Source organism: Procambarus clarkii, unplaced genomic scaffold (assembly GCF_040958095.1).
Source record: "Procambarus clarkii isolate CNS0578487 unplaced genomic scaffold, FALCON_Pclarkii_2.0 HiC_scaffold_104, whole genome shotgun sequence".
Taxonomy (NCBI): Eukaryota; Metazoa; Arthropoda; class Malacostraca; order Decapoda; family Cambaridae; genus Procambarus; species Procambarus clarkii.
In genome coordinates, this window is record NW_027189137.1 from 535,999 (window position 1) to 608,087 (window position 72,089).

General features: G+C 43.0%; 3 protein-coding genes across 3 annotated transcripts; all 3 read right to left on the reverse strand.

Annotated features, from left to right (window-relative positions):
- Window positions 1-5,181: 5,181 nt before the first annotated feature.
- Window positions 5,182-9,320, reverse strand: LOC138360259 (serine-aspartate repeat-containing protein I-like). The gene is made up of 3 exons (XM_069320184.1): window positions 8,987-9,320; window positions 6,414-7,232; window positions 5,182-5,306 (listed from the first exon to the last, which is right to left on the reverse strand). Exons 1-3 carry the CDS (start codon window positions 9,318-9,320, stop codon window positions 5,182-5,184), a joined length of 1,278 nt encoding a protein of 425 aa, XP_069176285.1.
- Window positions 9,321-16,721: 7,401 nt separating this feature from the next.
- Window positions 16,722-28,306, reverse strand: LOC138360260 (mRNA decay activator protein ZFP36L3-like). The gene is made up of 2 exons (XM_069320185.1): window positions 27,868-28,306; window positions 16,722-16,831 (listed from the first exon to the last, which is right to left on the reverse strand). The coding sequence occupies exons 1-2, from the start codon at window positions 28,304-28,306 to the stop codon at window positions 16,722-16,724; spliced, it is 549 nt and encodes a 182-aa protein (XP_069176286.1).
- A 5,094-nt stretch (window positions 28,307-33,400) lies between these two features.
- On the reverse strand, window positions 33,401-41,889 carry LOC123749318 (seminal vesicle major clotting proteins-like). The gene is made up of 2 exons (XM_069320186.1): window positions 41,190-41,889; window positions 33,401-33,480 (listed from the first exon to the last, which is right to left on the reverse strand). The coding sequence occupies exons 1-2, from the start codon at window positions 41,887-41,889 to the stop codon at window positions 33,401-33,403; spliced, it is 780 nt and encodes a 259-aa protein (XP_069176287.1).
- Between the last annotated feature and the right edge of the window lie 30,200 nt (window positions 41,890-72,089).

Below are 72,089 nucleotides of genomic sequence, written 5' to 3' on the forward strand. Positions count from 1 at the left end.
GCAAGAAGATTGAAGAAGAATGGAGAGCCTACCGATCAAATAGTCATAGTCTGGAAGAAGACTGAACTGCCACCTGACAAGTATTGGTTTGCTGGGTTGTATGCGCCCCCAGCACGTTCAGGTTGTGGGAGCCTGACCCTGTGGAGTGTTACAAGTGCTTTGGCAATGGCCACATAGCTAAGCACTGCTGGTGCCCCACACCCAAGTGTGCTCTCTGTTCCGGTCCTCATGAACTGAAGGACAGTCAGTATAAGAAGACCAGAAACGAAAGAAAGCTGGAACAGGAGCAACAGAACACTGTAACAGAAGCAGGGCAACAACCTGAAACTGGCTCCGTCTAAACCGCCGCTGAAGTGTCTCAGATGTGGTACGGAGGGAGTAACCATCTGGCACTCAGACTGTCCCAAACGGCCAGCCTCCCTTGGCACAAAGCGGCAAGTGCCTGAGACTCAACAAGTGCCTACTGATGCTGGCTCTAGTACTGTTGACCCATCCCATAGTGGTGACAGTACCAGCAACGCCCCTGACAACACACAACAACCTGAGACAACAGTTGAAGGACAGTTGGAAGCCTTTCAAGCGCAGGTAGCAGAAATGGCCGAAATTATAGAGACGCTACGTCGGGCTCCTTCACAAGAGATACAGCAGCCTCCACACTGCTGTGTCACAGCTGTCGCCTGCACTGGTAAAGGTTCCTGCGGTGGTGGTGACGGCGGCGGCGGCGGCAGCAGAGATGAGGGCGGCGACGTCGTCAGTCAATTCAGTGATGACAGCAGTGATAGCGACACAGAAACATTAACTGGAGAAGTCGACCCGCACCAGCATATATGATTCATTAACGATCTTCACGAAAGCGTTCAAGTAAAGTACTTGAGTGATAATATACTACGTAACAGTGCTTATGTCATGCAACTTACAGAGAACATTTACTCACGGACCATCCCGAGTTCCTCAGTAATCAGGGGACTGCTGTCATCACTAGATGTTACTGACGACACTAAACACCAGGTTGGTGCGGCTCTTTCCATCGTAGAGTCACTAATTAACACATTGTGGAAGTGGGACGAGGACAACAATGGGACCACCAATCCCAAGGAGGAACGACACCAAGACGATGGCTGCTGCTGGCACAAGGACCATTAGGTTTCTCAGTTGGAACATTCGTAGCATCAACAAAAGATTGAATGATCTAATTGCACATGTTACCAGTAACAACATAGATATAATTGCTATACAGGGACCCTACACGTCCAACATGATAAACAAAACTCTACCAAAAATCAGAGGGTATGCATCCTATACTAACAGCAATGCCACAGGCCTACTATCATACATCAGAAGTGATTTACCACACACTCTTTTGAGCACGTCACACAATGTACACACACAGCACCATCACTTTCATGTACAAACTGCAGCAGGTCACTTCTCATTCCTCAACGTATATGCCAGAAGCCAGAAACTCAATGTAACATTGCTCCCAGATCTAGACAATCATGGGACAATATACATGGGAGATTTTAATGCTAGACATATTACGCTGGGAGACAGTACTAACAACGATAATGGATGCAAATTTATCAAATATGTTTATGACAACAGATTAACCGTGTATACTACGGATACCCAAACTCATTTATTGGGAGGCAGACTTGATTATGTAATGGGTAATATTTTACCTTGTGCAATAGTATGGAATGTTCGTTGGTAAATCACTTGGTTAGTGATCACTATGCAGTTTCTGCTTCCTATGAAGTACAGTGTGATGTACCTAATAGACATCAGAGACGGAAAATGAATATTCCATATGGTTTGCACGACCACTTTATTAATTGTATTTCAAAATGGTATCATTATTACGAAATAACGAATGTACAAGCCTTCTCCATAGATCTCGTTGATACAATTACTACCTACTACGACACATGGGTGTGTTGGGAAACAAGCCGTAAGCCTAGCAGAATTGGGCAACACCTACTACCACCCAAGTGGGTTCTTGACCCCGTATTTGTTAAACAACATTAACGAGTAAAGCAACTTGGAGATACATACGAAAGAACCAAAGCACAAGGAGACTTGCATGCATTTCTAGTTGCAAATAGAGAGAGGTGAGAGACATGAGCAACGTTATACGTAATAAACATCGGGAAGAGTTCCTACAAAGTATAAATGAGCAAACAACACTTGTTGAAGTTTGGGAAAAGGTACGAAAAATCTCTAGAAGCAACCCCAATCAAACCACTGCACCACAGCCCACTAGAACAAGCAAACATTCTCCTTGATCAATGGGCACTAACATCAAGCTACAACTCATTCCCAATTAACATACAGCACAAACTTAATGACACACGCCCCAACAGACAACGAACCATCAATCTTGCCTGTACAGCTGTCGACGTGTCGGACCTTAATGATGTAACTGAATGGGAATTAAATCATGCACTAAAATTGGGCAAATCAACTGCTCCTGGAGAGGATGGTATTACTTACAGTCTACTGAGATTAGTCTCATAAGTACCAGGTAATCCACTTTTAGTGTTGTACAGAATGAGTTTAAGTGAGGGAGTATTACCTGATGCTTGGACAAAGAGTGTCATTGTTCCCATCCCCAAACCACACTCAGATAATTATAGACCCATATCTCTAACATCGTGTGTTTGCAAAGTGCTTGAACGTATTGTTCTTAACCGACTCATGAATCGTATACAGGGGCACCTGTCACCCCCAACTGTTTGGATTGATGCCTGGGCTCAGTACACAACACTGTTTTTCTGAGTACTTCGCACATATTGAAGCTTCCCCTCAAACAGTCTTCATCGACCTAGCTGCAGCTTTTGATACAGCAAACAGAGAAATCATACTGGAACAGCTTGCCGAGCTGGGAATACAAGGAAAATTACTAAAATGGATAAAGGGCTATTTGTCTAATCGAACAGCATATGTTTTGTTTAATGGTGTTAAAAGCATAGAGAGCAAACATTTGATCTGGGAACTCCACAAGGAGGGGGTCCTCAGCCCCTTGTTGTTCAACGTTCTGATGCATAAACATATTAAAGATCTTCCAACTAATAATGAAGACTGTCATTTGTTATGCTGCTGATATAATTTTACAGGCTGCCTCCGAGCCTAGAATGCAAGTTCTGCTCGATGCTTTTGCTACTAGAGCTGAGGAATGTGGCCTCCTTATCTCTGTACAGAAAACTCGTGCCCTCATTCCATGTGGTATTCCACCACCCAATTATCATATAGATTGGCGAGCACTTGAGAACTGCGAGTCTTACAGATAATACCTTGGTGTCCCCATTAACGACCCTGGGTACCTTTCTTCTCTCAAGAGGAGACTGTGGGAGAGATTAAAGCCCTTGCGGGTCTTGTTGGTGTCAATCATGGAATTAACGTGAGACTTGCTAGAATGTTTTATGTATCATTTATACGCTCTGTGATTGACTATAATGCTCTACATCTCACACTGTATACTGGCAAAGAGCTGAAATCTCTTGAAACCTTGCAAAATTAAGCTATACGTCTCATCCTTGGGGCTCCAAAGTCCACGAGAATACTTAATATGAGAGCAGAGTTAAAATTTCCTACCATATGTGACAGAATTTTGTCTATTAGCACAGTTTTCGGCGTGAAGGTATTGAGTAGATCTAGACAACACATGAAGTTTCAAGCTAAACTTTCTAATATACTGCGGTCACCTGAGGTCTATAGAAGAAGAACGAAATCTGATTATATATTTTGGTTCTACAAGGTAGCCAACTCCATCAAAATATTAAATATGTACCCAACTCAATTAATGATTAATTAACCAATAACTCCATGGGATAACTGGGATCTATCAATTGATTTTGTAAATGCGCCCAAGAAAGATAGTGTGCACTCTACATTATTAAAACAGTTAACACTTAAAAGCATCACTGAAAGTGCTCAGAGTATGGGTAACGATGTGTATCAGTGCTATACCGACGGCTCTGTAGAAGAAGGGGGACGATGTACCGGATGTGCATGCAATATATTTGAACAATCACGGTCAGCTGACTGGGTCCACCCGTCAGGCGGCGGGCACAACCTCGTGCCTCTGGCAACATGATCAGCTGATACCTATAACTGTTAGAACGTCTTGACTCTCCCACGCTTCTAGCAATGTAATCAGCTGGGCGCTTCAGAGTTCGTTGCTGGCTCTTTGCACACCAGCTACCACCTCCAGGATCACTAACATCCCCACCTTAATGCTCACACGCACCAACTCATGCCTAAATGAGTTCTTGGCTCCTAGCCTAATATTCTGTCACTTAGACAATAAAATGATGAGTAGAAATATTCACAACCTATAAAATATTTTAGCTCCCCTAGATCAAAAGGGGTAAAGGGAGGGACAATTATCTACCTTATTTCACTCCAACCACGAAGTTGACTCGTCCTCTGTTGAGGGATGTTGAGGTTCCTGGTCCTGGCATCTGCTCTGCCGTCGACTAGTTCCCACCACACACACAGGTTCCTCCGTCGCCGTCGTGGTAACGCGTCCTCACCGTGCTAATTCCCAACAGGTACTGCCTTCCTCCTCCTCTTCTCTGGGGTACTGGAGCAGGTACCTCCGTCGTCGTCCTCCACTCTCTCTGGCACTGCCAACACCTCGCAGTCCAGCACAGCTTCCCCTCGCCTCACTGCCAGTAGATTTGACCCGGCCGTAGCTACTCGCTTGATGTACAATACGTGGTCGTCTGGGCGTCCCAGACGTCAACAGCCCAACGTTCCCTCTGCTGTAGACTCTTGACAGAGCTCTTGGCTCTCTAATCCAGTCCGTCCTTTCCTCTGGGCACTCCACGGAAGTTGGATGGCTTCTCAGACTGTCTGCAAAATCGAAGCGGAGCTTAAATCTACTGGTAACGGCTCTCTAGATCCGGAGATCGCTCGAGAGCGTCTTCCCTCTATGACGGCTCGTGACGTACTCTTCCCGCCCAGGCGCCAGCCGCCCCGAGCCCTCCGCCTCGTGACGTCACACCGCCCGAGGGCTCTCGTCATTGGTCTCTTCTGGCACGTGACCTCACTTGGCCAATCAGGTGCCGGGAAGCGTCAGGGCGTCTTGGCGGGAAACAGGATGACTCTACACCGTCCTGTGCCTCAAAAGGCGTAAGCCCCCTTGCATTATGAAACTTAGCTGGCCATTTTATAGCCAGCTTAATTGCGCTCCATGCTTTCCCACACATGAAAATGTTCCCTGAACATCAGAGAATACTTAGGGTACGGAGATATGATTCTTCTAAGTTGGGAAGGAAGAAATATAGGGGTGGACACTGTCATGGCTGCTAAAGAAAACAGATTTGAAATTAAATTCCTATGGATACCATCACATGTTGGCATCTCAAGGCATGACACTGTTGATATGCTTGCAAAGACAGCCTGTAGAAAACCAGTGGTAGAAATTGATATGGGTGTTTCATTAGCAGTGACAATGAGAATACTTAAACAAATGTCTAATGAAGATCTCATCGACCTAACAAATTCACAAAAACCAGAAAGTTGTAGCATTAAATATTATGATAGATATCGTGAGGAGACAGTCACATATGGGACTAATAGAACAAGAACCCAGCAATGTGATATTATAGTTGCCAGAATTCGACTGGGATATAGACGTATCTGGCAGCTTTCTCAAAACCCAAATGTCGAGTACACAATGTGTCAACTTTGTGAAAGAGAAAACATGCACTCTCTTGAACATTATATTGTAGAATGTCCCATATTGACTGACTTTCGCCCTCCTGGGCTAAGGTATGCTGAACTGTGTAATTACTATATGAGTACTGGAACAATTGATGATATATTGATCTTGTACCCAAGGTTAACCATGTAATGTATCAATTATACAATGTATGTATATAATGTGACTATATAACCTGAGCTTGTAAAAGCACCTTAATCACCTATAGTGATTAAGTGCTTAATTGCACACTAGTTTCTCTATCAGCTATCTCACCCTGTCAGAGTAAAAGAGACAAATGTATGTGAATGCATGTGTGTGTATATGTATATGTATGTGTATAAAGGATATATGAAAGCTGATCAGAATTACATTTCACCTTTGTAAATGCACATTAATGACACTAAGTAAACGACACATCTAACACTTTATGTAGGGCATACGTAAATCTGTGGATCTATGTATTTACGTATGTAGGTTAGCTTAGCATTTTAAAAGCACCGTATCACCTTCTGTGGTTGATTGTTCAATAAACCCTTGAACTATATGTTTAACACATCTCTAATCCTGTCCATGGAGGACAGAAGAAAATGTATATATGCTGGTTAGCATTGTAACTGTATGGCCACGTCAGTGGTGGAAAATAAAAATAATAAAAAAAAAATTGCATCACCACCATCGATTTCACCACCACCAGCCATGGCATCACCGCCAGCCATGGCATCACCACCAGCCATGGCGTCAACACCAGCCATGGATACACTTCCAGCCATGGCGTCACCACCAGCCATAGCGTCACTACCATCCATTGCGTCACCACCAGCTATTGCGTCAACACCAGCTATGGCCTCACCACCATCCATTGCATCACCACCAGCCATGGATACACTTCCAGCCATGGCGTCACCACCAGCCATGGCGTCACCACCAGCCTTGGCGTCACCACTAGCCATGGCGTCACCACCAGCCTTGGCGTCACCACCAGACATTGAATTACCACCAGCCATGGCGTCACCACCAGTAATGGCATCACGACCTGCTATGGCCTCACGACCAGCCAAGGCGTCATCACCATCCATGTCGTCACCACCAGATATGGCGTCACCACCAGACATGGCGTCACCACCTGCCATGTCGTCATCACCAGCCATGGCGTCACCACCAGACTTGGCGTCACCACCTGCCATGTCGTCACTACCAGACATGGCATCACCACCTGCCATGTCGTCACTACCAGACATGGCGTCACCACCTGCCATGTCGTCATCACCAGCCATGGCGTCACCACCAGACTTGGCGTCATCACCAGCCATGTCGTCACCACCAGACATGGCGTCACCACCTGCCATGTCGTCACCATTAGCCATGTCGTCATCACCAGCCATGTCGTCACCACCAGACATGGCGTCACCACCAGCCATGGCGTCGCCAGCAACCATAACATCATCACAAGACATTGCGACCCCAACAGCCATGGCCTCGCCACATACCATGGCATCGTCATCACCAGACAAGGCGTCACCACCAACTGTTGTGGATTGGGACTTTTAACTCAACTCTATTAATATTTAATTAAGAAATCGAAATACTCGAAGGACCACCACTTTTGAGAAAAGAGGGAAAACAAATAAATGGATTATAAGACTGACACTGTGGTACCAGTGCCTATGGATGTTAGATTATTTGGTAATTATTTGAAGAGCATGAATGGACTGTAATAATAATTAATTGAGAGTTTAAATCCTCAAACTTCAACACTGGGGGGTATTACTAGAAATAATATATATCTAGGATAATGACTGGTGCTGGTTCGATACCAGTTGGTTAATTACATCAATACACATTATAGAATCAGAAATTAAATGTAGATTCAATATGATGATAATATAGTAAGAATATTAAGCCTATTAAATAAATTGTCAAATCATAGGAAATTATATATGAAACATTGCTACACACTTAGAAACAAAATATTAGATTTATGTAATTTCTCTTAGAATATTATATGTATAAGAAATGTAAATACATAATAGAAATAATATTAGCATCAGTCAAAGAAATCTACGAAAGAGAGACAGTAAGGCTTAGTTGTAAGAAGACTTCACTAAACCCGTTTCACTGTTCGAATACTCGTAGACGTGATCACATTGCCCAAATAATGGATGATACACCAGTAGGGAATTTCGTGTGTAGAGGAAGAACTGCTCTGCTTGTCCTCACCAACACGCTGTAATCACAAAAATGTTATAGAATTTGACTGGGCTAGAGATTTATTCCACTATTCATTAAAATTTGAGAATTACGTGGAAAGAAAAGAACAAAAAGAGTGTTTTGGTCGGTAAATGACATAACGATGAGCTACCTACAGTAATAATTTATGAGATAGTGCACTACACATAAAACATACATAACGTAGGCTTGTAGGCACATTTACAGTCGCCGATATCACGTCAATTAGTCCCTGACGTTCACTGCTGTTGAAGGTCAAATTCGGGGACGCGATTATCTTCTCAGAAACGAGAATATACAGTACGAAGCACTGTACGACCACGTATTATATCTGCAATGGCTGCCGCTTGTAAATCTGTGTGTACTCGTAGCGGAGCCGTGTGCCGAAAAGCCACCTCCCCCATACCCAGAGGCCCGAACACGCATGCACAGAGACGCTCATAGCGATCTCGAGCTTAAACCAATTTGGTTTACTAGTAATTATTGAGGAAAATAAAGGAGTTCGATTTAAACTATCGTCACCAGTAAATATGTTGAATAATAATACCTCTTCTCGCAAGGCAATTGCGAGAAGAGGTATTCACATAATTCACGAAATGAATACTTCTTTCATAATGAACAATATTTTTAGAAAGAAAGGACAATTAACTGAACTCTATAAATCTCTAACATTCGTGGAAGACTTCATGTTTCAGTCTGCTATCGACGCTTGGTGTCAAGATGGCTGGGTAATTTCTATCTAAATCATGCCTGATTTAGCATATCATGCCTGATACACCAACGATTTTAATTCTACGTGTTAGTGTTATTAGTAAATGTTAATATAAGGAGTTGAGAGGAGATTCTTCACCACCAGCCATGGTCTCTCCACCTGCTATGGCCTCACCACCAGCCATGGCCTCACCACCAGCCATGTTGTCATCACCAGCCATAGGGTCACCACCATCCAAGGCGTCACCACCAGCCATGTCGTCACCAGGAACCATGGATTCACATTCAGCCTTAGCGTCACCACCAGCCATAGAGTCATCACCAGCCATAGCATCGTCACACCAGTCTCCGGGGAGTAGTATAAGACCATGGCGTCATCACCCTTAATGGCGTCACCACCAGCCATAGCATCACCACCAGCAATGAAGTCACCATCAGACATGGCGACATCACCAGCCATTGTGTCTCCACCAGCAATGGTGTCATCACCTTCCATGGCATCATCACCAACAATGGCGTCACCACCAGCTATTGCGTCACCATTAGCCATTTCGTTACCACCAGCCATGTCAGCACCTCCAGCCATTGCGTCATCACCAGCCATGGTGTCACCACCAGCCATGGTGTCACCACCTGCCATGGTGTCACCACCAGGTATGGTGTCATCACCAGCCATGGTGTCACCACCTGCTATTGCATCGTGACCACCAGAGAGGATCAACAACAACCCCAGTCTGTCCCACCAACATTGGTCCACCCAGGATGAACCCCAGGATGGACGGACCCCACTGGACCCCAGGATGGATGGACCCCACTGGACCCCAGGATGGACGGACCCCACTGGACCCCAGGTCGCTTCTCAAAGACCCATGGGAGAAAAAAGAAAGAAGAGGAGGAGGGAGGGAAGGGAGTTATCAGGGGAAAGCGCCGAATGTGGGAACCGACCTGTGAGATTTATATTTATTTAATTTATATGAATTTATATTTACGTTAATTTATATACTTCGATAGCAATTTGTATAATGATAAGTGGACTGTATTTCTGCAATAATCTCATAATCTCACAAATCGATCCTCTACACATTAGGGGGGTTTTATATTAATTTAATTTATATATATGCAGCCAATCAAACTACAGTATTAGACTACATACATTGAAGAGGTTCCTTATCTTATAGTACAGCAGGTTAGTCCACCAGGTATAACTAGGGTGTAGACACCACATTTTCCCTCTTTGAGGTAGCTTCCATCACCCTGGTAACTGATGCACAAAGCATGCTTCCTCGTCTTGACCTGTCAAAAGGGAGCTAGCTGTAAAGCCAGAATCCTATATATGACAGGTATATCAGAGAAAATACTGTACATGGAACAATGAAGACCTGGCTTAATTACCTTTAGTTTGAGGCTACCACGTGCTCTAACCAGGTCACCCTATATAATGACATTAATGGCCATAAATGAAAGATACATGGGTTTCAAAAGAACACTTAACTTGATTTGTTGACAGCGTGTTGATAATGGTACACCTTTGGTTTCCATAACACTACGTCCAAGTAAAATTAACAGGAGCCGAATTTGCTCCCGTGAGCCTCTGGTCTAGTATCAACAATGGCTGCCCCTCCTTCCTCACTGATGCCTGGCTTACATTGTCCAGATAACAGAAAGTGATAGAAGGGTCACATTTACTCTACTTTAATATTGATAATTAAGTTAATTTATATGAGATGTTTTATGATGGTAAAGTCCAAAGACTAATGTATTTAAGAATAATTCCCAGCAGAATAGCTGGTGAATTATAATAGTATGTGGTGATGATATCCCGTTTTCTATAGACGGTAATTCCACTACAAGTTACGTTTTCTATGGGTAACTTGTTTATACAATACAGCTATTATCTGTATGATATATTAAATGGTGTCGGATTTTCTGACACCGAACCATTACGATTATATAGCACGTGGAAGGGGTCAGGATAAGGATTTGGGATGGGACGGGTGGAAAGAATGGTGCCCAACCACTTGGACGGTTGGGGATTGAACGCCGACCTGCATGAAGCGAGACCGTCGCTGTACCGCCCAGCTCAAGTGATAGGGCTAGAAGAGGAGGAGAAGATAAGGCCAAGCTAGAACATGATGCCTAGTGTTCCTTCTAGGTGTCAGCATCATTGCATGGAGCGTAATTGCAAGACAGAATCGTTTGCCTTAACTGGCCGCCGCTCCAGCAAGCATGTTGCTCTGTTGAGTGATTCCCCCCTGTGTCGTGCAAACTTGATGTAGCTGTCTGAAGTGGCTCTCTGAAGGAGGCGTGCTGGAGCAACAGGGAGGCTGAGAATAGAATGGATTCTACGGTTCCAACTACATGGAGGTTTCGAAACTTGCAGTTCCCTTTATGCTGTGAAGAACCCTAAGATACGGCAATCATGGTGACGGACGTACGGCCAATTCAAGATCAGTTGGGACAACCGAATTCCACGGTCCTGTGCGCAGTGCAAGAAGTACAGTTTCCACTGCGTTGTTGTGCGTCAACGACAGAGAGGCGACTGATGCAGTTGTGTTGATGAAAGGCGTCACAGGAATATCTACAAGACCAAGCAGTGATATCGCCCAACCAGAGACAACTGATGTCGGTCGTACTTGTAGGCCCCTCCTAACCACTGCATACTCCGCCTCCATGCAGGTCGCACACCAAACCTGTGTCAGGTTAGGTTAGGGTCAGTAAGTTTCTTTTTTTTGAACTGTAACCTGGGGCTGGTCCCCCCCGAGTTCGGTTTAGATGATCTACCTGCACACCTGCTCTAACAAAGTGGTCCTTTATAGACTTACCTCGCCTCCAGGCGGTCATGGGAGGATTTTGTGGGAATTTTACCCAGGATGGATGTTCACTGTACGTTTCCCTCATCCATGTCCATACTTCCTGGAGTTTTATCTTAAGCTGTGCTGCAAGGCCGGGGAAAAAAAGGGTTGGAAGAATCCATCTCTTGTCTTCCACTTCTTGGTTCTAGGTCTGAGTAGCTCTGCCCTTGTTTTTCTCTGAGTTTCCCCTGGGCCGCATGTATTATTGTCTCTGGGTAAACAAAAACATATTTTTCAAACAAAAACAAAACAAAACAAACTGGGTAAACAAAAACATAATTGTCTCTGTGTAAACATAAAAACATATTTTGTCAAACAAAAACATATTTTTGTTTGTTAGAGTAGGATGATGAAAAATTGTTTAGCTAGAATGTAATTTTTTTTTATAAAGTTTTTCCACCCAGCTTATTGGCATTAGCAGTGTTGCAAAAACTTTATTAAGGGGGGAAAGGGAGATGTAACACCGTAAAGTGGTTTTGAATTTAATATATATATATATAGAACAGGAGTCCAAGGGGTTGTCATAGCCAGGGAGTGGTAATGGGGGACGAGCTCCCTTGACCTATAAAATGCTCCTATACAGTATGCGTCTCCAATAGCCTCTGACAACCAAGTCCAACTCCTGGCCTGCACGGATGGCTTAGTCTTTAAGTTTGGCGGAACTGCTTTTACCGACAGGAGAAGGGGTGAGGGCGTGCCTCTGGCGCCTTAAAAACAGCTGCTCCGGGTAGATGGGACTCGATAGCCTGGGAAGGCAGCCCATCTAGGGGAAGGAAAACCCTGATTTTAAATCTCCGCTACCTTGCGGCCATACCCCTTTTTTGGGAAAAGCTTCAGGAGCCAACCTCGAGGAAAAACCCAGAGTTGGATCCCCTAAGGCAGTTCGTTGTTGACGTCGACCTCGTTCTGGCAGCTCCTGCAACGTTGCTGGAACCATGTGTATTGGCATTTGCCTTTCTATTGGATAATTTCAGCAACGTTGAGAGGAGGGACCTGCTGCATGGGTAACAGCTTCTCCTTCAAATCTACCTACCCAGGCTTTGCGCCCTGTCAGGGCGCAACTCCATAGTCTTCCGAGACTGAAGGTTGCCTACTACTACTAGAACAAGAAGTCACAGACAAGATGTCGAAAGGCGTCAGGTTGGCGGCCCCTAGTAATTAAGAAACTCTCACCTCTACGTGTTAATGACCACCAAGTGACCAAGGTCAGGTCATGGGAAGTTGACATGGTCTCCGCTAATCTCATAATTGCAGGCGGCTAGCCAGGGGTGACCTTCAAACATGCCGCCAATTTAAGGTGTGGCTTGGTAGAGTGCCTGGGGCTATCTACTTGTGGGCGGAGTTAGCTAGTTGGTCCCCAATATATACCAGGGTATTGTACACTGAGATAGACAGAGAGACAGGAGACAGGAGAACAGCCAGCAGAGCAGAACCGAGAGGCTGTCAGCCGGACGGGGTGGACAGTCTCTGTCAACTACAGTCCCCCCCCCCCTCTCAAGCCAGCTATAGGCAGACACTTGGTGAGTTGATCATGAAAGGTGACGTAGTCGTGTTTACTAGTGTTGTGTGACAATCAGGGGAAAGACGGTTGTAATGGTCTCGAATTCTGGTGTAGTGACTCACTAGGTACATTAAAAATGAACCTTCAGTTCGATTGCTGGAATTCTGATATTTATCATGCTAAATAAATAATTGATTCATTTACTTTTAATTTTACATTAATTGTGTTCCCAAGTTCTTGGAATTTATGATATATGCAAAATAGAGTGTTGAGTACTCTTTAGTTAAAGAATCTTGTCTGGAACACGATTCCAGTTAAATCATGCTAATGATGACCTGTTGATACTTTTAGAGAATTTTGTGATACCGACAAGTTCCATTCCTTGTCTTGTATATAATGGTCTTGAATGGATGGTGGCAGTCTACCTTCTACTATCTACTTTTCTACTTCTACCTCTAACACTACTTCCTATTCATCTCCGTACCCTCTCTCCCTTTTACCTGACTACACTCCTCCCTCCTCCCGCCTAGTCCTCCCTCCTCCCTCACCCCAAACCCTCACTAATTACTGTTTTATTCATCTCTTTCCTTTCGTTTCTCTGATTCGTTCGTTTCAGTGAATTACTCTAGAGTTCTCTTGAGTCACGGGTACCTGATCAGGTTACAATGCCTTGTGGTCTTGACACCTAGGTAATCAAATACCTAGGTCACCAGGTGATGAATTAGAGAGCTGCAGTAGGGACTCTGGGGGGAGCTTTAGATTAGCTAACTGGCAGGGGGGGGGGGAATAATGGACAAAAGAGAGCTATTTCCCCCACTCCCCCATTAGAATAGTTAAATAGGGGTGGAATAATGGACATGATAGAGCTATTTCCCCCACCCCTCGTTACAACCTTCCATGGTGTCAGTAGTAGGGGTGAAGGCTAAAGAGGATTTTTTTGTTTTGGAAAAAAAATCCCGTTTAGCGCTTCATGGTTTTCAGGTGAATTTGGGCAGTCACAGATTTGGAAGTAAGGAATTCTTATGAGGAAAACAATTTCTGAGATTTTAGACGTTTGTTAAGAGTTCATATGATGAAAATAAGATCTTAGAAGTTTGTTAAGAGTTCCTATGGGAGAAATTAAAAAATCCCGTTTTGCATATCATGGTTTTCAGGTGAATTTGGGCAGACACTGATTTGGAATTAGTGAATTCTTATGAGAAAAATAATGTCATAGAAGTTTGTTAAAAGTTCATAAGAGAAAAATAATTTCCGAGATCTTAGAAGTTTGTTAAGAGTTCTTACTGGAGAAATTCAAATTTTTCAGAGTTCAGTTTTAAGAAAATATTTCAGAGTTTCAAATAATCATAGAAGTTTATTTATATGTTTATGACCAAATTTTGTAAAAAGACCATTTTCAGAGAATATTGTCTAAGACGTTTTGTTATGGAAAACAGTATCTTAGTCATGACTTTAAGTTTTATAACCATTTACGGCTGTTTCACCTGTAAAAATACCGAAATTAACAGAGTCCTATTGCTAACTTAAATTCTTCAGAGTCCACTTTGTTAACAAAATTCTTCAGAGTCTAGTTTGTGCCTGAAAATATTCAGAGTCCAGTTTATCCCTGAAAATAATCAGAGTCAAGTCTTACCCTGAAAATTAACAGAGCCCACTTTGTGCCCAAAAATATTCATAGTCCACTCTGTGAGCAAAATTAGTCAGAGTCCGTTTGTAGACAGAAATTCGCCAGAGTCCAGTAAAGACCAAAAAATCATCAGAAGCCACTTTGTGCCAAAAATATTCAGTGTCAAGTTCAAGATCAAAATTAATCAGAGCCCAATTGAATATCAAAATTTGTTAGAGACCACATTTTCGCTACTAATAGCCCAATTTCCACGAAATTTAAACAGTCATATTTCAGACGTAGTGAAATATATGAAGTCAGTAAGCAAGTTCTAGCTCCTGTCTCCATCCGTAGTTCTTTCTCGTATCTTCGCTAATACCTATTCAATTTCCCTGAAACTTATACCCTCTGTATGTCAGACACAGTAAATAAGATCAAGTCAGTTACTGAGCTCCAGCTCATGTCCTGCACCTTAGTTCAATGTTCATCAAATTAACTCAGATCAAGTCCCTCTCCAGTCTATCAATGTAATCATCATGGCCTTTAATACCCTTTCTGTACTCAGTTATGTAATATTCACACGGTCATATAACACCTTTACCTTCAATACCTTTTGTTTACCCAAGTAAGCAATAATCACACGGTCAAAATCTTACCTTACCCTTTCCCTCCCTTACCTTCTTATCCCCCAACTTATCCAAACCTTCAATAATCGTACTGTATTTGCATATTTTCTCTACATTCACTGTGTTCTTCACATTCTTTTCAATGTTTTGTGTGTTCACTCCATGTTCTACAAATGTTCACAGCGTGCTCAGTTCATATTTTTTCACCAGTTTCCAATTTTTCTGTTTTCTACCATTTTCCTCGTATGTTCACTATGTTCTTTGTCACGTTTTCATGGACGTCATATGTTCTCTGTACAACTTTTATAGTCAATATTCATGTTCTCAATGTTCTTAGCTTGTTCTTCACATGTTCAGTGTTCATTTTTTTGTATTCCCAATGTTCCTTATCATGTCTTCATGTTCTCTGTAAGTTCATATTCCCTGCATGTTCACTGTGTTCATCAACTTTTTTTACATGTTTTCTGTGTTCCCCGTATGTTCACTGTGTTCATTCCCTTACTTAGTCTCAATTTTTTATGTTCTTTGTTCCTTTAAACCAATTGTTTCTTCCATTCACTAACTAGTTCTTTGTCAAATATTATCAACCGAAATACAGTTCCCCCAACAAATTTAGTCACCCAGTTTTATTTGCAAAACTATGTCAAAGTTATTCTCGTAGTTAACTTAATATTTCTTACCATCATCGTTCTTAACTAAAATAATCTTTCTCTTAGCAAGAAATAGTCAAAGGAAACCTTCCAATACTGTTCATAACTAACTTTATCCATCGTCAAGTAACTGAAAATAGTCTTGTTCATCATTTCTTAACAGCCATTATGTTTCGTCAAGTAAGAAAAAATAGCTGAAGATATCTTTCATCGCTGCTGTTAACTGACATTATACTTTGCGAAGTGCAAAAAATAGTCTCCGTCATCATATTTTCTTGTCTCTCCTCAACTAAAAATAGTCAAATGGAACATCGTTCTACACTTTTGTAACTAACTGTATACTTCAATGAGTAAGAAAAATAGTCAAAGACACTCTTTGAGATATCAAAGACTTACTCATTTCATCAATGTTGCACTCAAAGACATCCTTTGAGACATCAAAGACACTCTTTGAGACACCGAAGTTACTCTTCGAGACATCAAGGCCACACTCAGATACACCCAAACTCCTCTTCGTCCATCAAAGTTATTCTCAGAGATATCTAAACTTATACTCAGAGACTTCTAAAGTTAATCTCGGTCATCAAAGTTAATCTCTAAGTCTCCTTCGTTATTCAGTGAAGCTAACTGAGACATCCTTATTCAACAAAGCTGTCCTCAGAGCCATCAAAAAGTTAAATACTGTCATCAAGTTAATCTCTAAGTATCGTTTCGTACATCAGAGAAGCTTTCTAAGATATCTTTGTTCATCAAAGTTATTCTCAGAGACATCTAAAGTTATTCTCAGAGACATGTAAAGTTATTCTCGGAGACACCAGAGTCATCAAAACTTATTCTCAGAGCTACCAAAAGTTATTCTCAGAGTCATCATAGGTGTTGCCAGAGTCATCAAAGGTATTCTCAGAGTCATCTAAGGTAATCTCTAACTCACTCTCGTTCATCAAATGTTGTTCTATATGACATCAAAGTCATCAAAAGTTATTCTCTGAGCTATCAAAAATACTACTCATGTTCTCAAAAGTCTTCAAAGATATTCTCAGAGTCATCAAAGGTAATCTCTAACTCACATTCGTTCGTCATAATCATTTTCTAAGTCATTAAAGTTGTTCTCTAAGACATCAAAGTCATTCTCAGAGTCGTCAACAGTTATTCTTAGTCATCAAAGGTAATTTCTAAGTCACTTTCATTTATCAAAGTTATTCTCTAAGTCGTGAAAGTTATTCTCAGAGACATTAAAAATTAATCTCAGTCATCAAAAAGTTAATCCCAGTCATCAAATGTTATTCTCTAAGTAACCTTTCGTTCATCAGAGAAGCTTTCTAAGACATCATCGTTCATCAAAGTTGTTCTCTACATCATAAAAGTTATTCGCTAAGTAACCTTTCGTTCGTCAGAGAAGCTTTCTAATACATCAATGTTGTTCTTTAAGACATCAAAGTTATTTTCAGAGTCACCTTCGTTAATCAAAGAAACTCTCCTTCTTCCAACAAGTTATTTTTGAAGACATCTTCAGTCATAAAATTTCTCTCCAAAATATAACTAGTTCAGCTTTTCATATTAAACCTGCACTTCTGTTAAAATATATTTTCTTAGACACTTTACCTTTAAAACTGTTCTCTGTACAACACTGCTAAAACCTGCGTAACCTATCCTCCCCACCCAATGTTACTTACCTAACATAACGTTCCTAAACCTAACCTAGCTTTCATAACCTATCCTAACTAACCCTATCCTTACTTAACTTAACCTAACCTATAGATAACCTAACCTAACCTCAAGAAGATAACCTAACTTACCCAACCTAACCTAACTTAACTAACCCAACCTAACCTAACTTGCATAACCTAACCTATCTTACCCAACATAACCTAACCTAAACTAGCTTAACTAACCTAACCTAACTTAACTTGCTTAACCTAACCTAACTTACCCAACCTAACCTAACCTAACTTAGCTTGCATAACCAAACCTAACCTAACTTGCATAACCTAACCTTACCTAACTTAACCTAACATATCCTAACTAACCAAACCTAACCTAACTTAACTTACCTTAAATATCATACCTAACCTAACCTAACTTACCTATCCTAACTTAAGTTACATAACCTAACTTACCCTTCCTAACTTAACTAACCCAACCTAACCTAACCTAACTTGCATAACCTAACCTACCCAACCTAACCTAACTTAACTAACCTACCCTAACTTGCATAACCTAACCTAACTTGCATAACCTAACCTAACTTACCCAACCTAACCTAACCTAACTTACCCAACCTAACCTAACCTAACATAACTTACTTAACCTATCATACCTAACCTAACCTAGCTTGTATAACCTAACCTAACTTAGCCTAACTTACCTAACCTAGCTTTCATAACCTAACCTAATCTAACTTACCTATCCTAACTTAACTAACCTAACTTAACTTACCTATCCTAACTTAACTAACCTAACCTAACCTAACTTACCTTACCTTACCTAACCTACCTTAACCTAACCTTACTTACCTAACCTAGCTTTGTTGTAATCCACAAGTTAGTAGGAATTATTAGCTAGAGGATCATTACTACAACACTTAACGAATGATGATTGGAAGTAAATGTTAAGTAGACAGACTATGGATCACATATCTAAGAAAGGTCAAGGGATTAAGCTACTTAGCCAAATTAATAATTCCTGGAAAGAGGAATTATTCTTCTTCAGGCTTCTAGGAACAAGATTACCGCTTCTAGGGATAAGGTTAATCGGATTATACCTTCCTTGAGATGCGGGGTGAAATGGTTGAGGTAGATGGCTGATTGGAGCCAGTCTGATTGTGGGAGTTGAACTGAGAAGTCCTCTGGTTATCCGTTTGTGGCAGCAGCGAAGTGTAGCAGGCACCTATGCGAGAGCCTGATGTGATCTTAGTGACGAAGTTAAGTCTGCAGTATGTGAGTATTGAATGTAAGACTAACCGGGTGTGGAGCGTTGTAGTAATCATTCCGTATTAGGGACTTAGGCGGAAGTTACGAGTGCAAGTGGTGACCGCAGAGGTCAAGTGGTCTATGGGTATTGGAAGTGTATTTACCTAATAGAGTATGTTAATATGTTATTATTTGTCAGAGTCTATTCTTTGTAATTAAATGACAAAACCCGACGGCCTTTAAATATCTTCGATATGTCCCTTCATAGTGTTCCTGGTTTGGTTGGTGAGGGAATGTTAGGAAATTGGTAGACGACATATTTGGTGGCAGCGCAAACAGGTTTTGGAACACTTTGCGAGATGAAGGAAGTGTGGTTCTGGTTTAGTTGGTGAGGGAATGTTCGGGAAATGGTAGACGTCGGGTTGTGGCGAGAATGGTGGTTACTAGACGGAGGAAAGAAGGGTCAGGTGAGACCAGGTCAGAGGAGTTAGTTAATTAAAGGGACTAGGCCATTGTGGGGCACATGTGGGGTTTATTTCTTTCTTTCCAGATTCCCGCAACGAGAGACGGCTAAGAGGCAAGTCTGGATCACTGAAGCATCGGGATCCAAAACAAGTACACTGTTCGTAGTGCGGATTATACAGTGTTCGTAGTGCGGATTATACAGTGTTCGTAGTGCGGATTATACAGTGTTCGTAGTGCGGATTATACAGTGTTCGTAGTGCGGATTATACAGCGTGGGTGAATGTGGGCCAGCGTGGGCCATGTGCGGGCCAAGCGATTGGTGGGCCAAGCGAGCCGCACCTTGGAGCTTGTTTTATATCGTTGGTAAGGCGGAAATAGTGAGAAACCGTTGCTAAGGTGAAATTAAGCGTTAAAACTACGTAATTTAAAGTTAATTAAATTTCATGTAACGTGTAAATCGAATATTTTAAGGATAATGAAATATTACCTAAAGTACTGTGCGAGTTCCGGCGTTGTCAGGTGTAGATACAGAAAATAGGCACAGTGAATTATGGACGCCTTCGCATAGCGAGCGACGCATAATTTGACGTCTGGGGTTCGCTGTCTAGTGTACCATGGAGAGGACCATGGAGATTTTTAGTGGGTGCAGGTAGCATTATGGAGAGTGTTACCTTGGGACACGGGGAGCGTGTCCCGTTGGTGGGGGTGTGTGGCAAAGGGAGTAGTGCATGGTTGTGTATTGGTGTTTGGACGCCAAGTGTAGTGCATGGTTGTGTATTGGCGTTTGTACGCCAGGGGTGTGTAGTGTAATGCACGTGTAGTGGCTTATTAAACGCCAGCGTAATGCATAGTATTTACTGTAGTGAAATGTGCATGTTTTGACTGTTGATATTATGGATGTAGTATAGTGCATGACATTGTTGGCATTGTAGCGCCAAGGTGTAGCATGTGTAGCATAACTGGTTGTTGTAACACGCGGGTGTATTGTAGACATTAGCATTGAAGTATGTTAACGCAGGTGGTAGAGTGTGGCGGGTGGCCACTACACAAGAAATTATGCCTGACGAGTGTTGGTCAGGTAATTAACGGATTACGAGAGAAAAGGGAGTGTGTGTGGCATCTGGTTACTTATTGGTGGTGTTATTGGTGGTGACGTCTCGTGGTGTTTTGATGCGCTCTGGCGCAAGGCTTATGCCTGTGGTGGTAATGGTCTTGGGGACGCCGTGTGTGTTGTGTTGATGGCGTTGAAGACGCTGTGTGTGTTGTGTTGATGGCGTTGAAGACGCTATGTGTATGTTGAGGGCGTTGGGGACGCCGTGTGTTGTGTTGAGGGCGTTGGGACGCCGTGTGTTGTGTTGAGGGCGTTGGGGACGCCGTGTGTTGTGTTGAGGGCGTTGGGGACGCCGGTGTGTTGTATTGAGGGCGTTGGGGACGCCGTGTGTTGTGTTGAGGGCGTTGGGGACGCCGGGTGTTGTATTGAGGGCGTTGGGGACGCCGTGTGTTGTGTTGAGGGCGTTGGGGGACGCCGTGTATTGTGTTGAGGGCGTTGGGGACGCCGTGTGTTGTGTTGGGGACGCCGTGTGTTGTGTTGAGGGCGTTGGGGACGCCATGTGTTGTGTTGGGGACGCCGTGTGTTGTGTTGAGGGCGTTGGGGACGCCGTGTGTTGTGTTGAGGGCGTTGGGGACACCGAGTGTTGTGTTGATGGCGTTTGGGACGCCGTGTGTGTTGTGTTGGTGGCGTTTGGACGCCTGGTATGGAGTGTGGTGTTGTGGAGTATATGGTGGCGCAGGGGCGCCAGGTAGTGGTCGGTAAGGTGAGTATTGGCGTAGCAAGGTCGGTGCGTTAGGACGCAGGAAGTGGTTGTAGGGTTGTGTGGCGTTATATTGAGGTCATCAGTGGTTGGGATGACCAGAGGTAATGGTGTGTCGGAGTGGGTAAGTCTTATGGATAATATGAAATGTGGATATTGCAGGAGTTGGTGGCTGCAGTAGGCGAGCCAAGTCGATATATCTACATGACTCATAAAAGACTAATAAAAATTCATTATTTTCATTAAAATTTTCATTAATTAAGTCGGAGTGGGTAAGTCTTATGGATAAGATTACAATGTAGAATTTCAAAATTTCAGGTGTTGGTGGTTGCAGTGGGCGAGTCAAGAAGACATACTAAATTCTCATTAATTAAGTTGTTACAGGAATCTCGCTAGAGGCGAGCCAGTGGCAGTATGATACTTTAGTGACATTAGTTGTGAAATTATTTTAATGAGGTATTTATTGTGATAATGTATGTGTATGTATATACTGTATATTACCTCATCGGCACCATTACTGAGTGTTAGGCTTGAGAAGGTCCCCCGGGATCATGTCACAGAGCTTCAGGTAGAGTACAAGGGAAGCCATGAGGCTACACTCAATAATTCCAGAAAAAAAAGGGGGAGAAAGTGAAGCCAACGTGACGTTATAGGCGAAATTCGTCCCCTGACATCAAAGCAGGGATAAGGGCCAGCTGCAATGGCTTTGCAGCTGCGCTCAGGCTATATACGGGGAGAGAGTAAGGAGCCGAAAAGGTGTCATGTAATAATGGGATCGAGCCAGGGGGCTCCGAGGGAATATTTAGCAGGAACAGCGGTCGGGAAGGTGTGAATACAGGTGGACACACTCTGGGCAGATGGGCCTAGAGTAATGTGCTACAGCTGTGGTGAGCACAGCAAGGAAGGATGACCAGAGAGCTGTGAGGTATCTACAGCGTTCTGGGGTTGGTGCCCTGGAACGAGACGTCAGCACAGACCCAAGGGAACATGACCCTGGGGTAGTAATCTCCGTTGCTCTGGAGGCCAGGATCACGATAGCTCAGAGCAACGATGGGACAGGGGGTTAGAAGGATGCAGATAGAGAAAAGGGGGAGAGAAGGTGTAGGAGAAAACAAAGTAAAAGAAGGAAGGAAGGTTAAGTGGGATGGTGGGTTAGGGTAAAATATACAAAAAGGAGAAACAAAATTACATCTGAAAGGTTAGGAAAAGGATAATATATTCAAGAAATACGTCAAAACACAATAAACTACATCTGAAAGGTTAGGTTAAAGGGTTGGGGAATAAGAACAAATGATATCCAAAATAATGAATGCACTAAGATTAAAGAGGTTAGGTTAAGGGGTGGAAGAATAAGAACAATTATAACATAATAAATACAACTATGAGCAACGTGATAAACTTTAACAAATAACCCTTGAAATGCAAAAATGACCATTTGAGAAATTAACCCTTGAAACAAGTAAAATGCCCATATGTAACAAAAATCCTTTGAAATGCTTAAACACCCAATCTTTAACAAATAGCACTTGAAATGCGTAAACCACTATATGAGAAAAATAACAATTGAAGCGAACAAATGCCCCTATATAACAAAAATCCTTTGAAATGATTAAATACCCAATCTTTAACAAATAGCACATGAAATACATAAATTATCATTTAAGAAAATAACTATTGAAACGAACAAATGAATATGCGACATTGATTGACAAAACACAGAAGATAAGCAGGAATAATTATGTAAGTTAGGTCATGTCTGGTTGGACTAGGTGAGTTAGGTTACATCAGTTTGGGTATGTAAGGTTACGTTAGGTAATTTACTTTAAGTTAGGTTACGTTAAGTTAGATTATGCAAGTTAGGTTAGGTTAAGTTAGACAAGGATAGGTTAGGTAAGTTAGGCTAGGTTAAGTTAGGTAAGGTAAGGTAAGGTACGTTAGGTTAGGTAAGTTAGGTTAGGATAGGTTATGTAAGCTAGGTTATGTAGGTTAGGTTAAGATAGGTTTAGGTAAGATAGGGTATGTAAGCTAGGTTAGGTAAGCAAAGTTAGGTTAAGGTAGGTAAGATAGGGTATGTAAGCTAGGTTAGGTAAGCAAGGTTAGGTTAAGGTAGGTAAGATAGGGTATGTAAGCTAGGTTAGGTAAGCAAACTTAGGTTAAGGTAGGTTAGGTAAGTTAGGTAAGGTAAGTTAAGTGAGGTTAGATTAGGTTAGTTAAGTTAGGATAGGTAAGTTAAGTTAGGTTAGTTAAGATAAGATAGGTAAGTTAGGTTAGGTTATGTAAGCTAGGTTAGGTAAGTTAGGGTAGGTAAGTTAGGTAAGGTAAGTTAGGTTAGGTTACACAAGCTAATTTAGGTTAGGTTAGGTATGATAGGTTAAGTAAGCTATGTTAGGTTAGGTAAGGTTGGGTAAGTTAGGTTAGGTTGGGTAAGTTAGGTTAGGTTATGCAAGTTAGGTTAGGTTATGCAAGTTAGGTTAGGTTATGCAAGTTAGGTTAGGTTAGTTAAGTTAGGTTTGGTTAGGTTGGGTTAGTTAAGTTAGGAAGGGTAAGTTAGGTTATGTAAGTTGGGTTAAGTTAGGTTAGGTAACTTAAGTTAGGATAGGTAAGTTAGGTTAGGTTAGGTATGATAGGTTAGGTAAGTTATGTTAGGTTAGGTTTGGTTAGTTAAGTTAGGTTAGGTAAGGTTGGGTAAGTTAGGATATGTTAGGTTAAGTTAGGTAAGGTTAGGTTATGCAAGTTAGGTTAGGTTTGGTTATGCAAGCTAAGTTTGGTTGGGTAAGTTAGGTTAGGTTAAGCAAGTTAAGTTAGGTTAGGTTAAGCAAGTTAAGTTAGGTTAGGTTATTTAAGTTAAGTTAGGTTAGGTTATGTTGGGTAAGATAAGTTAGGTTATGCAAATTAGGTTAGGTTGGGTTAGTTAAGTTAGGTTAGGTTGGGTAAGTTAGGTTAAGTTAAGTAAGGATAGGGTTAGTTAGGTTAGGTTATGTAAGCTAGGTTAGGTTTAGGAACGTTATGTTAGGTAAGTAACATTGGGTGGGGAGGATAGGTTAGGTAGGTTTTAGCAGTGTTGTACAAAGAAAAGTTTTAAAGGTAAAGTGTCTAAGAAAATATATTTTACAGAAGTGCAGGTTTAATATGAAAAGCTGAACTAGTTATATTTTGGAGAGAAATTTTATGACTGAAGATGTCTTAAAGAATAACTTGTTGGAAGAAGGAGACTTTCTTTGATTAACGAAGGCGACTCTGAAAATAACTTTGATGTCTTAGAGAACAACTTTGATGTATTAGAAAGCTTCTCTGACGAACGAAAGGTTACTTAGCGAATAACTTTTTATGATGTAGAGAACAACTTTGATGAACGAAGATGTCTTAGAAAGCTTCTCTGATGAACGAAAGGTTACTTAGAGAATAACATTTGATGACTGGGATTAACTTTTTGATGACTGAGATTAATTTTTAATGTCTCTGAGAATAACTTTCATGACTTAGAGAATAACTTTGATAAATGAAAGTAACTTAGAAATTACCTTTGATGACTAAGAATAACTTTTGATGACTCTGAGAATGACTTTGATGTCTTAGAGAACAACTTTAATGACTTAGAGAATGATTATGACGAACGAATGTGAGTAAGAGATTACCTCTGATGACTGAAAATATCTTTGAAGACATTTGAGAACATGAGTAGTATTTTTGATAGTTCAGAGAATAACTTTAGATGACTTTGATGTCATATAGAACAACTTTTGATGAACGAGAGTGAGTTAGAGATTACCTTAGATGACTCTGAGAATACCTTTGATGACTCTGGCAACACCTATGATGACTCTGAGAATAACTTTTGGTAGCTCTGAGAATAAGTTTTGATGACTCTGGTGTCTCCGAGAAGAACTTTACATGTCTCTGAGAATAACTTTGGATGTCTCTGAGAATAACTTTGATGAACAAAGATATCTTAGAAAGCTTCTCTGATGTACGAAACGATACTTAGAGATTAACTTGATGACAGTATTTAACTTTTTGATGGCTCTGAGGACAGCTTTGTTGAATAAGGATGTCTCAGTTAGCTTCACTGAATAACGAAGGAGACTTAGAGATTAACTTTGATGACCGAGATTAACTTTAGAAGTCTCTGAGTATAACTTTAGATATCTCTGAGAATAACTTTGATGGACGAAGAGTAGTTTGGGTGTATCTGAGTGTGGCCTTGATGTCTCGAAGAGTAACTTTGGTGTCTCAAAGAGTGTCTTTGATGTCTCAAAGAGTGTCTTTGATGTCTCAAAGAGTGTCTTTGATATCTCAAAGGATGTCTTTGAGTGCAACTTTGATGAAATGAGTAAGTCTTTGATATCTCGAAGAGTGTCTTTGACTATTTTTCTTACTCATTGAAGTATACTGTTAGTTACAAAAGTGTAGAACGATGTTCCATTTGACTATTTTTAGTTGAGGAAAAACATGAAAATATGATGACGGAGGCTATTTTTTGTGCTCCACAAAGTATAATGTCAGTTAACAACAGCGATGAAAGATATCTTTAGTTATTTTTTCTTACTTGACTAAACATAATGGCTGTTAAGAAATGATGAACAAGACTATTTTCAGTTACTTGACGATGGATAAAGTTAGTTATGAACAGTATTGGAAGGTTTCCTTTGACTATTTTTTGCTAAGAGAAAGATTATTTTAGTTAAGAACATTGATGGTAAGAAATATTAAGTTAACTACGAGAATTACTTTGACATAGTTTTGCAAATAAAACTGGGTGACTAAATTTGTTGGGGGAACTGTATTGCGGTTGATAATATTTGACAAAGAACTAGTTAGTGAATGGAAGAAACAATTGGTTTAAAGAAACAAAGAACATAAAAAATTGAGACTAAATAAGGGAATGAACACAGTGAACATATGGGGAACACAGAAAACATGTAGAAAAAGTTTATAAACACAGTGAACATGCAGGAAATATGAACTTACAGAGAACATGAAGACATGATAAGGAACATAGGGAATACAAAAAAATGAACACTGAACATGTGAAGAACAAGCTAAGAACATTGAGAACATGAATATTGACTATAAAAGTTGTACAGAGAACATATGACGTCCATGAAAACGTGACAAAGAACATAGTGAACATACGAGGAAAATTGTAGAAAACAGAAAAATTGAGAAACTGGTGAAAAAATATGAACTGAGCACGCTCGTGAACATTTGTAGAACATGGAGTGAACACACAAAACATGGAAAAGAATGTGAAGAACACAGTGAATATAGAGAAAATATGCAAATACAGTACGATTATTGAAGGTTTGGATAAGTTGGGGGATAAGAAGGTTAGGGAGGGAAAGGGTAGGTAAGATTTTGACCGTGAGATTATTGCTTACTTGGGTAAACAAAAGGAATTGAAGGTAAAGGTGTTATATGACTGTGTGAATATTACATAACTGAGTACAGAAAGGGTATTAAAGGCCCATGATGATTACTTTGATAGACTGGAGAGGGACTTGATCTGAATTAATTTGATGAACATTGAACTAAGGTGGAGGACATGAGCTGGAGCTCAGTAACTGACTTGATCTTATTTACTGTGTCTGATATACAGAGGGTATAAGTTTCAGGGAAATTGAATAGGTATTAACGAAGATACGAGAGGGAACTATGGAGGGAGACAGGAGCTAGAACTTGCTTACTGACTTCATATATTTCACTACGTCTGGAATATGACTGTTTAAATTTCGTGGAAATTGGGCTATTAGTAGCGAAAATGTGGTTTCTAACAAATTTTGGTTTTCAATTGGGCTCTGATTAATTTCGATCATGAACTTGACTCTGAATATTTTTGGCACAAAGTGGACTCTGATGAATTTTTGGTCTTTACTGGACTCTGGCGAATTTCTGTCTACAAACGGACTCTGACTAATTTTGCTCACAGAGTGGACTCAGAATATTTTTGGGCACAAAGTGGACTCTGTTAATTTTCAGAGTAAGACTTGACTCTGATTATTTTCAGGCATAAACTGGACTCTGATGAATTTCTGTCTACAACTGGTCTGTGAATATTTTCTGGTACAAACTGGACTCTGAAGAATTTTGCTCCCAAAGTGGACTCTGAAAAATTTAGGTTAACAACAGGACTCTTGTTAATTTTCAGGGAAAAACTTGACTCTGATTATTTTCAGGCATAAACTGGCCTCTGATGAAATTTGAGCTTTAAACTGTCTCTGACTATTTTTGGGTCTTTACAGGTGAAACAGCCGTAAATGGGTTATAAAACTTAAAGTCATGACTAAGATGTCTGTTTCCTTAACAAAACGTTTAAGACAATATTCCCTGAAAATGGTCTTTGAAAATTACGAGGTTTTGAAAACAGGTAAAATATGTCCGCAGAGTTTTACGTGGAAATGCTGTGTCCTAAATTGGATTTTTTCTGAATTTTTCTTTAATATTTCCTACTTATTTTCATCATAAGAACTCTTAACAAACTTCTAAAATATCAGAAATTATTTTCCTCATAAGAATTCCTTAATTCCAAATCTGTGACTGCCCAAATTCACCTGAAAACCATGAAGCGCTAAAGAGGAATTTGAATTTCTCCCATAAGATCTCTTAACAAACTTCTATGATCGCATTTTTCTCATAAGAACTCTTAACAAACTTCTAAGATCTCAGAAAATTATTTTTCCTCATAAGAATTACTTAATTCCAAATTAGTATCTGCCCAAATTCACCTGAAACCCCTGAAGACATATGGGCCTCTTTCCAAAGTTCGTTGAATCCGGTGTGCCGTATCGTCCTCTTCCCTAATTTACCTGAAACCCCTGAATTTGTATGGGCCTCTTTTCCCCCAAAAAAAAGAGACTGCTGATTCTTCATCCCTACTACTACTGTGTCATCACCAGCCATGGCGTCACCACCACCCATTGCGTTACCACAAGCCATGGCGTCATCACCAGCCATATTGGCATCACCATCAGCCATGCCATCACCACCAGCGATGGCATTACCATCAGCCATGGAGTCACTACCAGCTATGGCATCACCACCAGCCATGGCTTCACCACCAGCCATGGCATCACCACTAGCCATGACATCACCACCAGCCATTGCATCATCATCAGCCATGGTGTCACCACCAGTGATGGCGTCACCACTAGCAATGGCGTCACCACCAGCCATGGCATCACCAAGAGCTATAGTGTCACCACCAGCCATGGTGTCATCACCAGCCATGACGTCACCACCAGCCATGGTGTCATTACCATGTTACAAACTAGGTTTGTTGTAAGAATTATCCAGAAGGTTCCAGAAGTCTCGTGTAGGGACCTGACCTCAACATTACGCATTCCACTGGGGATTAGCAAGTCTGAGTCACAAATGGCTGGCGTCTTTGTTCATAGTTTCGTATAAGGAATCATTCTATAGTATTCACTTATTTAGAGAAATTAACCTCTATTCATTTTGTATTCAAATTGTATTGTATAGTATTAATTTATAATATCAAAAGTATTCTAATTATTAGGAGACGTGAGTTAAGTCACTATCAGTGACATCACGAGCCAGAACTAGGCTATAAGGCGGAGTGACCTGGCGGTCATAGGTCACCAGAGGATTCCATGTCCTCTATTTCTCAAAGGTCAAATAACCATTTTGTGATCGGGAGTAGCTCTTCCTTAAGATGCTTGTGTAATTTAACTTCAGATAAATAATTCAACCAATCTGGATCATTCAGTGCAACAGAGGTTAGTTGTTAAAACTTAAGCCGTGCTAGTAACTTGGTAAAACTTAGACTAGACGGAAGGATACAATGCTCTGGTCTGGGTAGGGCTTGCCGAGCAGAGATCAGTGTGGTTTGAGTAGCAGCTCAGGAAGGTGGCCTTCCTATCATCGGCCTCCAGACAGCACGAACATCTAGCTGGTCGACGAAGGTAGAGTTGCTTTACGAGTAATTGTAGGGAATAGGTCACTCATTGCCGATCTGGTCAATTAGGGAGTGTTCAAGTTTAGGAGTGCCATTTCTTACAGTTTGTTTTAGTTTTGAATAAATTAATTAGTTATTAATTTGCATTTGCATTATTTTCCATGTGTGTGTTATATTTATGTGAATTTGTCCTTGTCACGTGGTCCCCACGAGGCAGAGTTGAATTGGGCGCCGATTCTAATACCGAGTCATAATTCAGTATTCCCATTGATTTTAAATTCCACACTTAAGATCCAAGGTTATATGTTACTAGTGGGGATAAAGCCCCAAAGTTATTGATTAGCATGATCGATCCAGACCTCGATCATTGCTCAGGGTAACTGGTCTGGTGGTGGCGGCGGAAAGGCGACTCTAGGGTTTTGCTAGAAGCCTAGTCCACGTCATACGGGTTGTAGAATCTAAAGTCAGTCAATCGTCTTGAGACCACGTGGCGTGGGGTCGGCTTAAGTGAAAGTTTTGGGGTCCCTTGGTAGAGAACAAAAGTAAGATATGGGCAGAGGGAGAGTAAGGGAGAAAAGATCATTCGAGAACCCCCTCACGGTGTTACAATGGTGCACAGCGGTGGTTTCAACAATTTTGTTTGAAATTGTTGAAAGGCTCACACGTCTAGCCATCGGACATGTGAGTGGATGCTAGGGAGTCAGCCACGGGCCAGGATTAGCAGTGCACCTCACAACAGTGCGGTGGAGTGGGGATTGGGGAATCGTGGTCGTGTGGGCTGATACGATTAAGGTTTAGTTAGTTTGATTAGGCTGTTAAGATTATTGAGTAGGAGACCGCTCCGAGTTGATTGGACTGGGTACCTTACTCGACCCATTGCAATTGATTCAGAGGTGTTGGGAGCCGCCATACTCTCAACAGCAGTTCCTTGTGAGCTGTCTGGGCGGATTTATCTGTGGGACGCCAGGAGATAGTCCGAGGGCGTTGTTAGACGACCCAAAACGCTGGGAAAAACGTAAATCCGTGAAGGGCGTTGCGGCCTCCGAGGGATGGACTAGTAACCTACCTAGCAGCGATTCAATGACTAAGTGATCACACACTTAGTGGAGGTTGAGTCGTCTCTAGTCTTAATTGTTGCTGAAAGCTGAGTGTCGCTCTGTTAGAATCTAGATGGTCGAGACCCCTAGGCTAGGTGTGGTACGGCGAGCTGGTAGGAGCAATTATAGGATTAAGTCGAGTGTATCATTGAATTAGGTATACTTAAACTTATAAAGTAATTCCGTTTATTTGCGTTGTTCTAGAGATTAATTTTGTTTTCCCTAAATTCAATCCCCGGTTAAAAAAATTTTCCCAAGTGTTAGTATTTTCTTGTATATTAGGCTAAGTATGTACATTAAGTTTTGCTAGTCCCTGTTGTATTAGTCTAAGTCAAAGGTGTGGTTTTCTAGTGTGTAGTTAATCCTCTGGACTTAGAGCTATATGTCGGTCACTATAGTTAGTGAAGGAGTTTGTTAAGAGATAGTAATTTTCGTTGTAAATGTTTGAGAGAGCACGTGGAAATATTTCTAAGGATTTTGGGATAAGTTTTCGGCTAAGTCAACGCCGGAAAGTCGTTAACTGTAATTAATTTGTATTCGTGGGTCACGTGTATGATCTGGGTGTCATTAGGATTCCCCAGTCGATGCGAATGATATTTTCTAGTTTTACCAGTAAGACGGTAGAATTGCGTTTTTAGACTTAGAATTCTGTTTTCAGTAGAAACGTAGGTGGAAAATTTTCTAAGTCCAGTTTGGGCTAGAATCGTACATTTTGGCGAAAATTCGAATTCTCATGTTTCATGTATATTGTAGGGCCAGTATTACCCTCAAGTGTGCACAAGGGACGTAATTCTGTTCTTAAGCATAAACAGTGATAATTACGTTTTTGCCGAATTCAGTTATTTTTCGAGAAAATCGTGTTGTAATTTTGTCAGAGTCCACTTGAGGTGAAAACCTCGGATTTTGACGAAAAGTCGAATTCGTGAGTGTTGAAACCGCCCGATGTGTCAGCATTGTTCTGTATACAGCATCAGTATTAAATAATAACGTATTTATATCTGGGAACGAGAAACCCATTTTTGCGAATTAAGGGAGTTTTGTAATATTAGGGTGATAGATTTTTTTTGTTCGAGTGCAGGAAAATTGGCAGAGTCCAGCATATGAGTAAAAATGCAGTTTTTGATAAAAAATTCAATTTTGGCAAGCAAATATATGTCCTGGGTGTCAGCAGTGATTGCTAGAATGGTTTAGTAAAGTAAAACTAGTTATTTCCCTTCAGAATAAAAGTTGTGATTTTTCAGCGTTTAAGCAAAAAAGCGCTGGACTTAGTTTTTTTCAGCGCAGCTGGTCCCGCTCCATCAGTCATCAGTGGCTACGCTGCTCACTTCAAGTGCGTTTAGTGTTAAAGTACAGTAAATATTCTTTATCTAATCCATCACGAGGTCTGCGCATTAGTTACTGTTATCATTTTAATTGTTTTACATAAATTAGATTCTTTAACTTTTTTTTTTAACATAGAGGACTTAGGTTTCAGTAATAGAACTGCGGGATATTTCACGGTCAGACACAAGTGCGGGGCAGACACTCATTCATTGAATTCACTTCAGCGATTCTCTCGAATAATCGTTGTATTTCCTATTTTGGGAATTTCGTTAGTTTTCTCTTGGAAAAAGAGTTTATTTTTTTTTTTTTTTTAAGATCACGGTTGTAGTGAGTCCGGGTCGAGGGCATATTGAAGGGTAGTTAAAAGAGACATGGCACACCAGAAATCTCAGGAAATGTTTAACCCAGACAGTGACCAGTCAGTAGGGACCAGTGGGAGTGAAAGTGTAGAGGACAGCACCTCTTCCGACATCACAGGGGTCCGCTCAGGTAGCTCAGCTGACGTCACAGGTGGGGTCAGTGGGACTGAAGCGACGGGGTCACGGGTTCTGCATAGGACAGGACAGGCGAGGTATCTTTTCATCCCAGTACAGATACGATTATTGACATGAGTGGGGAGTCTCGCGAGGATTCGTCCCAAGAGTGAGGGGAGCCGTCTTGGGTTCCCCCACAGACAACATCGACGCCATACCAACAGGGCAGACAGGGAGCTGGAGAGGGGGGCTTCAGTTAGTACGGTAGGACGTCCCACTTCGTTCGGTAGAGAACATCACCAGCAACCTGTTCAACGGGAACAGGAACAGCCCCACCAACAGCAGGAACTACCCCACATAACACCAATACCACAACACCTAGGTACACCTCATCCGTCACTACAACATCCCCAACCCCACCTCCCATACCAACCCCATCCTCAATCCCCATACCAACCCCATCCTCACTTCCTATACCAGCCCCAACCTCCATTCCTATACCCACCCTTCCCCGAACCTCCATTCCTATACCCACCCTTCCCCCAACCCCAGGCCAACCCATATCCATTCCAACAGGCCACCCCCATATCCATTCCAACAGCCCACCCTATACCCATTCCAACCACAGACCACCCCATACCCATTCCAACCCCAGGCCACCCTATACCCATCCACACCCCAGGCCACCCACACGGTACCTGAACCCCAACCCGAGGCCACCCACACCATACCTCAACCCCAACCTCCATCCACACCCCAACCCTAGGCCACCCACACCATACCTCAACCCCAACCCAAGGCCACCCACACCATACCTCAACCCAAACCCCAACCTCAACCCAGTTCCCAACCCCAGGGCCCAACCACTTCCAGTAGCCCCGCGTCATACAAACCAGGAATTATGAGTCTGATTCCCAAGTTGACTCTGCCGACACTCAGAGGCACGGAGTTGCCGCTTATTAAGGTGGAACGTAACCGCCGAGTGGAAGACTGGCTTGTCAGATTAGTTCGATGCTGGAGGCTGTCCCAGAGGATAGTTTGAAAATTGCTCTTGCTATGGGGGCTTGCGTGGACGTAGCCGGTCCACTGGCGAGACTGACAGAGTTTCAGCACCTGACGACTTGGCCTCAGTTTGTCCAAGCGATTAGGGACAGATTCAAGGAAAAGGTGTCAGAAGATGAGGCTCATTTTTATCTGCAGTCACTTAGGAAGGATGACCGCAGCACTGTCAAGGATTTCGGGACACTATTAAAGAGCAGGTTTGACGACCTCACTACGGAACTGGGGTTAGATTCGAGTCAGGCAAAGCGATTAGCCAAACAATTGTTCTGCAAAGCGTAACCTTCTGTTATGGGGCCGTTTTTATTTGCGGAGAGAGCGTTTGTGAGTTATAAAGACCTAGTCCAACAGGCCGCCACAGCCTTAGACAGGCAGACGCGCACAGGGACATCGGGCGCTCAGTCGTCCCCATACGTAGAGGCGTTAAGTAAAGGCGAGGGGGGACAAGCTGAGTAACTGTAGCACGGGTTCATCAGGCGGGAAGCAGCCCACAGATGCAAGTTGGAGCCACCCTGCGCGGGGTACCAACAGAGATCCGCGGAGGTGTTACTCCTGCGGGAAGAGCGGGCATATACAGAGGGACTGTAAAGTCACTACTACGAAAGCATGAAAGCAGGCTCCTAGTGATGGTAGGCCTACTTTTGAGGTGAAAGTGGAAGGTGTAAGATTGACAGCTTTTGTTGATACAGGAAGCCAGGCAACAGTAATTAAAAAGGCAGCCTTCAGCAATTTTAAGTATGCACGTCTTAAACGTTGCGCAAAGACATTAACAGCGGTCAATGGGGAAAAGATTGAGATTGTAGGTCAAGGTACAGTTAATTTTGAGATTGATGGGGAATTGCAGCCTCACACATGTACGATCGTAGAGAACCTTGATTTTCCTGGTCACATCTTAATGGGAACTGAGTGTCTGTCGCGATTTGATTATTCCTTGTCTGCTCAAAAAGGGGCTAGGAACTGCAGGTTGCAGTTGGGACAGACTTCCTACCCAGTGGAGATGATCGACCATCCCCCAGTTGTAGCTTCAATTAAGAGGAAGTAGAAATATAATGCGCACTATTTAAAATTGATTTTTAAGTCTCTTCCAGACACATTTATATATAATTGGTATTGGCATATTCCTGACATATTGGCATATTGACATATTGACATATTTGCATATTCGGTATTGGCTATTCCTGATTTTAAGAAAGAGTGGGAGGTGCACACTGACGCCAGCGGTATTGCTATTGGCGGGTGCTTAATTCAGCGAGATGCGGATAATTTACCCCATCCAGTAGCCTATTTCAGTAGGAAGGTCAAAGGACCTGAAGTTCGTTATTCAGCTACGGATCGGGAGGCACTGGCAGTAGTAGAATCAGTTAGGTATTTCGAGCCTTAACTATTTCAGCGGCACTTTGTAATTTACACAGACCATAGAGCATTAACACACATATTTAAAAAGCAAACAAAATGCCCACGTATGTCACGCTGGTCTCACGAACTTTCGGCCCACTCATTTCAGATCTTGTACAAGCCTGGTCCAGCACACGTTGTGCCAGATACGCTAAGTAGAAACATAGCGGCAGTTCAAGTTAATGAAAATATTGAAACCATTCCATCAGCTAAAATGAGAGAATACCAGATGAGCAAGCCTAGATGGAAAGAAATTATTGAGTATTTAGAGGGAAGAAAATACCCGAAAAAGAATTTTTTTTTACCTATTCATGATTTTGAAATGAAACAGGGCATCCTGTATTATGTTAATAGCCAGAATGATAGAGCAGTATTTCAACTAGTTATTCCGGACGCGTTGCGGTCATCAGCGTTAAAGCTTGCACATGCATCTAAAATTGCAGGGCATCCGGGGGTTGTTAAAACCCACTTAAAGGCAAAGTCTCTATTTTATTTTCCAGGATTACTTTCTGAAGTAATCAATTTCGTGAAGTTGTGCAATCGTTGCCAGAGGAGGAAAGGTACCCTTATGGTACAAGCCCCACTTCAGGAATTTCCTGAAATTCGTGAACCTCTAGACCGTGTGGGGGCCGAGATGATTGATTTACATCACAGTCATTCAGGTAATAGATACGTGTTGGTGCTAGTTGACCATTTCTAGAACTGCCTTCAGCGGGTCTAGTTCCTGACTCATGACTTCACCGACGAGTCAGGGGATGAGGATGACCCTCTGTCATCGCTCATCAGTAGTCAGGTGCAGTCTCGCCACCCTATGGTGACGAGATCTCGCGCTATACAGTAAAGTAACTTCCTAGGTTAGTATAATTTAGTATTCATTAGATTTTCCTGTAAAGGCAATGAGGTGAACTATCTCTATACTTAACTCAGGTAGCAGCTTTTACCGTGCTCTGGGGTTCGACCTCCACCAAACCCAGAGTTTATCTATGCTTCCGCTGTGTTGTATCTGTCTGTTCCCAGGTCTGATTGGTACACCGACCCAGTTGTTCCAGCCACACGTGAACCCTTGTCTGTAAAGACCGAGGGGGGAGGCACGTTATACAAAGCCCTCCCCCCACCAGACCCAGTAACCCATACATCAGTTACTTTGGGGATGAGTGACTATCCAAGAGTCACCCGGCCGACGCCTCACGTCACTAACGAGGTTGTCAGGGTCAGCGAGCTGTCCACATTTAGCAGTAACCGGAGGTGCCATACAACGCCGGGGTAGCTGTCTCGACATCACCACTACTCACCTGCTGCGTCATCAAGACTGCAGCCATTCCAGCAGTGTTGGAAGAGAGGTCAAGAAATGGAATGCATGTAGCAGTACTCAAGAATTTCGCCGGAAGATTAATGATTACGTCATCTGAAGCAACAAGAAAGCGGAACTAAGGCGGTCACAGGTGGAAGGCACGGTTTCCCTACAGAGTTCCGGGACTCGCCAATAGAAGGTCGCAAAATTGTCTCCTTTGGCCTAAAGTCGGCGGTACGAGGGTATACACAGTTGGTGTTTACGGCCTAGTAACCTGGTGACATCAAGAAACGCCTGAGATGACGTGAGCAATGATGGAAGACGAGATTCACCTGTTCTGCAAACAAGCAACCCGCCTCTACGACCTTCTGACACCACTCCTGCTAAGAGACACCGTTGGTACATCCAGTCCTGCTCTGCTGTGGTCATCTGCGACGTCAAGTTTAACATCAAGACTGCCGTGTGAACTGTGATTGATATGAAGGTGTGTGGACTGTCGGGAGCAAGAGCTATGGCCGAAGTAACAGTATTCTACAGCTGTCACTAGGCACTCAGCTCTACTACACTCTGTCGTCATTCAAGAGTACCGGATGGGAGTACAAGAGGACCAGGTATTGATGTCTACACATGGGGTGAAGCAAGATCGGCACCGTCATCGTCAAGCGACTACATTCATTGTCCAGTAGCATCGATTTTTTTTTCCTCGATTACTCAATATGAACAATTGATACAAACAAAGAAAGTTCGCTCTGAACATCTGTGTAAAGAATATCTGGACACTTTTGTTTAAATGTTGAAAACAGATTTAGAATCGCAATACCTTATAAATGTTGAAAAACAAATTTAAAATAATTATTCTGGTATAATGATATATGGAAATTTCACTCCATAAATTGGTCAAGTAATCAAAATCGAAGCCCCTGTGTAATTGTTTAAGCCCAGAACAAACGGTTATGGAAAATTATGTTGTGTGCTACTTTTTCAGAATGTTTGAACACAGGAGAGGCGAACCAATATAAACATTGACACTTCTAGTGAGTGAGGACACTTGGCTGTACAGTCAGCTGAAACCTGTGATATAGTATAGGATTTTTTTTTTATATTTTTAGATACATGTAATAAACGTTAGGTGTGTTCCTTAGCATGTCAAGGTTGACATTGATTGGGGAGTGGACAGTACAAGGTTGTGAACTTGATAGTTCCGTAGTACGCTCCCGGATGACTGAAAGTTCAGTCTGAAGATATAACTTTTATGTTTTATGACGGAGCACGGTGTGGCCGGCTCTAGAGGACACATAAACTTGGCTAGTGAAGAGCCAAGAGATTTTAATAGCTAGTCTTTGATGTTAGAGTAGGGACATGTTATTTAGCTATGTCAGTAAGGGTAGGATGTGTGTTTCCTGATGTTGGAGGATTGCTCTCAGTTGACAGCTGAGAAATTTATGAATTTGAACATGTTTATTATGATGATGTTGGACACTCTAATAATTGTCAAATTTTCTTAGTTAGGTTAGCTTTTGTTTGTGGCATGAGTTGAATTGTGGATTTGGATACTAAACCTCATTATTTTTAACAAATTAACAAGGTTTACTAAGTGCTTGTGTGGGGGGGTTGTAACAAACTAGGTTTGTTGTAAGAATTATCCAGAAGGTTCCAGAAGTCTCGTGTAGGGACCTGACCACAACATTGCGCATTCCACTGGGGATTAGCAAGTCTGAGTCACAAAATGGCTGGCGTCTTTGTTCATAGTTTTGTATAAGGAATCATTCTATAGTATTCACTTATTTAGAGAAATTAGCCTCTATTCATTTTGTATTCAAATTGTATTGTACAGTATTAATTTATAATATCAAAAATATTCTAATTATTAGGAGACGTGAGTTAAGTCACCATCAGTGACATCACGAGCCAGAACTAGGCTATAAGGTGGAGTGACTTGGCGGTCATAGGTCACCAGAGGATTCCATGTTCTCTATTTCTCAATGGTCAAATACCCATTTTGTGATCGGGAGTAGCTCTTCCTTAAGATGCTTGTGTAATTTAACTTCAGTTAAAATAATTCAACCAATCTGGATCATTCAGTGCAACAGAGGTTAGTTGTTAAAAATTAAGCCGTGCTAGTAACTTGGTAAAACTTAGACTAGGTGGAAGGATACAATGCTCTGGTCTGGGTTGGGCTAGCTGAGCAGAGATCAGTGTGGTTTGAGTAGCAGCTCGAGCAGGTGGCCTTCCTATCATCGGCCTCCAGACAGCACGAACATCTAGCTGGTCGACGAAGGTAGAGTTGCTTTACGAGTAATTGTAGGAAATAGGTCACTCATTGCCGATCTGGTCAATTAGGGAGTGTTCAAGTTTAGGGAGTGCCATTTCTTACAGTTTGTTTTAGTTTTGAATAAATTAATTAGTTATTAATTTGCATTTGCATTATTTTCCATGTGTGTGTTATATTTATGTGAATTTGTCCTTGTCACGTGGTCCCCACGAGGCAGAGTTGAATTGGGCGCCGATTCTAACACCGAGTCATAATTCAGTATTCCCATTGATTTTTAATTCCACACTTAAGATCCAAGGTTATATGTTACTAGTGGGGATAAAGCCCCAAAGTTATTGATTAGCATGATCGATCCAGACCTCGATCATTGCTCAGGGTAACTGGTCTGGTGGTGGCGGCGGAAAGGCGACCCTAGGGTTTTGCTAGAAGCCTAGTCCACGTCATACGGGTTGTAGAATCTAAAGTCGGTCAATCGTCTTGAGACCACGTGGCGTGGGGTCGGCTTAAGTGAAAGTTTTGGGGTCCCTTGGTAGAGAACAAAAGTAAGATACGGGCAGAGGGAGAGTAAAGGGAGAAAAGTTCATTCGAGAACCCCTTCCCCGTGTTACAATGGTGCACAGCGGTGGTTTCAACAATTTTGTTTGAAATTGTTGAAAGGCTCACGCATCTAGCCATGCGGACACGTGCGTGGATGCTAGGGAGTCAGCCGCGGGCCAGGATTAGCAGTGCGCCTCACAACAGTGCGGTTGAGTGGGGATTGGGGAATCGTGATCGTTCGGGCTGATACGATTAAGGTTTAGTTAGTAAGATTACGCTGTTAAGATTATTGAGTAGGAGAACGCTCCGAGTTGATTGGACTGGGAACCTTACTCGACCCATTGCAATTGATTCAGAGGTGATGGGAGCCGCCATACTCTCGACAGCAGTTCCTAGTGGGCTGTCTGGGTGGATTTATCTGTGGGACGCCAGGAGATAGTCCGAGGGCGTTGTTAGACGACCCAAAACGCTGGGAAAAACGTAAATCCGTGAAGGGCGTTGCGGCCTCCGAGGGTTGGACTAGTAACCTACCTAGCAGCGATTCAACGACTAAGTGATCGCACACTTAGTGGAGGTTGAGTCGTCTCTAGTCTTAATTGTTGCTAAAAGCTGCGTGTCGCTCTGTTAGAATCTAGATGGTCGAGACCCCTAGGCTAGGTGCGGTACGGCGAGCCGGTAGGAGCAATTATAGGATTAAGTCGAGTGTATCATTGAATTAAGTATACTTAAATTTATAAAGTAATTCCGTTTATTTGCGTTGTTCTAGAGATTAACTTTTTTTCCCTAAATTCAATCCCCGGTTAAATTTTTTTCCCAAGTGTTAGTATTTTCTTGTATATTAGGCTAAGTCCGTACATTAAGTTTTGCTAGTCCCTGTTGTATTAGTCTAAGTCAGAGGTGTGGTTTTCTAGTGCGCAGTTAATCCTCTGGACTTAGGGCTATATGTCGGTCACTATAGTTAGTGAAGGAGTTTGTTAAGAGATAGTAATTTTCGTTGTAAATGTTTTAGAGACCACGTGAAAATATTTCTAAGTATTTTGGGATAAGTTTTCGGCTAAGTCAACGTCGGAAAGTCGTTAACTGTAATAAATTTGTATTCGTGGGTCACGTGTATGTTCTGGGCGTCATTAGGATTCCCCAGTCGATGCGGATGATATTTTCTAGTTTTACCAGTAAGACGGTAGAATTGCGTTTTTAGACTTAGAATTCTGTTTTCAGTAGAAACGTAGGTGGAAAATTTTCCAAGTCCAGCTTAAGTCCCCGTGTTACAACCAGCCATGGCGTTATTACCAGCCATGGCGTCATCACCAGCCATGGCGTCATCACCAGCCATGGCGTCATAACCAGCCATGGCGTCATTACCAGCCATGGTGTCATCACCAGCCATGGCGTCATAACCAGCCATGGTGTCATCACCAGCCATGGCGTCATAACCAGCCATGGTGTCATCACCAGCCATGGCGTCATAACCAGCCATGGTGTCATCACCAGCCATGGCGTCATAACCAGCCATGGTGTCATAACCAGCCATGGCATCATAACCAGCCATGGCGTCATAACCAGCCATGGCGTCATAACCAGCCATGGTGTCATAACCAGCCATGGCGTCACCATCAGCCATGGCGTCATAACCAGCCATGGCGTCATAACCAGCCATGGCATCATAACCAGCCATGGCGTCATAACCAGCCATGGCGTCATAACCAGCTATGGCGTCATAACCAGCCATGGTGTCACGACCAGCCATGGCGTCATAACCAGCCATGGTGTCATAACCAGCCATGTCGTCATAACCAGCCATGGTGTCATAATCAGCCATGGCGTCACCACCAGCCATGGCGTCATTACCAGCCATGGCGTCATTACCAGCCATGGTGTCATAACCAGCCATGGCGTCATAACCAGCCATGGCGTCATAACCAGCCATGGTGTCATAACCAGCCATGGCGTCATAACCAGCCATGGTGTCACCACCAGCCATGGTGTCACCACCAGCCATGGCGTCATCACCAGCCATGGTGTCACCACCAGCCATGGCGTCACCACCAGCCATGGTGTCATCACCAGCCATGGTGTCATCACCAGCCATGGCGTCACCACCAGCCATGGTGTCATCACCAGCCATGGTGTCATCACCAGCCATGGTGTCATCACCAGCCATGGCGTCATAACCAGCCATGGCGTCATCACCAGCCATGGCGTCATAACCAGCCATGGCGTCACCACCAGCCATGGTGTCATCACCAGCCATGGTGTCATCACCAGCCATGGCGTCACCACCAGCCATGGTGTCATCACCAGCCATGGCGTCATAACCAGCCATGGCGTCATCACCAGCCATGGCGTCATAACCAGCCATGGCGTCATCACCAGCCATGGTGTCATCACCAGCCATGGCGTCAACACCAGCCATGGCGTCACCACCAGCCATGGAGTCATCACCAGCTATGGTGTCATCACCAGCCATGGAGTCATCACCAGCCATGGTGTCATCACCAGCCATGGCGTCATAACCAGCCATGGCGTCATAACCAGCCATGGCGTCATAACCAGCCATGGAGTCATCACCATCCATGGAGTCATCACCATCCCTGGCGTCACCACCAGCCATGGAGTCCTCACCATCCATGGCGTCAACACCAGCCATGGCGTCACCATCAGCCATGGTGTCATCACCAGCCATGGCGTCATAACCAGCCATAGCGTCACCACCAGCCATGCAGTCACCACCAGCCATGGCGTCACCACCAGCCATGAAGTCATCACCAGCCATGGCGTCACCACCAGCCATGAAGTCATCACCAGCCATGGCGTCATAACCAGCCATGGAGTCGTCACCAGCCATGGAGTCGTCACCAGCCATGGGATCACCTCCAGCCATGGCGTCAGCACCAGCTATGGCATCACCATCTGCCATGGTGTCATCACCAGGCATGGCATCATAACCAGCCATGGCGTCATAACCAGCCATGGAGTTATCACAAGCCATGGAGTCATCACCAGCCATGGAGTCACCACCAGCCATAGCGTAACTACCAGCCATGCGATCACCTCCAGCCATGGTGTCACCATCAGCCATGGTGTCACCACCAGCAATGGCGGCACCACCAGCCATGGCGTCAGCACCAGCTATGGCATCACCACCAGCCATAGCGTCATCACCAGCCATTGCGTCACAACCACCCAAGGCATCATCACCATCAGCCATTGTGTCACCACCAGCCATGGCGTCGCCACCAGCCATTGTGTCACCACCATCCGTGGCGTAACCACCAGCCATTGTGTCGCCAACATCCATGATGGCATCACCTTCCATGGCGTCACTACCAGACATGGGATCACCACCAGCCATGGCGTCACCACCAGCCATGGCATCGTCACCACTAGCCATGGCATCGTCAACAGCAGCCATTGCATTGTCACCTGCCATGGCGTCATGACTACCCATGGCATAATGATTACCCATGGCGTCCATGACTACCCATGGCGTCATCACTACCCCTGGCATCATCACTACCCATGGCATCATGACTACCCATGGCATCATGACTACCCATGGCGTCAGTAGTGAAATGTACGCCTATGACCGTGCGCACCGGCTGTCAAGTGGGCCTAATAGGCCCAGGTGTGACAGCTTGTTGAGGTATGTAGAGTGCTTTGTTTACGGTTGTTTGGCGCGCGCCGGACGCATGTGAGCGTCCGGTGTTTGGTTACGCAGTATGGGATGATGGGGGGTCATGTTGTGTGGGGTAGGAGAGTATGTGGGGTGTTACGAACCTTACCTCCTGTGGAGGTTGCTTTCGGTTGTAAAGTGTTGGTGGACACAGTGGCAAGTGTTTATTAGTATAAATCCCCAGCTGAGATCAGAGAGGCCGCGAGTCATCATTATTACTCCGCCCAGTAAAGTAGTGCCTTCTCAGCTGGAGATCATCAGAAATAATGTGAACTGGAATAGCTTAACTATGTAAGGAAAAAATGGACTCTATAAAAAAGTATGCTTGGGGAATATAGTAAATAAAATCATTAATGTGTTTGATAGCATACGTAAAGAATAGAGTATTAAGGGGCGATGATGCAAGAGAGGTGGACGCCATCTTGACTGAAGGGGGAGGTGTATCGCTGACGACCGTTCCTGCTGTTTGAGGGGTTTTCTCCGGCCGTTCAGTCAGTTAAGCCTATCCTTGTCTATATCCAGGGTTGCAAGATTGGGTAGAGTAATATTACAGAAGTTGGCGAGGTTTTGTAAGAGTCCAGGTTTCCTAGAGGCAAAAATATGTGTCGTTGGATGATAGCGGTTTGTGGCTGGGTGCACGACACCAGGTATGGGACAGTGAGCTGTGGGGTGGTCAGAGCCACTTGAGTTTATAATACATAGTCATCTTATGTTGTGAGGAAAACGCCTTGTTAAATGTATTCCTGTGTAACTTGTACTTATAAATTTGTGACTTGTGCACTAGGCTTTTTCCCTTTCTCCTTTCACTCCCTAGACAACAGTGTAAGGACCACCACCACCAAATTCTCACTAGCTCCCTGTGACAACAAAAACGTATCACTACTGATAACATCAGTAAGACACAGGCCGTGATATGGGGCTATGTGGTGTATGAGGTAGAGAATGGAATATGTGGATGAGAGTGGATGCGAGTAGTTGAATATGTATGGGTGTTTCCCGTAGAGTTCATCCTGTGTGTAGATAATAGTTTGATTAAAAGATGTGAGTATGTATTGCTATGTAGAGGGTGTGTGTAGGTGTGAGGGGGTCCCAACATATGTGGATATATTGATGGGGTGGGGGAGCTTCCCCTCGGCAGGAGAGTGTTTAGTGTCATTTGTGGTTTTTGCGGTTTTGACAGCCATTATTTTTCTTCGAGGATTGCAGGTGTGTTTGGTGACGATCCATGAGGAGAATAGTTGCGCCATACACGGCAGGAAGTGTTAATAATTAAGTGTTTAATTAATTCATGAAGTGTTAATGAGCTGTTAATTCCAGTTGTGGCAATGATCGTTTCTTTAATGGTGCCACTCTGGCCTTTGATGTAAGCAAATTGGCTAGCCCTTTTAAGACTAGGTAAGCTACTGTGCCATAAGCCTTTCCTGAGGCATCACAGAATACATGTAGCTTAATTGGTTCCTTTTCATTTACTGTGTTCCGAGGGAACTTGACAGACTCTAGGACACTTAAATCTTTCACTAACCCTTGCCATTTTTCTTGTAAGGTAGGTGTTAGAAGATCATCCCAGCCTATCTTTTGTTGCCAACATTCCTGCATTATCAACTTCCCATTAATTAAGATGGGACTTAATAGTCCCAATGGGTCGAAGGGTTTGCTGACTTGTGAGAGTAATTTTCTCATTGTTAGGTTGGTGGTATTTGGCTGCACCGACTTGATTGTCAACTGATCTGCTGTCATATCCCATTCGACGCCTAGTACTTTTGTCTTCTCAGGTACATGGTATCGGGAAAATCATTTTCGATCATTTGATATAATTTGGCATTGTTGGAGATCCACGACTGGAGAGGCATATTTGCTCCCATTAATTCTCGATTGGCCTCGTGGTATATGTTCAGCAGTTTACTCTGACTGTTGGTTGTTCCTTGGAAATTGTTCACATACAAGTTATTGCTAATTTCTGTTTTATTTGGGCTATTGGATTTTTTCAAGTGCATGTCTAAGGTAGCTTGAAGCAGAAATAGCAGAAGACGTGGCACCAAACAAAACAGACGCAAACCTGTAAGTGATTAATTCACTGTTTGGATCATTAGGATCCTTGATCCACAGGAACTATATATAGTTACGGTCTTCTTCTTGGAGACCTAGCCGAAGGAAAGCTTTACTGATGTCTGCCGTGTATGCGTAAGTCCCGATGTGGAACTTTAACAGCACATCGTATAGCCTTTGTGTCAGGTTAGGGCCAGTTTGAAGGCAGTCATTTAAGGAAACACTACTCTGCTTTGTCTTAGCACTGCAATTAAATACTCTCCGTAGTTGGGTAGTAGCTGAATTTTTCAGTACAGGGTGGTGTGGCAGGTAGTGTCCTTCCTTTGGGTTATCATTTGTGACAACTCCGATAAATTTGTCATCGAGTTGCTTCTTGATTATTTCATGGTACAATTTTAAGTTCTCAGGATGTCTTTGTAAGAGCAACACCTGTGACCTTAATTGGTTTTGTGCCATAAAATGGTTGACGGGTAGCTGAGGGTGATTCAGCTTCCATGGTAACTTGACCCAGTATTGAATATCTCTGTAGATAACTGAGTCCAGGTATTGTTTGTAGGTCCAGTCATCATCTGGACTAGGTTGTTCAGGGACAATGCCTAGAGTTGCCAGGTCCAATATATTATGTACAGGGGGATCAAGCTCATCCTCGGACATGTCTCTGAATTGTAGTGGAGACTGTTCTCCTAGTAATGCAACCATTACTGGGTTGGCATGTTGGTAGTCAACAGGTGTGGGTTGCTTCAGCTGTAATACTGGGCCTGTTAGCAAATAGCCACCTGCAGATTGTAACAGGTTCATTCCCTGTTTTTCATCCTTTCCTTTGATAAACTTATGGTAGACATCTGATCCCATAAGGATTCCAGTATTGGAGAGGTTGTCTAACGTGATTTTGTCAGCCAATTTGATTCCCTTTTCTTCCAGGAATTTGGCTGTTGTCCCTAGACCATACACATACAGGTCTGATGGGAATCAATCTACTACAAGAGGTTGTATCGTTCGGACATAACCGCCTAAACGTACTTTAGGTTGTACTACCATGAAGACTTGGGCTCCTGAGTTAGTCAGGAATCCAGCTATGTCTATTCGTGTCTCTTGAACAGGTTTGAGTTTCAGGGCATCTACCAACTCCTTTGAGATAATATTCATTTGGGATCCTTGGTCAAATAATCCGCGTATGGTGACCTTGAACTTTCCATTTTAATGATCAATTGAGCAGTGGGTAGACCTGATTTATGATCAGACCTTGTTGACAAAACACTTATGTCAGGTAGTATGGTACAAAGCTGAACTGAAGCAGAAGTTCCTTCCTCCTCCTGTGGTTTGGGAGACTATGTACTTGAGTCTCAACAAAGTGCTGTATGGTGTTGACCATGATGGCATCTATTGCAGGAGCACATTTGAGTTGCACAGGTGTGAGAATTATGTGATCTTATACACCTGGTGCATTTACATAACTCCTTGAGTCATTTTATACGGGTAGAAAGATCAGGGTAAGCTTTGCAGGTGTACATGGTATGTTGTTCTTCACAGAACACACATGGCATCCAGACATTAATAGCATCTTGGGGAGTCACCGTTTTGGGTGACACATTAACTGTAGGTTTAGAGGGACCCACTGCATATGTGCCCACACTGCCCTTGTTTCCACTTTGGGGAGGGGGGGAAGATGTTTTAGATTTATTTGGAGTGCTGTTTGTACTCTGTTGTTTACTATTAGTGGCCAAAGAAGGCTTAGATGTCATTTTCCATCTGCATTATCTCGTTGTCTTTCTATGATGGAACACAAACCTTCTGTTATCTCCTTTACTGTTAGAGAAGATTTGTTATATAAGACAAACAACTTATCCAATACATCACTGGGTAATTTGCATCTCATATGAACTTGGATTATCCAGTCCAATTCATCCAGATTCACTTTATTCTTAAGCGTCTTGAGCAAGGACTCAAGCTCCACTCTAAAGACTTGGAGTGAATCAGCTGATCCATCTGGAGGGGAAATATCTAACAGTTTCTAGGTTAGACGTCTGATAGTCATTTCTGGCATAGCATAATTATCCTATATATAAGGAGCTGTACTGCGATATCATAACTATCATCAGTGAAGGTCAAATTACAGACCACTTTTAACGCTTCATCCTTTAAGACAACTTGTAAATATGTAAATTTTGTGGGCTTTGCTATAGTGGCATTAGAATCCACTGAATGTAACAAATTTGTTCCAGAAGTTATCCCAACTCTCATCCTCAGTCCCAGAGAAAGTTGGGAGACTAAGTGATGGTAATTTGACTTCTGGTTGTGTCGGGTTTTGGGAAGATGTGGCTGCAATGTTTGTAGTGGCCTTATGTATGGTTATTAACTTTACAAAGTGTTGTAACTTTGTTTGTATTTCATCTTCATAATCTGCATTTTCTTGTACTACAGCTTCCCTTGCATCTTGATCTATGTTAGTAGCAGCAAGTACATCCTGATATTTCTGGTTTTGCATTAGCACATGCTGATATTAGCTCTGTGCAACCTTATGATGGCCTTCCAGTTCTACATAATCAACTGGAGTTCGATTACATAAATCATCGCATTTTTTGATCTGTCGGGTTAAGTGGCCCTTCATACCAGTGAGGGTCGCTTTTACATTTTTGGCAGTAGACATGATGACTGTATTTGCCAGCCGTGCTGCAGATATACTAGTGCTAAGCCTTCTTGGACGTTGATTTGGACTGTTTCTAGCACTTGAGCTAGTTGAGCTACTAGTTTCCAAACTAGAGCTCTTTATCATTTAAAATACACATTATATAATCATACACACTATAATTTGAGTGGTAACCTTGTATCAATGCTGGATTTACCTTAAGTTAGCTCCTCAATTATCACTCTTAGTTGGTACAGAGACACAGATTAACACTCAAAGGTGAAACGATTATAGTTAAATTATTATTATAGTTATAGTAATATTATGTACACAACACAACTCGGGTTGTCTTAAGAAACTGAATAAAAATATTTGCTTGCTAGGTTGAAAAATAGGTTCAACTCTAGACATGTGTAAATTCTTACCCTTACACCAGGTTAGCACAATAAATTAGACTAAGTTGCTGTACAACACCAGCATAAAATGTCCTACTCTTGTGTAAGAATTGTTTGTAAATAATGTGACATGCAGCAACTGTTACAGTAGTGGTGTAATGTTAAATATTATGTAATGTTTATGTAAACACTTAAAATTATATATACATATATGAGTAAATTAATTAGCCTCTTATCAACCTCGTGTAAAGAAATGCACAATTGTTATTTTGTTTCAGACCTCAGAAAAATAATAGTGCTTGTTGTAAGTTCTGTTCACTTGTTAGCAGAGATTGAAAAAGTTATGCAAGAAAATTGTATAGCAGTGTCTTCCTGCAATATTTAATGTATATGTATATATGTGTAAATATTGCACTAATGTTTATGTAGATCGTAATCAGGATCTTGTATCTAGCTTCAAAGGACCAAAATTTTGTGGGAAAATCCTAGCAAGCTTTAATTGTTTTTATTCTGTGAATATTAAAATATTTACTTTATTTTTATTTTTTTAATTGACTTTAATTTTATATTACTTTTATTTGATTATTTTTCTTCTGAGTTAGTTCTTAGTTCTTAGTTAGATAGTAGTGGACTGTATATATTCTAATTCAGCCTGCAAAAATATTTCACACACAGTTGGGGGGGACAATTTGTAGCTTAAACCACTTGGAGGTGGATCCTTCATAAACTACAAATTGTTTATCTAGTCCTTGATATATAAATTATAAATCATACCAAATATGGTGGTCTAATCTACTGTAAATATACTTATAGTTACTCTATTAACACTATAAAATAAAAGGTGGCCTTAGCTGATACTGTTGGTGGGGCCTGCTGAGGCTGTGTAATTGTAGCATCCGAATTGGGTGTGGCCCTGTGCCTCAGAGAGCCACACAATGGCGGCTGTCTGGAGGCCTACAAGGCTTGATGTACAGCTAGTGGCTGCAATCACAGTTATATTGGTCTGCTTAGTTTCTTGTAACTCCAACTCACAATTACCTGCCGAGTATAAGGAATTAATAATAGTTCCCTAAACATATAAGTACAGGTATGACATGGACTATGTGTGTGTAATGCTGAGTAATTTCACTTTGTTTGAGGATTTAATCCTACGTCTTAACGAGATTTCCTGCAATAATAATGGCCAGTATTAAATGCAATAGAAATACCAAAAATTGTTCATCCCTTTGTTCATGAGATCTTCGGTTGGGCGAATCGTAGAGGATCCTGTGTTGAAGCTCAGAGAAAGAAAATTTATGTGTTGTAAAATTTGTCAGGGAGTGCTTACTCACAATGTTTACAAGTTGTTGTTGTTGTTGTTGTTGAGTTAGGGGCGACGACGATCGTGGATCGGATGCGCCCCAGCGTACCCGTGAAGGGTGAATCGCAAAGCCAGGAAAGGCGAAATGCCAAGCCAAAACGCGAAACGAGTGACGCCAAGCACTAGAAACTAATACGCCACACGGCAAAGCTACGCACAAAGGGAGAGGCAGAAGCACAGAATAGAACAGGGCAAACAAACAGCCAGAAGGGCACACAGCATGTCAGAGCAAATGTACAGGAAATCAGAGCACATACTTGCCCGGGAACTTGGCCCGCGGGAACCTTACATTAAATGCCTCCCAGAGCACCCATTGCCAAGGGTCTTGTCCATCCACCGGGGACGCCATAACATCCGGAACCGGGGCAACAAACACCTGCAAAATGGGGACCCAGATGGTAGTACTCATGAGGCGAGAAGTCGCCACTCGCCCCCACAGGAAGGGAACTTGCCCCCCACGAAAGCACTCCGGTCCGTCAGACAGCAGTAACTCGGCAATCTTCGACCAGTGACCCAGTGGCATCACAGACGCCGGCAACACGTCCCCCAGGGCCCCAACGCGCACCCGCACCACAGGGGTACCCGCGGCCCCGGGCACACCAGACGACAGCAGGGAACCCGGACGGCGCGCATCCTTCCGTAACGTCACCACCAGGCCACGCCCAGCACCAGAGTCCACACCATCACTGGCAGCGGAAGCCACCACCCCCCACTGTGGAGAGTCCCCCGGCGGAGAAAGATCCGAAGGCACGTCCGAGACACAGGCACCAGCACCGGCAGGCACATGGACCTCCGCCACCACGAACTGCGGAGACATCGACGTATCCGTATCCACACTGTCAACACCCGAAGCCCCACAGTCACTGAAGTCACCAACGTCGGCCCAGGAAGAAGACGAACGCTGGGAACGTTTGGGCACCGGCCGGATATCGTCAGAGCCGGTAAGTGATCCAGAAACACGACTAACGAGTCAAATGAACCGACGCCAGGACGGCAGCAGCCTCTACCACAGGGGGAACCGGGCCACACACAGCAGGAGGCTCCGCAGCCACCCCCAGCACCAAGCACATCCGGGACCCGAGTCACGGACACAGGGCCAGGCGCAGCATCAGAAGACGAGGGAGAAGACAGCGACGTCACACAGGGAGCTCCAGGAAGGCCCACGGGAGCAGCTGGGACAGCGACAGGATCAGGCAGACCAACCGAAGGTACCTCAAGAACCGGAGGAGGGACGGCAACAACCGGAGGAAAAGCAGGCGCCGCCGTGGAAGCTGCAGCAGCAGACGGGACGCGCACCACCTCATCAACATCACCGGAGACTGCCTCCAGAGGAAGCGGCGGGAAATCCTCGTCGCGGAACAAGTTGACAGGAGCAGCAGGGGTCTCAGAGCACCCGGCAGCCTGATGCTCCAACAGGCCACACCGGAAACAGGTACGAGGCTGCCGGGCATAATACACCTGGACGTAGTACCCCATAAGCCGGACAGAAGAAGGTATATCCGACCGCAGGCGCATCCCCAACGTGTGAATGTTTGTACGCCTCCCAGCATACCGCCTCGAGGAGAGCGTGATCCCCCGCACGCTGACAACAGTACCAAACCCCCCGAAGTAACGCCGGAGGAGGTCATCAGGGAATTCCAGGGGCGCAACATGGACACTGACATAAGTCAGGGCACCACTGCGGTCCGAAATCGCCACAGAGCCGGCATCGGCTGGTAACGGCAACGTACGCCCCCTGTACCGACGGAGGAAGTCCCGGTACTCGTCCTCCCCCACGAACTTAATAACAACCCAATGGGCCGTAACTAGCTCCACACTGTAAACAGCTTCCACCGGGACACGAAGCATGTCACACATCACCATCTCGATGGTCGGATAACCAGCCTTACAAGTGAACTCCAGGCCCACGGAGTTCACATGCTGAACAGGAGGAAGATGGCCCCCCATGTCAGAACTGCCACGTCAACGCAGCCAGGCAGGCAACAAAACTGGTAGGGCAGAGACGCCCACACCACCTCTACAAGTTGTTGCATGTACGTGACGTCCTAAAATATTTGGTAGTTCTATTAATGATTAAGGAATAGAGTGTTAAGCTATATTCCTGGTGTTGGAAATTATTTTCAGTCCTAGTGAACACTTTTTTTTATTAAGTTTAAATACTAGACTGAGGTTTAAAAAGAGCTGAGATATATAATATACTTCTTGTATGACGTCACAGAATACCTGTTCTCTTTTTCTTTAATGGGTAACTTATGTTATTATGTGCGTCATGGCATCACCACCAGCCATGGCGTCACGACCAGCCATGGCGTCACCACCAGCCATGGCGTCAACACCAGCCATGGCATCATCACCAGCCATGGCGTCACCACCAGCCATGGCGTCAACACCAACCATGGCATCATCACCAGCCATGGGGTCACCTCCAGCCATGACATCATCACCAGCAATTGCGTCACAACCAGCCATGGAATCACCACTAGCCATGTCGTTACCACCAGCTGTGGCGTCACCACAAGCCATGACCTCGTCAACATTAACCATGTCGTCACCACCAGCCAAGGCATCGTCAACACCATCCTAGGTATCGTCACTACCGGCCATGCCATCGTCACCACCAGCAATGGCATCGTCACCACCAGCAATGGAATCGTCACCACCTGCTATTGCAACATGGCCTCCAGCCATGGAATCGTCACCACCAGCCATGGCATCACCACCATCCATGGCGTCACCACCACCCATTGCGTTATCACCAGCCATGGCATCATTACCAGTCATGGTGTAACCACCAGCCATGGTGTCAACACCAGCTATGGTGTCACCTCCAGCGTGGCATCATCACCATCAGCCATGGCGTTATCCCCAGTCATGGGGTCATCACTACCAGCCATGGCGTCACCACCAGACATGGAATCATCACCAGCAATGGCGTCATCACCAGCCAAGGCATCACTATTAGCTATCGAGTCACCACCAGCCATGGCGTCACTACCAACAATGGTGTCATCACCAGCTATGACGTCATCACCAGCCATGGTGTCATTACCAACTATGGTTTCGTTACCTGCCATGGCATCACCACCAGCCTTGAATCACTAAATACACACAGGTGGTACTTACTCGTTTGTACAGCCAGCACTCACGCACACACACGTCCTACCATACACAGGCACAATGCTTGTAGGTGGCTAACACAGGCAAATACGAAGAGTTCCCGGATTCTGCCTGTTCCCACGGATTAACGTCGCCGTTGGTGGATCATGGAGATGTATTAGTAGCTTCCGCCACTTTGCCTTTACTCAGCTGGCCGACTGAGCAAAGATTATGTCTAACACAGGCGATGGCTGGATGCAGAATGCCTACAATACAGCTAGGTTCAGGCAAGGTGTCAGCTTCCTGGTCCACCCTTCCTGGCTTCCTGGCCCCCTTGTGGAGGACCGGCTTCCAGGCCTCTTTGAGGAGGACTGGCTTCCCGGCCCCCTTGACGAGGACCGGCTTCCTGGCCCCCTTGACGAGGACCGGCTTCCCGGCCCCCTTGACGAGGACTGGCTTCCTAGTCCTCCTCAAACGAACCAATCAAAGAAAGGCATATAGAGGTCTACCTCCTTGGCCAATCACAGCCTAGCTTCCTTGGCCCTCAAGGAGGCCTTCAAGATGGCCGCCTGCGTTGCTATGGGGACGGGGCGGTTGGCTCACGCCCCTCAGCTACTCCACTCTGCTCACTTCTGTCTCCTCAACTTTTTACAAATAAAAGCTACTGCTCGCTCTAACTTTTTCCACAAATGCCCTACAATTTGGAATGCTGATGACCTAGGCTCTCCAGCAAGCCATAGAGATAGAAACACGAGTTAATAACCGACCACTTACCTACTTCTCTGATGATGTTTTGCAGCGTGAACCATTAAGTCCAGCTCATCTGATGTATGGGAGACCTCTCAGCACCCTTGTGTCCCTTACGGACGAGGAACCAGAGGATCCTTCATATGTCCGAGAGAGTGATTTGGTTCAATGTTTCAAACATCTATCAGGGGGTGATAAGTCAGTGGAATGACGTATGAACTCGAGAATACCTTACTGCTCTGAGGGAGTATCATTACAGGTCAAACAACCCCTACAACAGAATTAACTTGAACCCTGGCGACATAGTTCTGGTAGACAGCGATGGGCTACGCTCAGAGTGGCCTATAGGCCAAATAGTCTCTGTTAATCCAGACCGTCAGGGCATCTTGAGAATAGTAAAAGTAAAATGCCGAGGCAACACTACTCTCAAAACATTAGAGAAATTAGTACCTTTAGAACTGGCAAGAAAAGAAGACGTTCAACGACTTCCAGCACCTGAAGAGCCAGTAAAGGACATCTGTCCCGAGCGGACTGCGTCAAAGCAATGCAAGCTCAAATTAAAGAACCTCTGTAATTCTGAGGGTGAGGAATAAAGATATCGCAGTCTTTACCGGGACTTTGACCCGTGTTCCTCCTCCCCCCCCCCCCCTTCCCTGGAATTATGTCGGAAATCGGACACACATAATAACATAAGTTACCCATTAAAGAAAAAGAGAACGGGTATTCCATGACATCACACAACACGACATATATTATATATCTCATCTCTTTTTAAACCTCAGTCTAGTATTTAAATTTAATAAAAAAGTGTTCACTATGACTGAATATAATTTCCAACACCAGGAATATAGCTTAACTCTCTATTCCTTAATCATAAATACAACCACCAAATAATTTGGGACGTCTCCCTTAGGGCGTTGTCACGTATACGCAGCTATTTGTAAACACAGTGAGGAAGCACTCCCTGACAAATTTTACAACACATAAGGGTTCTTTCTCCGAGCTTCGACAGAGGGTCTTCTATGATCCGCCCAACCGAAGATCTCATGAACAAAGGGCAGAACAACTTTCGGTATTTCTACTGCATTTAATACTGGCCATTATTATTATTATTGTAGGAAATATCGTCAAGACGTGGGATTAAATCCCTTAACGAAGTGAGTTTACTCAGCATCACACACACATAGTCCATGTCATACCTGTACTTATATGTTTAGGGAACTATTATTAATTCCGTACACTCGGCAGGTAATTGTGTGTTGGAGTTACAAGTATCTGAGAAGACCAATATAACTGTGATTGCAGCCACTAGCTGTACATCAAGCCTTGCAGGCCTCCAGACAGCCGCCATTACGTGGCACACACAGGGCCACACCTAATTCTGATTAGGTGTGGCCCTGAGGCACAGGGCCACACCTAATTCTGATTCTACAATTACACAGCCTTAGCATTCTCCACCAACAGTATCATCTAAGGCTCCCTTTTATTTTATACTGTAGATAGATTAATTATAATTACAGTAGATTAGACCACCATTTGGTGTGATTTTAAATTTATATATCAAAGACTAGGTAAACAATATGTGGTTTAAGAAGGATCCACCTCTAATTGGTTTAAGCTACAAATTGTCCCCACAACTGTGTGTGAAATATTTTTGCAGGCTGAATTAGAATATATAGAGTCCACTACTAACTAACTAAGAACTAAGAACTAAATCAGAAGAAAAATAATCAAATAAAAAAAATATAATATTAAAGTCAATTAAAAAATAAAAATAAAGTAAATATTTGAATATTCACAGAATAAAAACAATTAAAGCTTGCTAATATTTTCCGCAGGTGGTCATGCCATTGCTGGTTGTGACGCCATGGCTGGTGAAGACGCCATGGCTGGTGGTGACGCCATGGCTGGTGGTGACGCCATGGCTGGTGGTGACGCCATTGCTGGTTGTGACGCCATGGCTGGTGAAGACGCCACGGCTGGTGGTGACGCCATGGCTGGTGGTGACGCCATGGCTGGTGGTGACGCCATTGCTGGTTGTGACGCCATGGCTGGTGAAGACGCCATGGCTGGTGGTGACGCCATGGCTGGTGGTGACGCCATGGCTGGTGGTGACGCCATGGCTGGTGGTGACGCCATGGCTGGTGGTGGCGCAATAGCTGGTGGTGACGCAAAAGCTGATGATGACGCAATGGCTGGTGATGACGCAATGGCTGGTGATGACTCCTTGGCTGGTGGTGATGCCACCAGTTTTGAGTTCAGATATGAAGGGAAGGCATAGTACAGTGCTACTAGTGGTGGAAGCAGGTTTAGGATGAAAGAAATTGTTGATGACATTTTTGCTCTATGGCCTCATAACCTTATTCTTTTCCAGCCTTTCCTCGCCTCTCTTAACAATCTGGCTCCTATCCATTTCAAAGTTGAGTGGGAATCTAATTCCCTCCTTCCTTTTCTTGATGTTCATGTTCACAGCTCTGTGTCCGGGTTCTCTTTCTCTGTCTACCGTAAACCCATGCATAGTGGCATGTACATTCACTTCTTTTCCTACCATCCTCCTTCTGTTAAGATAAGTGTCCTCATCTCTCTCTTCCTCCGCGCTCTACGCATCAGCGACCCTCAGTTTCTTGATTCTGAAATTGCCTTTATCTACAAATCCTTCTCTCTTCTTGGTTATCCTTTGCATTTCATCAATTGTGCCTACTCTCAAGCTAAACGAAATTTCTTTCATCCTAAACCTGCTTCCATCACTAGTAGCACTGTACTATGCCTTCCCTTCATATCTGAACTCAAAACTTTTACCAATACCTTTCGTCCTCTTGACATTAAACTCGCCTTTCGACAAACTAACACACTTCGTAGCAATCTAGTTCACACTGCTCCTCCTGCTTCTAATGCTGCTGGTGTCTAATCTATTTCCTGTTCATCTTGTGCTCTCCAATACTTTGGCGAAACTGGCCGTACACTGAATGACAGACTTAAAGAACACAAGAGAAGTGTTAAGTCTGCAGACACTAACAATGCTCTCTTCTGCCATGTGAGGGATTCTAATCATCCCTTTGATTGGTCTTCCTCCAAAATAATCTTTCCTGCCTCTACTCTACACAGGCGCCGTCTTGTAGAATCGGCTCTTATACACAATATACCCAACATGAACTTGAGTCCTGGCTTTATTGCTGTGGACTCTTCCCTTTCACAGTATATACTCAAATGCTCTAATCTTTCTAACAAACGTGACTTAACACAAGCATTTATCTTTCTTTCTCTTTCCATTTCTTTCTCTCTTCTCCCCTTTTTCTGTTCATTGTCTTCTCCTACGCTCCCTTGCTATCCTCTTCTTATTCCTTTTACTATCTCCTTCGGGGGTTATAATAGGAGCTGCCTCGTATGGGCCAATAGGCCCTCTGCAGTTCTCATTATTACTACTATCCCCTACACCTTACTTTCCTTCTCAGCTCTCTCTTGCCTATTTATTGCCTATCTCTACCTCCTCATCACAATCGACTTGAGAATGGTCCAGGACGACGGACCGAAACGTCGTCGTCCCTTCAACTTCTAGTGTGTGGTCTGGTCAATATACTTCAGCCACGTTATTGTGACTCATTGCCTGTATATCAATCCTGCCTAACTTGTCAAAAATATTTGAAAAACTAATCTACAAGCAGCTTTACTCTTATCTAGCCAAACACAATATACTTAGCTATTGTCAATATGGCTTCAGACCCCCAAAAAGCACTAACGATGCACTTATTAGTATGATTAACTTGATTCATGCAGCACTTGATAAAAAAGAGTACCCTGTTGGGTTATTTGTGGACCTGCGTAAGGCTTTTGACACTGTCAACCACCAAAACCTTCTTCTTAAATTACATCATTATGGAGTCAGAGGACACTCCCAGCAATACCTCAAATCTTACCTTACTGACAGGCTTCAGTATGTTTCTGAATAATTCAATTTCTCCCACCCTACCCAACAACATCTGTGTTCCTCAGGGCAGCATACTTGGCCCTCTCCTCTTTCTCATCTACATTAATGATCTTCCAAATCCCTCTCAACACCTCAAACCAATTCTATTTGCTGACGACACAACCTTCATTTACTCCAGTCCTGACCCCCTTGCTCTGAATGCCACAGTAAATACTGAGCTAAATAAAGTCCATCTTTGGCTAACTGTCCACAAACTCACCCTTAACATTGACAAAACTTTCTATATTCTGTTTGACAATAAATCCTCTAATCAAATAAATCTCAAAATAAACAATACCCAAATTTGTAACAAATTAGATGGCATATTCCTTGGCGTTCTCATCGACCACAAGCTGAATTTCCAGGGATACATTCTAAATATATCAAAAAAAGTTTCAAAAACTGTTGGCATTCTTTCTAAGATCAGATATTATGTACCCCGCCCTGCCCTGGTGACTCTCTCTATTACTCCCTCATCTCTCTGTATCTCAACTATGGTATTTGTGCTTGGGTTTCTACTACCCAAAATCATTTACCTCCTCTAATTACTCAACGCAAAGCTGCTATTAGGACAATATCAAACTCTGGCCACAGACATCACTCGGTACCCCTACTCAAATCTCTGAATATGTTAGATATTAAGTCGCTGCACATTCTCTCATGTGTATTATACATATATAAAACGCTGAACTGTAATGCCAGTCCTGACCTCAAAAGCTTCATTGAAGGTTGTAACAGAACCCATGAGCACCACACCAGAAATAAATACAGTTTTGATATTCCAAGAGTACGACTTAATCAAACTAGAAATGCTCTACAAATCAAGGGACCCAGAATGTGGAATGACCTTCCCAAAAATGTTAAAGACTGTACCTCTCTCAACCAGTTTAAGGTAAAAACGAAGCACTACCTAATAAATTCCCTGTAACCTACCTTACCCCCTCTATTGTCAACCCATGTCTGTTTTAAAAAAAAAAAAAACGCTGTTTGTCGACCTAATTGTTATTTGTGCTGCTTTTTCAGCCATGTTCCCCCTTTTTTTGTCTTTATTTTTATTTGTTCTCAACACATTTTATTCTTTATACTCAATTAGTATTAATTTTTAGTCATTAATGTTTTTCCTGCCCGAAACGCTTTGCGTAATAGTGGCTTTAGGCATTGTATGTACTAGCTCTATCTATAAATCGATCAAATTTTGGAAAATCTCTTGTATGTATGTACTTTACCTGAATAAACATTTATTTATTTATTTAATTATTTATTTACTATCCTCTCTACTACACCTTTGCTCCTCACCTTTCTCTTGCCTATTTATTGCATGTCTCTACTTCATCACAATCGACTTGAGAATGGTCCAGGACGGACCGAAACATCGTCGTCCCTTCACCTTCTAGTGTGTGGTCTGCTCAACATACTTTAGCCACGTTTTTGTGACTCATCGCCTGCATAATGTGGAATATATTAATGGGTTGTCAAATACGGTATTTAAAAGCGTGCAAGTCTTTTTAGGAGAACAAGTGATTGAATCTAATTCTAATTTCAATTACTGGTCTTTTATAAAAGTAAATACATGCATGCCAACCTCTAAGATGGCCACACTAGGTCGGATTGGTGCCTTTCGCAGTGATAGGAAGGGAAGTGGCATCATTAAAAATTTACTAATACCTATTTTACCAATGCGAATGAGAAAGAGAAAGATTTTATTAATGACTGTAAAACTAATGGGCTATCAATGTGTTTTCCCTCAGCCCTGGATATTTCTACCCTAGATCAGTATATTTTAGATAATATTGATTTACATCTAAGATTCGAACTTTCCCCCACAAGCTTGGATTCTAAATTCGAGCGCTGCAGATGCCTCTAAATTTAGAGTCCATTTGGATTATGCGAAATTATTGGTGACCCGTGTTTTTCCTTAACCAACTGCCTATCTTGCTTTGAATAACTCTTTGACAGCTTCAGCAGAAAGTGCAACATATACTTACAACAAGACACTATCTAAAAATTATGTCCTAGCAGCGAATCAGACGAGTCTCTTGATTGATCAGCCCTGGTCTCATGTCATACCTCATTAATTATATATGGTTGTAGTTCCAATGAGCGCTTATGCCGATGAATATACCGAAAATGGTTTGTATTTCGAAAATGGTAAGATAAGTAATATAGCCATTTTTGTAAATAATATCGCCGTATATCGTATTTCGAGTGAATTTCACCATCATTATTCGCGACTTTATTATGAAACAATTCGGGAGATAGGACTGGAGAATGATTCCATTCTTGAATACAGACCTCTTAATAGAGGAAGATCCGTATTTGTATTTAACCCAACTGTGGTAGATACAAGAGATGCTCTACCCGTAGAGAAATCCGGTAACCTATGCATAGAACTTCTTTTTGATGGGGGTTTTACATATAACAGACTGATTCTACTCTTTGCAGAAACGACCGGGATGTTATCCATCGACCACCAAAGAACTGTTTTTTTGTGATATGGGTGCTTAAAACAACAAAATAATGAATTGCCAAGAAATTAATTTAAATTTACTAGGAGTGCACGAAGGCTTTTAGCTGCCGCTTTGAGCTCGGGGGACAGTATGGTGCTTCTGTAATTGCCTCGATTCTTTCCTCCTTCTGCAATAAGCCTTCGTGAGAACAAGGAGATAGTTGTCAGGAGAGGTGACAAGTCGCCAATATATGTCATTCTTAAAAAAGACGAATATCTGGCGAAAATGAACCTCATACTCTCTGACCAAACTAAGTTCCAAAGGGTAACGAAGGACACTACAGCCGAATTGAAAGCAAAGGTCAACAAACTGATCGAAACTGTGAACGCCAAGAAATCCGGACTCCACCTGCCAAAGATCATTGGGGAATATAAACCTGGATATGCGTATGGAAATGTCAAGACACACAAGCCTGGAAACCCACTTCGGTCAATCATTAGCCAGATACCCACACCCACGTACAGACTGGCGAAGCGACTCAACGGCCTGCTGACTCCTTATGTTCCTTGCGCCTTCAGCCTGAAGTCTCCAAAGGAATTTGTTGACTTAGTGCGGGGCACACGGGCCACAGGGATAAGAGCCTCGTTGGACGTAGAATCGCTGTTTACCAACGTACCTGTGGACGAGACAATCGGGATGATAGCCGACAGAGTGTATCGTGATCCAGCCTGTACTCCTCTTGACATACCAGAAAATATTCTAAGGAAACTACTCCAAGCTTGTACTAAAGAGGCACCCTTCTTGAGCCCGGATGGGCACATGTATAAGCAAGTAGATGGGGTCGCCATGGGTTCTCCCCTAGGTGTCCTGTTTGCAAACTTCTACATGGGTACCATCGAGCAAAAAGTCTTAGTCGACATGAACTTGAAACCGGCCATATACTGCAGGTATGTTGACGACATTTTTACACAGGTACCTGATGTCAGACATCTGCAGGAGCTGAAGGAGGCATTTGAGCAGAGTTCCGTGCTGCGTTTCACTTACGAGATGGAAAAGGATGGGAAGCTGCCCTTTCTAGATGTAACAGTCATGGAAAAGAGCGGAGGTTTCCACACTGCAGTCTACACTAAGGAAACGAACATAGGAATGTGCCTAAATGCCAACAGCGACTGCCCAGACAGGTACAAGAGGAGTGTTGTTAACGCATATGTCGACCGTACTCTCAGCCACAGCTCAGAATGGAAGCAAGTCGACGAAGAACTCTGTAGGATAAGGCAGGTCCTAGTCAACAACGGCTTCTCCAATGGTTTCGTCGAAGACATCATAAGAAGGAAAGTGAAACGCCATGCAACCTCTGAAGAGACAACTAACACAACGCCTATACCCCCTATTAGACTATTTTACAGGAAATTCTTTTCCACAGCTCATAAAACGGAGGAAAGGGTCCTGAAAGATATTGTTAATAGAAACGTTATCCCTACAGACAAAAATCAGAGGATACAACTGACGATTTACTATAAAACCAGAAAACCGGCCAGCCTACTCATGAGAAACTCTCCAGACACAAAGCAGAACGCTTTAAAAGAGACCAACGTCGACTATGCCTTCAAATGCCCACTTGGGGACTGTAAGCTCCAAAAAAAACAGTAAATAGGCAAGACAACAACATCTCTTTCTAGGCGTTTAACGATGCATAAACAACAGGGCTCCATTAAGGAACATATAATCTCTTCCCACAACCAAACCCATCGCCAGAGAAATCCTAGTAAACAACACAGAAATCATCGATAGATACAGCGATAGCAGGCGGCTTGATGTTTGCGAGGCACTACACATTAAGAAGTCAACACCAGCAATCAACAGCCAATTAATGCACAACTATATTCTACCCACCTCAAGACTCCACTCCAATATAGAAGCATCAAGAAATATGGACCAATAGGCTTTCTACAATCACTTCCATTTCAATACCCATTGTTTCGTGTTCTGTCTTGTGTTGATGAAATTAATACCCTATTAAATACCACCTCACCCCATCCACCTCACTCAAATGTAGATATAAACAAATCGGAGATGTGTAAGTTCTATTCAGTTGTGTATGTGTAAAGTCTTTGAAAATGTAATAAGTTTTACGAAACGCGCTCAAGTGTCGCGTCAGACTAGAAATAAAAATGAATTTTGGAGAATTGATTTTTGAATTACCTTCAACAGTGAAAAGAAATGTATGAAAGATTGAGAAAATTCGTGTTAGAATTATTAATCTTACTCTTTCGGTCATATATAATAATATATGTCTACAGGAAAGACTGTTACCAAAGTATACTAATATGAAAGCGCACGGCCCAGCAGCAAGGAATCAAGCCTTCACGATAAAATATCGCCAGGATCTGATTCGTGATCAGATATACAAGGCAAAGAATGAAATCAAAGACAACAAAACGCAACTACTTCATGCTACAAACGAGTGGAGAAATAGCAACATCGACGAAAGCATCCGTACCCGCATTGAACAACACCTCGACATCCTCACAGACCGACATCACCTCAGCACTGAAACAAGGATTATCAAGAAACTTACAACATTATATGGAGGACCTATGGCAATTCCACGACCAAGAGATGGCTTCCTGAACCTTGCAGGAATTAACCTCACTGAGGACCAAGTCACTCTCCTAAATCTGGGCATAAACTGTCACGTTATGTCCAGACCGAGTGAGATGGCCCGGAAAGTAGAGTTGGAAATTCTGTTGGACGACATATTCGACCTCGAGACACAAAAGAAGGTCACTACCAAAGATACCTTACAAGCAGAACTTATTGCAGAAGGAGGAAAGAATCGAGGCAATTACAGAAGCACCATACTGTCCCCCGAGCTCAAATCGGCAGCTAAAAGCCTTCGTGAGAACAAGGAGATAGTTGTCAGGAGAGGTGACAAGTCGCCAATATATGTCATTCTTAAAAAAGACGAATATCTGGCGAAAATGAACCTCATACTCTCTGACCAAACTAAGTTCCAAAGGGTAACGAAGGACACTACAGCCGAGTTGAAAGCAAAGGTCAACAAACTGATCGAAACTGTGAACGCCAAGAAATCCGGACTCCACCTGCCAAAGATCATTGGGGAATATAAACCTGGATATGCGTATGGAAATGTCAAGACACACAAGCCTGGAAACCTACTTTGGCCAATCATTAGCCAGATACCCACACCCATGTACAGACTGGCGAAGCGACTCAACGGCCTGCTGACTCCTTATGTTCCTTGCGCCTTCAGCCTGAAGTCTCCAAAGTAATTTGTTGACTTAGTGCGGGGCACACGGGCCACAGGGATAAGAGCCTCGTTGGACGTAGAATCGCTGTTTACCAACGTACCTGTGGACGAGACAATCGGGATGATAGCCGACAGAGTGTATCGTGATCCAGCCTGTACTCCTCTTGACATACCCGAAAATATTCTAAGGAAACTACTCCAAGCTTGTACTAAAGAGGCACCCTTCTTGAGCCCGGATGGGCACATGTATAAGCAAGTAGATGGGGTCGCCATGGGTTCTCCCCTAGGTGTCCTGTTTGCAAACTTCTACATGGGTACCATCGAGCAAAAAGTCTTAGTCGACATGAAATTGAAACCGGCCATATACTGCAGGTATGTTGACGACATTTATACACAGGTACCTGATGTCAGACATCTGCAGGAGCTGAAGGAGGCATTTGAGCAGAGTTCCGTGCTGCGTTTCACTTACGAGATGGAAAAGGATGGGAAGCTGCCCTTTCTAGATGTAACAGTCATGGAAAAGAGCGGAGGTTTCCACACTGCTGTCTACACTAAGGAAACGAACATAGGAATGTGCCTAAATGCCAACAGCGACTGCCCAGACAGGTAAAAGAGGAGTGTTGTTAACGCATATGTCGACCGTGCTCTCAGCCACAGCTCAGAATGGAAGCAAGTCGACGAAGAACTCTGTAGGGTAAGGCAGGTCCTAGTCAACAACGGCTTCTCCAATGGTTTCGTCGAAGACATCATAAGAAGGAAAGTGAAACGCCATGCAACCTCTGAAGAGACAACTAACACAACACCTATACCCCCTATTAGACAATTTTACAGGAAGTTCTTTTCCACAGCTCATAAAACAGAGGAAAGGGTCCTGAAAGATATGGTTAATAGAAACGTTATTCCTACAGATAAAAATCAGAGGATACAACTGACGATTTACTATAAAACCAGAAAAACGGCCAGCAAACTTATGAGAAACTCTCCAGACACAAAGCAGAACGCTTTCAAAGAGACCAACGTCGTCTATGCCTTCAAATGCCCACTTGGGGACTGTAAGCTCCAAAAAACCCAGTATATAGGCAAGACAACAACATCTCTTTCTAGGCGTTTAACGATGCATAAACAACAGAGCTCCATTAAGGAACATATAATCTCTTCCCACAACCAAACCATCGCCAGAGAAATCCTGGTAAACAACACAGAAATCATCGATAGATACAGCGACAGCAGGCGGCTTGACGTTTGCGAGGCACTACACATTAAGAAGTCAACACCAGCAATCAACAGCCAATTAATGCACAACTATATTCTACCCACCTCAAGACTCCACTCCAATATAGAAGCATCAAGAAATATGGACCAATAGGCTTTCTACAATCACTTCCATTTCAATACCCATTGTTTCGTGTTCTGTCTTGTGTTGATGAAATTAATACCCTATTAATGCCACCTCTTGTTCTGTCTTGTGTTGATGAAATTAATACCTTATTAATGCCACCTCACCCCATCCACCTCACTCAAATGTAGATATAAACAAAAATCGAAGATGTGTAAGTTCTATTCAGTTGTGTATTTGTAAGCTAAAGTCTTTGAAAATGTAATAAGTCTTACGAAACGCGCTCGTGTCGCGTCAGACTAGAAATAAAAATGAATTTTGGAGAATTGATTTTTGAATTACCTCCAACAGTGAAAAGAAATGTACGAAAGATTGAGAAAATTCGTGTTAGAATTATTAATCTTACTCTTTCGGTCATATTCAATAATATATGTATATATATATATATGTCGTACCTAGGATCCAGAACGCATTTCTCAGCCTACTATGCAAGGCTCAATTTGCCTAATAAGCCAAGTTTTCATGAATTAATGATTTTTCGACCACCTAACCTACCTAACCTAACCTAACCTAACTTTTTCGGCTACCTAACCTAACCTAACATATAAAGATAGGTTAGGTTAGGTTAGGTAGGGTTGGTTAGGTTCGGTCATATATCTACGTTAATTTTAACTCCTATAATTTTTTTTTTTACCTCATATGTAATGAAATGGGTAGCTTTATCATTTCATAAGAAAAAAATAGAGAAAATATATTAATTCAGGAAAACTTGGCTTATCAGGCAAATCAGGCCTTGCATAGTAGGCTGAGAAGTACGTTCTGGCTACTAGGTACGACATATATATATATATATATATATATATATATATATATATATATATATATATATATATATATATATATATATATATATATATATATATATATATATATATATATATATGCGAACAAGCCTGAATGGTCCCCAGGACAATATGCAACTGAAAACTCACACCCCAGAAGTGACTCGAACCCATACTCCCAGGAGCCACGCAACTGGTATGTACAAGACGCCTTAATCCACTTGACCATCACGACCGGACAAAATGAGGTGATAGCCGAGGCTATTTGAACCACCCCACCGCCGGCACTCGGATAGTAATCTTGGGCATAGCATTTTACCAAATCACCTCATTCTTTGGGGCACACGTGAGGAACACAAATGCGAACAAGCCTGAATGGTCCCCAGGACAATATGCAACTGAAAACTCACACCCCAGAAGTGACTCGAACCCATACTCCCAGGAGCCACGCAACTGGTATGTACAAGACGCCTTAATCCACTTGACCATCACGACCGGACAAAATGAGGTGATAGCCGAGGCTATTTGAACCACCCCACCGCCGGCACTCGGATGGTAATCTTGGGCATAGCATTTTACCAAATCACCTCATTCTTTGGGGCACACGTGAGGAACACAAATGCGAACAAGCCTGAATGGTCCCCAGGACAATATGCAACTGAAAACTCACACCCCAGAAGTGACTCGAACCCATACTCCCAGGAGCCACGCAACTGGTATGTACAAGACGCCTTAATCCACTTGACCATCACGACCGGACAAAATGAGGTGATAGCCGAGGCTATTTGAACCACCCCACCGCCGGCACTCGGATGGTAATCTTGGGCATAGCATTTTACCAAATCACCTCATTCTTTGGGGCACACGTGAGGAACACAAATGCGAACAAGCCTGAATGGTCCCCAGGACAATATGCAACTGAAAACTCACACCCCAGAAGTGACTCGAACCCATACTCCCAGGAGCCACGCAACTGGTATGTACAAGACGCCTTAATCCACTTGACCATCACGACCGGACAAAATGAGGTGATAGCCGAGGCTATTTGAACCACCCCACCGCCGGCACTCGGATAGTAATCTTGGGCATAGCATTTTACCAAATCACCTCATTCTTTGGGGCACACGTGAGGAACACAAATGCGAACAAGCCTGAATGGTCCCCAGGACAATATGCAACTGAAAACTCACACCCCAGAAGTGACTCGAACCCATACTCCCAGGAGCCACGCAACTGGTATGTACAAGACGCCTTAATCCACTTGACCATCACGACCGGACAAAATGAGGTGATAGCCGAGGCTATTTGAACCACCCCACCGCCGGCACTCGGATAGTAATCTTGGGCATAGCATTTTACCAAATCACCTCATTCTTTGGGGCACACGTGAGGAACACAAATGCGAACAAGCCTGAATGGTCCCCAGGACAATATGCAACTGAAAACTCACACCCCAGAAGTGACTCGAACCCATACTCCCAGGAGCCACGCAACTGGTATGTACAAGACGCCTTAATCCACTTGACCATCACGACCGGACAAAATGAGGTGATAGCCGAGGCTATTTGAACCACCCCACCGCCGGCACTCGGATGGTAATCTTGGGCATAGCATTTTACCAAATCACCTCATTCTTTGGGGCACACGTGAGGAACACAAATGCGAACAAGCCTGAATGGTCCCCAGGACAATATGCAACTGAAAACTCACACCCCAGAAGTGACTCGAACCCATACTCCCAGGAGCCACGCAACTGGTATGTACAAGACGCCTTAATCCACTTGACCATCACGACCGGACAAAATGAGGTGATAGCCGAGGCTATTTGAACCACCCCACCGCCGGCAGTCGGATAGTAATCTTGGGCATAGCATTTTACCAAATCACCTCATTCTTTGGGGCACACGTGAGGAACACAAATGCGAACAAGCCTGAATGGTCCCCAGGACAATATGCAACTGAAAACTCACACCCCAGAAGTGACTCGAACCCATACTCCCAGGAGCCACGCAACTGGTATGTACAAGACGCCTTAATCCACTTGACCATCACGACCGGACAAAATGAGGTGATAGCTGAGGCTATTTGAACCACCCTACCGCCGGCACTCGGATAGTAATCTTGGGCATAGCATTTTACCAAATCACCTCATTCTTTGGGGCACACGTGAGGAACACAAATGCGAACAAGCCTGAATGGTCCCCAGGACAATATGCAACTGAAAACTCACACCCCAGAAGTGACTCGAACCCATACTCCCAGGAGCCACGCAACTGGTATGTACAAGACGCCTTAATCCACTTGACCATCACGACCGGACAAAATGAGGTGATAGCCGAGGCTATTTCAACCACCCCACCGCCGGCACTCGGATTGTAATCTTGGGCATAGCATTTTACCAAATCACCTCATTCTTTGGGGCACACGTGAGGAACACAAATGCGAACAAGCCTGAATGGTCCCCAGGACAATATGCAACTGAAAACTCACACCCTAGAAGTGACTCGAACCCATACTCCCAGGAGCCACGCAACAGGTATGTACAAGACGCCTTAATCCACTTGACCATCACGACCGGACAAAATGAGGTGATAGCCGAGGCTATTTGAACCACCCCACCGCCGGCACTCGGATAGTAATCTTGGGCATAGCATTTTACCAAATCACCTCATTCTTTGGGGCACACTCACCTCATTCTTTGGTGAGTTTTCAGTTGCATATTGTCCTGGGGACCATTCAGGCTTGTTCGCATTTGTGTTCCTCACGTGTGCCCCAAAGAATGAGGTGATTTGGTAAAATGCTATGCCCAAGATTACTATCCGAGTGCCGGCGGTGGGGTGGTTCAAATAGCCTCGGCTATCACCTCATTTTGTCCGGTCGTGATGGTCAAGTGGATTAAGGCGTCTTGTACATACCAGTTGCGTGGCTCCTGGGAGTATGGGTTCGAGTCACTTCTGGGGTGTGAGTTTTCAGTTGCATATTGTCCTGGGGACCATTCAGGCTTGTTCGCATTTGTGTTCCTCACGTGTGCCCCAAAGAATGAGGTGATTTGGTAAAATGCTATGCCCAAGATTACTATCCGAGTGCCGGCGGTGGGGTGGTTCAAATAGCCTCGGCTATCACCTCATTTTGTCCGGTTGTGATGGTCAAGTGGATTAAGGCGTCTTGTACATACCAGTTGCGTGGCTCCTGGGAGTATGGGTTCGAGTCACTTCTGGGGTGTGAGTTTTCAGTTGCATATTGTCCTGGGGACCATTCAGGCTTGTTCGCATTTGTGTTCCTCACGTGTGCCCCAAAGAATGAGGTGATTTGGTAAAATGCTATGCCCAAGATTACTATCCGAGTGCCGGCGGTGGGGTGGTTCAAATAGCCTCGGCTATCACCTCATTTTGTCCGGTTGTGATGGTCAAGTGGATTAAGGCGTCTTGTACATACCAGTTGCGTGGCTCCTGGGAGTATGGGTTCGAGTCACTTCTGGGGTGTGAGTTTTCAGTTGCATATTGTCCTAGGGACCATTCAGGCTTGTTCGCATTTGTGTTCCTCACGTGTGCCCCAAAGAATGAGGTGATTTGGTAAAATGCTATGCCCAAGATTACTATCCGAGTGCCGGCGGTGGGGTGGTTCAAATAGCCTCGGCTATCACCTCATTTTGTCCGGTCGTGATGGTCAAGTGGATTAAGGCGTCTTGTACATACCAGTTGCGTGGCTCCTGGGAGTATGGGTTCGAGTCACTTCTGGGGTGTGAGTTTTCAGTTGCATATTGTCCTGGGGACCATTCAGGCTTGTTCGCATTTGTGTTCCTCACGTGTGCCCCAAAGAATGAGGTGATTTGGTAAAATGCTATGCCCAAGATTACTATCCGAGTGCCGGCGGTGGGGTGGTTCAAATAGCCTCGGCTATCACCTCATTTTGTCCGGTCGTGATGGTCAAGTGGATTAAGGCGTCTTGTACATACCAGTTGCGTGGCTCCTGGGAGTATGGGTTCGAGTCACTTCTGGGGTGTGAGTTTTCAGTTGCATATTGTCCTGGGGACCATTCAGGCTTGTTCGCATTTGTGTTCCTCACGTGTGCCCCAAAGAATGAGGTGATTTGGTAAAATGCTATGCCCAAGATTACTATCCGAGTGCCGGCGGTGGGGTGGTTGAAATAGCCTCGGCTATCACCTCATTTTGTCCGGTCGTGATGGTCAAGTGGATTAAGGCGTCTTGTACATACCAGTTGCGTGGCTCCTGGGAGTATGGGTTCGAGTCACTTCTGGGGTGTGAGTTTTCAGTTATATATATATATATATATATATATATATATATATATATATATATATATATATATATATATATATATATATATATATATATATATATATATATATATATATATATATATATATATATATATATATATATATATATATATATATATATATATATATATATATATATGTATATATATATATATTATTAAATATGACCGAAAAAGTAAGATTAATAATTCAAACACGAATTTTCTCAATCTTTCGTACATTTCTTTTCATTGTTGGAGGTAAATCAAAAATCAATTCTCCAAAATTCATTTTTATTTCTAGTCTGACGCGACACGAGCGCGTTTCGTAAAACTTATTACATTTTCAAAGACTTTAGTTCACAAATACACAACTGAATAGAACTTACGCATCTCCGATTTTATATCTACATTTGAGTGAGGTGGAAGGGGTGATGTGGCATTAACACAAGACAGAACAAGATGTGGCATTAATAGGGTATTAATTTCATCAACACAAGACAGAACAAGAGTATTAATAGGGTATTAATTTCATCAACACAAGACAGAACACGAAACAATGGATGTCGAAGACATCATAAGAAGGAAAGTGAAAAGCCATGCAACCTCTGAAGAGACAACTAACACAACACCTATACCCCCTATTAGACTATTTTACAGGAACTTCTTTTCCACAGCTCATAAAACGGAGGAAAGGGTCCTGAAAGATATTGTTAATAGAAACGTTATCCCTACAGACAAAAATCAGAGGATACAACTGACGATTTACTATAAAACCAGAAAAACGGCCAGCCTACTCATGAGAAACTCTCCAGAAACAAAACAGAACGCTTTAAAAGAGACTAACGTCGTCTATGCCTTCAAATGCCCTCTTGGGGTCTGTAAGCTCCAAAAAACCCAGTATATAGGCAAGACAACAACATCTCTTTCTAGGCGTTTAACGATGCATAAGCAACAGGGCTCCATTAAGGAACATATAATCTCTTCCCACAACCAAACCATCGCCAGAGAAATCCTTGTAAACAACACAGAAATCATCGATAGATACAGCGATAGCAGGCGGCTTGACGTTTGCGAGGCACTACACATCAAGAAGTCAACACCAGCAATCAACAGCCAATTATTGCACAACTATATTCTACCCACCTCAAGACTCCGCTCCAATATAGAAGCATCAAGAAATATGGACCAATAGGCTTTCTACAAACACTTCTATTCAATATCCATTGTTTCGTGTTCTGTCTTGTGTTGATGAAATTAATACCCTATTAATACTCTTGTTCTGTCTTGTGTTGATGAAATTAATACCCTATTAATGCCACATCTTGTTCTGTCTTGTGTAAATGCCACATCACCCCTTCCACCTCACTCAAATGTAGATATAAAATCGGAGATGCGTAAGTTCTATTCAGTTGTGTATTTGTGAACTAAAGTCTTTGAAAATGTAATAAGTTTTACGAAACGCGCTCGTGTCGCGTCAGACTAGAAATAAAAATGAATTTTGGAGAATTGATTTTTTATTTACCTCCAACAGTGAAAAGAAATGTACGAAAGATTGAGAAAATTCGTGTTAGAATTATTAATCTTACTTTTTCGGTCATATTTAATAATATATGTCTACAGGAAAGACTGCTACCAAAAAATATACTAATATATATATATATATATATATATATATATATATATATATGTGTGTGTGTGTGTGTGTGTGTGTGTGTGTGTGTGTGTGTGTGTGTGTGTGTGTGTGTGTGTGTGTGTGTGTGTGTGTGTGTGTGTGTGTGTGTGTGTGTGTGTGTGTGTGTGTGTGTGTGTGTGTGTGTGTGTGTGTGTGTGTGTGTGTGTGTGTGTGTGTGTGTGTGTGTGTGTGTGTGTGTGTGTGTGTGTGTGTGTGTGTGTTCGTTTGTTCGTTTGCTCAAAATCGCTAATCTCCGAAAGTGCTTGACCGATTGCTTTGAAATTTTCACACAATGTTCCATTCGCATTTGCGCAGGCTTTTACATACATGCTATATTGATGTCACGTCTGTGACTGAAAAAACATGCTTTTTTTTGGAAAACTGTGTTTTTCATATGTTTTTCATGTGAGAGAAATCTTCGAAACTTCTTTACTGATTGCTTTGAAAATTTGACACGACGTTGCATTAGAATTTGTGCATGTTTTTATATATCTACTATATACATGCCTTACCTGTGACAGGAAAAAAAAAAAGTTTTTTTTTTAAAACCGCCATCTGTTGGACGTGAGAGCAACACATGTTGTATCTCCCAAAGTTCTTCACTGATTGCTTTGAAATTTTGACACAACTTTACATTCGCATAGGCGCGAAGTTTTATATACCTATTGTATAGATGCTTCCTACAGTGACAGGTAAAAACATGCGTTTTTGAAAACCAGCCCCATCTGTTGCATGTTGACGTAATAGCAACATGCACTCTATACTAAATATGTCACAAATTCCATTTCAATGTTTCCGATTGCATTGATAAGTTTTATTTTCATAGATTTCAATTTATTTTAATATTTTAGTGAATTATTTTGTGTGACCTTGTGTTGCAATTGAGCTGTGTTGTTTACTATGCCGTTCATTTCGTAAGTAAAAGTACAGATGCTGTCGGAAATTCGACACACATAATAACATAAGTTACCCAAATAAAGGAAAAGAGAATGGGTGATTCCATGACGTCATCGATGCCACGTATTTATATCAATTCTAATTTCTTTTAAACAACGGTCTAGTGTTTAAACCTAATAAAAAAGTGTTAACTAGGACTGAATATAATTAAATACAACATGTCGGAAAATCCGACACCATTTAATAATAATATCATACAGACAGATAAGAGCTGTGTTGTATAAACAAGTTACCCATAGAAAATGTAACCTGTAGTGGAATTACCGTCTATAGAAAACGGGATATCATCACCACATACTATTATATTCTCCACCTATTATGGTGGGAATTATTCTTAAATACATTAGTCTTTGGACTTTACCATCATAAAAACATCTTATATAAAATAAGTTAATTATCAATATTAAAGTAGAGTAAATGTGACCCTTCTATCACTTTCTGAAATCTGGACAAAGTAGGCCAGGCGTCAGAGTGGGGAAGGAGGGAGCCATTGTTGTGTCACCTCCGAGACGTGTGGAGCAAATTCGGCTCCTATCATTCTGGACAATGTCGGCCAGTAACGTCAATAGTATGGAGTGTTAAACAGCCATTGTGTTTATATTGAGACCAGAGGCTCACACGGGAGCAAATTCGGCTCCTGTTAATTTTATTTGGACGTAGTGTTATGGAAACCAAAGGTACCATCTCCAACACGATGTCTACAATTCAAGTTAAGTCTATCCGAAACCCGTTTATCATTCATTTATGGCCATTAATGTCAGGATATAGGGTGACCCGGTTAGATCACATGGAAGCCTCAAACTAAAGGTAATTAAGCCAGGTCTTCATGTTCCATGTACTGTTTTCTCTGATATACTTGTCATATATAGGTATCTGGCTTCACAGCTAGCGCACTTTTGACAGGTCAAGACGAGGATGCAAGATTTGTGCACCAGTTACTGGGTGATATGGAA

Excerpts from the sequence above, each read along its gene's own strand:
- LOC123749318 (XM_069320186.1), bottom strand. The coding sequence starts at position 41,889 with ATGGGTAATCATTATGCCATGGGTAGTCATGACGCCATGGCAGGTGAC. Across the intron at positions 33,481-41,189 it reads TGGTGGTGACGCCATGGCTG|GAGTAACACCTCCGCGGATC; the intron begins GTGATGACTTCA and ends CTCTTCCCGCAG.
- LOC138360260 (XM_069320185.1), bottom strand. The coding sequence starts at position 28,306 with ATGGCTGGTGGTGACGTCATGGCTGGTGATGACACCATGGCTGGTGGT. Across the intron at positions 16,832-27,867 it reads TACAAATTCAGGGGTTTCAG|AACAACATTTGATGAACGAG; the intron begins GTAAATTAGGGA and ends GATGTCATATAG.
- LOC138360259 (XM_069320184.1), bottom strand. The coding sequence starts at position 9,320 with ATGGCTGGTGATGACACCATACCTGGTGGTGACACCATGGCAGGTGGT. Across the intron at positions 7,233-8,986 it reads ATACTACTCCCCGGAGACTG|TTGGTGGTGACGCCTTGTCT; the intron begins GTGTGACGATGC and ends AATCCACAACAG. Across the intron at positions 5,307-6,413 it reads TGGTGATGCCATGGCTGGCG|CCATGACAGTGTCCACCCCT; the intron begins GTGATGCCATGG and ends TTTCTTTAGCAG.